The sequence below is a fragment of the Lepus europaeus genome, chromosome 2 (assembly GCF_033115175.1).
Source record: "Lepus europaeus isolate LE1 chromosome 2, mLepTim1.pri, whole genome shotgun sequence".
Lineage (NCBI taxonomy): Eukaryota > Metazoa > Chordata > Mammalia > Lagomorpha > Leporidae > Lepus > Lepus europaeus.
In genome coordinates, this window is record NC_084828.1 from 129,397,819 (window position 1) to 129,469,907 (window position 72,089).

The window sequence follows — 72,089 nt, forward strand, 5'->3', positions numbered from 1 at the left end:
ACAAATAGTAAACTAAGTATTTGCCCCAATGTGAATGAACAGCATCTAAGGAATAAAACAGAAAGCAAGATAACCACCAAAAGACACACACACACACACACACATAGACACACACCACATTGTAAGGAGTAGAATCATAGGACACAGATAGTAAACAGCAATTCAAATATAAAACCTTTGATTTTCATTAATCTATTCTCTGATCCAAGAATTACATATTTTAATAATCCATTGCTTAGATTGCTACTATAGATTTTCCCTTAGCCAATCAATATATTGATTTATCATCCTGTAACAAATTTTTAAATTCAGAAATGAAATGGCTCTGTGGAATCCATCCTCTATGTGAGTGTGAGTCACTTGAACACCATTGTTCCTGAGTCGGGTAACATACATGACCCCATCATCTCTTAAGACATCATACTGACAGGTCATGACATGGGTCCGGGGTAAGCCACGCATTTGGGTGTCATCAGCCAGCAGGGGTGCAGCCCTCACATCTAGGAACCCCGGGTATTTTTGGGCCAGTTCAGAACTGCCATAGGTTGGAGTGTTATAGAAGTGTCCTTTCTTAAACTCCTCAGGGAGCAAGGAACTCCAATTAACAAATTTGAACAGGTGACTTGAGTCCACTGGGACATGCTGATTGAGGAGCAAGGCCTTTTCAAGTGATCTGTCTGTGGTAAAGTATTCACTCCAGTACCTGGCTGCCAGTGATTTGGGCAGAATTGGAAAATGGGAGTTTTCTCGATACGATGGTAAATCCAGATCAAGATTCTGAAGTGCAGGATATATTAAAGACTGGGTCTTGAGTTTGACCTTGACATTTGGATCCTCAAGGAGCTGAAAAACAATTTAAAGTGAGCTATTTGAATGAAAAATTTTTATTTAAAATCTTATTTTCATTCAAATACCATATATACCTACAATGTAAGAATCTCATAAATATCAGAAAATTCAAAATACCTCAAAGATTTTCCAATTATCAGTATTACAATTTTTGCAATTTAATGTTGTTCATGTAAGCTAAAGGAATTGTGCTATGTAACTCATGGGTGCAAAAAGAGGCCATAAAATCTGATTAAAAGCAAAATCTCTACCCTTGAAATTCAAGTGGACTTTTATCTCTTTTTCTGTAAGTTAAAAATGCTTGTCCATATTGATGTCAACAATCACCTAAGGGATGGATCAGACAACCAGAAATTATAATTAAGGTCTGACACTAAAGAGATGGGTCCCGAGTAAACCCTAGAGTCTGTGATACATTTCAGTAGAGTGATTTTATTATTTTAAAAATTTTTATTTACTTATTTTTTGGAAAAGTAAAAAATACGGAGCAAAGAGAGAAAGGGAGAGGGAGAGAGAGAGATCTTCCACTCCCTGGCTCACTCCCCAAACGTCACACTAGCTGGGGCTGGGCCAAGCTGAAGCCAGGGCCTAGAACTCAATCTGAGTCCCCTACTGGGTGTCAGACTAAGGTCTTCAGCCGTCACCTGCAGCCTTCCAAAGTGTATATGAGCAGGAAGCTGGAATTGAAAATAGAGCCTGGACTTGAACCCAGACCCTCTAATATGGGATGCAGGAATCCCAAGCTGCATCTTAACAACTGCATTATATGCCTGCCACTGTTTAATTTTTTTTAAAAGTGAATTTCAGATTTGTTATTTTGGTTTGTGATAAAACATCTATATAATCATCTCTGCAACACATACACAAGAAATAGTTTTCCCAAGATAGTAGAGTGTTGGGAACCATGATTAGGCATTTTTCAGTCTCTCGCTCTGATTATGAACTGGTATGTTTTGCCTGTAGTTCTGTTCATAGTATCTCCATCTATTTATGTCCATTTCATTAAATTCATGCAGATTAAGAATCGTTAAGGTTTTTTGGTAGTTTTTAAAAATTAGCTTCCTTCTTTATCTATTAATACTTTAAATTTCTGTTTCATTATATGTTTTTTCCTGCCAATTTGCATTCAAATTTTCTGTTTACTTTGTTTTTAATGTATCTCATATAAACCTGATATCCTAGTATTGATATTGCAATCAGATCATTTAGACCTGCATGTTTCAATTGTTTTCTGTACTAGTTTAGGAGTTTATACATGGTTTCTAGCTTTTAAATGGTTTCCTTAAGGATTACAGTGTGTTTTCAGTTTCTCAAAGACTAATGAACTCATCTAAGAACAATTCTATTACTTTATCTCCACTTAGACAATAAAATGGATCAATAACACTCATAGCTATCATTCTCTCATCTCTTAATGTATAGCTCCTTTTTTTTTTTTGACAGGCAGAGTGGATAATGCAAGAGAGAGACAGAGAGAAAGGCCTTCCTTTGCCGTTGGTTCACCCTCCAATGGCCGCTGTAGCTGGCGCACCGCGCAGATCGGAACGCAGAAGCCAGGTACTTCTCCTGGTCTCCCATGCGGGTGCAGGGCTCAAACACCTGGGCCATCCTCCACTGCACTCCTGGGCCACAGCAGAGAGCTGGCCTGGAAGAGGGGCAACTGGGACAGAATCCGGCGCCCCGACCGGGACTAGAATCTGGGGTGCCGCCGCCGCTAGGCGGAGGATTAGCCTGTTGAGCCATGGCGCCAGCAATGTATAGCTCCTTTTAAATTATTCTAAATCAATATGTTTTATGATTTTAAATTATCCAATTTTACTAAACTTTGCCACATCTTAACAAAACCTTGGTCTTTACTTCTTCATGCATCTTATCCTTTTTTTTTTTTTTTTTTCGCATTTCCTTGTCCCTGAAACCCTTCACTTAAAATATACTTTAGTGAGTTCCATTGATGGAAAGTTCTTGTAGTTTTGAATTATCTGAATAGTCTCTGTTTCTCCTTTACTCTTGCATAATAATATTATGGGGCATCAAGTTAGATTGGCAGGTATTTTCATTCTGCATTTTGGCAATACTATTTCACAGCTGAGAGCTTTCACTGAGAAGGAAGTTGTCAGTCTCGCTGTTCTTTAGTGAAAGCAATTTTCTCTGGTTTTTAGGATGTTCCCCATTTCATTGTTTCCTCATGTTCCTCACTTTCATTTTTCTTTTTCCATTGATAGACTTAATTCCTATTTATTTCTTTTTAACCTTTCAGAAATGATGTTCAGGATTCATGGGACTTCTTTCATTTGTAATTTTAAAACCTTTCATCATTCTGACACAATACTGAACATTAAATTTTAAAATACTTCAGTTTCCAATTCCCTCCCATTTTCTCATAGAACACTTAAAACAATATTGAATATTCCCAGACTATATCTGCCATTTTTTTAATCTTCTACTCTTTATTTTTATCTTTTGGCTCTCCATCTCAATTTTGCAAAGTGTTGCAAACCATATGAGTCATTAGGACGCATATCGCATAATTTTCCACTTACATATCATCTCCTCAGTGTTCTAAGTCATGCATAAAAATAAATTCTAATCATTTCATTTTTAGGGTTACATTTTTCATTGTTTTCCAAAACTCAACTCTTCTGCAGAAATTTATAATCTTGGTGTAAATTCATTGTGGAAACTACAATGGTTACTATTATTATTTTTTTTTTTTTGGCTAAAAACAAACATCTGAATTTTGTGTAGTATCTTTCTGTATCTGTTGAGTTAATTTACTTCCTTTCAGAGTTTCATGTTTTGATTTCCTAGGTATATGCGACTGTGTATTGGACATTGAATTTCAAAAAAGAGCTGCAGCAATAGTGTAAAGTTGAGTATAAGAGCTTATTTTCCAGGGAGAACTTGTACCCTTTTGGGTCAACCACATAGGAGTATTAAACACCCCTCCACATTATTTTATGGCCATGGCCTGAGTTTCCACTGACCAAGCTGGTGCAAATCAAAGTTCAGACACACATGAAGCTTGTTTTACAGTCGCTGCACCTGGACCCTGAGAGCCTCTGTCTTTAAGGCCTTGCCTACACATGCAAAGGAGTGGTTTATTAACATCCTCCTATATGCAGGGACCTTGAACCTGAATACAAGTCTATAACCCTGAGAGACTCCCAAACTTACCTGAGGTGGAAAGTTTCCTACTGGTTACCACAGACATTTCAGGCAGAAAAGATATTGAGTGCAGAAGCTATTTTTATGGGTTTTATATTGTTTTGTCTTGTACTTTGGCCTAGAAATCTGCTACAACTTAATTTTCTTTTTGACTCTCTAAAGAATACTATAAAATATTTTATATAGATTCACACTAGAAACATTTTATCTAATTTACCCCTATAGGATCCTGAACTGTATAAGAAGAATGGTTTATTAAGCACCACGGTAAAAAGTGATGTTAAGAAAGATTAGGTGACTCATTCAAGGTCACCAGGGAACGTTAGTACAGTTTCAAAAATCAATGTTTCCTAATATGTTCTTTGAGCTACAACATCAAGATGTCTCTCAGAGCAACAGTGACTCGATACTGTAGTCTCCACTAGAAAATGTATATCAATTTTTGGAAAGTAATATATATATTTTTGTAGTATATCAGAAAAAAATCACAGATTTCGTGTTTCTGCTGTAGCTGGAAATCAGGAAGACATTATCATAGCATAAAATGGCCAAAAATATACACTTATATTTCCTTACATAAAAATAAGTTTGAGTGCAACTTTCAAATTGAGCATGTTATTAAATTGCAGACATTAATTTGCAAGACCATATGGGTTTTTTCCCAAAAACACTGCTTCTAAAACATCAATACCAAATTTAGTTCTTAGGTGAGAAAGTCGGTAACAAAATAATGTTACCCACAATCTAATAATTAAATTATGTAATAGTTTAAATTGATAGCAAATAAGTGTACAGATTTAGCTAAATAAATGTTATAGAAATTTGTAAACAATCTCTAAGTTACAGTCTCTTCCACAATAAAAATGTATATATGAGTCTGTTCATATTTTTTCTATGCATAGTCTGATTATTGTAAGAGTGAAAGTTTTTATACAAGTTTCAGCATATGACACTGATGATAATTGGAACTGTGTGGTTAGCTAGTTTTGATTTTTGGTGTCACTAATTGACTTCATGAATATTATCCCCCAGTGTCACAAACAATAATCATATTTAAATCAATGACCTATTAGGGATATTTTATATATTAAAAAAAAAGAACTGTGAATGAAGTAGAAATAGAAATACTAAATATCTTCCAATGTGTATATGCATCACTATTGTGAAATATATTAATACATAACATATTTACATATATCTGAAATTAATGTTGGCATGCAGGATAATTTTAAGAATAAAGCAAAACTGAACATATTACCTGCTGAGTCACTGCTGCGGCTAAATTCCCACCAGCACTGTCGCCAGAAACACCAACTCTCTCAGGATCCACACCGTATTTTTCAAGAATATCTCTCCTTAAAAACCAGCTTAATGCACGATACACATCCTCAAATTGAATGGGAAAATGATATTTAGGTGCTAGTCTGTAGCTGTTGGCAGAAGAACAATTTTAAACCAACTTCTCTTAGTTTAAAATAGAAAAAAATAAACCAACTTCTCTTAGTTTAAAATAGAACAAATTCTCTTTAAATTTGATACTTTGATAGTTATAAAATGATAATAGACAAACCTCATCCTAATAATGATGCAAAATACGGAAGTTTTCACAATTTTTATTCTGATGAAAGTCACTGTTTACAGCCCTTATCTATATTCCTGCAGAACAGTGGTCTTTCTACTTTCTATTTGTTGAATTTTTATTTACTGGAGGATTAAGTTTGCAACTATAAAGTAAATTGAATATATATTATTGCAAAAATTAAAAGAAATAAAAACAGGATGCAGGAGAGAGGGAGGGCATATGGTATCATTATGGGTTTTAAATTGAATGTATAAAATGCATGAACCTGTTCTCTTTATATAATAAAAAAACGACAAAAATAGAAAGTAAGAAATAAAATAGTCACAAAATTGCACACCTATGCATCCACACACAAAAACAAAACTTAAAGTAGTATTAAGCTAAAAAAATATGAATATGCAGTAAGTTCCCAGCTAACCTTCTTCCTGAATGCTTTTTTGTAATCATTACACTTTACTGATAAGCAATAAATGGGAAAAAGATCTTAGAAATTAATCACTCTATGTCAATCTAATGTTCAAATTGGCATGTGGTTTCTATTTGGTTTTTGGCACAATTTCTTCATTTTTTACTTATTTGTATAGCTTTATTTTATATTGTCATTAATCTAGAATGCTTTTTGAGAATAGATTTGCTTGTGTTCTCTCTTGCAATTTGGTGGCTAGCTACTTTTTTTTGTTTTAAATATTTACTTATTTATTTGAAAGGCAATGGTACAGACAGAGGAGAGAAAGAAAGGAAAGAAATTCCATCCACTGGTTCATATCCCAATGGCTGCAATGGCCTGAGCTGGGCCACAATAGCCAGGAGCCATAAGCCAGGAGCCCGCAGGTTTATTTGGATCTCCCACATGAGTGCAGTATCCCAAGCATTTTGGTCATCTTCTCCTGCTTCCCCTGGCCCAATAAAAGGAATTGGAAATGGCCTAGCTGGGAAAGGAACATGCACTCCCATGAGATGCTAGTGTTGCAAGTGGCAGCTTAAAGTGCTATGCCACAACACCAGCTCAATTAGCTACTTTATGAAAGACTCTACTGCAATTTAATTTTAAAGACTTATTTTTTATATTATTTGAAAGACAGAGTACAGAAGCAGGCCAGGACCAGGCCAGAAACAAGAGCCCAAAGCTTCCTATGGATCCCCAAATAAGTGCAGGGGCTGAAGCATTTGGGCTTTTGCCACCTTCCCAGGTATGCTAGCAGGGATCTAGACTGGAAGTGGAGCAACTGGGACTTGAACTGGCATCCATATGCGATGCCACAGACCCAGGCAGAGGCTTAACCTGCTATGCCACAACACTGGCCCCTATTGTGACATTTTGAACTCATTGCTTTGAAAGTGCTTTTTTTCTAATCCTCAAAACAACTCAATTATGTGAATAATATGACATAATTTCCAGTCCACAGAAGGACCTGAGGTGATGAGGTAATACACAGTGTGCCCCAGACCATACAATGGATTGCTGAGCTGGGGTTTGAACCTTATTCTCTAATTCAGAAGCCTTCATTCTAATCATTCTGATAAGGAAGCTGGCTAAGGAAATCAACAGTTAATTTGTCCCAACGATGTAATAGCTCAATTTCATTCTAATAATTTCTAAATTTACCACTTTTTGTTTCTTATTATTTTCTAACTTCTTATTTCCTTTGGCTTTTATCCTGGTCATGATCCAGTCCACCTTCTCTATGAACACCTTCTCAATTTCATTTGAAGCACACCTAGTCTAAAGAAAGAAATAACCAGAAAAGCTGATAGTGTCTTACTAGATAAGGCACTCGCCCAAATAGTAAAGAAACTGACCAGTGCTCTTACTTGGTTGAAATGACAACAGCATCGAGCCTATTTGCTGTGTTTCTTGAGAGAAAGTCATAAGAAAGCATAGCTGCAATAAAATAAAACAAATTCAGAGATGTCCAAATGAGTTAACATGTCTTTGTCAACAGAAGTTTACTGGCATGCCTTATTCCTAATTCATGTATTCAGAAAAATATATTTGCAATATTTCCTCATCACTATAGAACATGAATTTTGCTCAGTGATGATGTGTGGTCTATTTTCTTGTCTTCTCACAAGTTCACAATTAATAATTGTGACTACTCAAGATTAATCTCCACTTCTTGCATTTAGCAGGTGTTCGGTGTTGAAATTACAAAACATAATATCTGAATTTAAGAAAGCCACAGTGGACGGGAAATAGTGGTGGGGATGGCAGGCATATAAATCAAGGGCAATGATGTAAAATAACATTTGCCTAATGGAAGAGTACAAAGACTACTATAGGGAAACAGTATTAGATTTCATGAACAATCCAGCAAAGAGAGAGAGAGAGAGAATAAGAGAAAGAGGGAGGGAGGGAAGTAGGGAGAGATGGAGCCCAGAAATTAAACCACGCATATACAGCCAACTGAGGTTTGACAAAGGTGACAAGAATAGTCATTGCAGAAAGGGTGGTCTTTTTAATAAATGATGCTGTCAAAAGCAAACATATAAGTGGAAGAATTAAATTAGAACCCTATCTCACACCATATTAAAAAATCAACTCCAGATTGATCAAAGATATAAATGTAAGATGTGAAACTATGAAATTACCAGCAGAAAGGGCAGGTGCTGTAGTATAGTGGGTTAAGCCACTGCCTGCAGTGCTGGTATCCCAAATGGATGCCAGTTCAAGTCCTAGCTGCTCCATTGCTGATCCAGTTCTCTGCTAATACACCTGAGTAAATAGCAGAAGATGGCCAAAGTGCTTGGGCCTCCTGAACCCACATGGGAGACCAGGAAGGAACTCCTGGCTCTTGGCTTCAGCCTGGCCTATCCCAAGCCATTGCAGCCATTTGGGAAGTGAACCAGAGAATGGAAGACTCTCTCTCTCTCTCTCTCTCTCTTTCTCTCTAAGTCTCTCTCTCTCTCCATCTCTCCCTCTCCATCTCCCTCTCCTTCTCCATCTCTCCCTCTCTGTAAATCTGCCTTTCAAGTTAATAAAATAATTTTTAAAGAAATTAGTAGAACAAAACATAGGAGAAACAGGTAGCGATTGCTGTAGGTGATGATTTCTTGGATAAGTTCCCAAAGTGTAGGCAACAAAAGCAAAACTAAACAAATGGTTTTATGGCAAACTCAGAAGTGCCTGTATACCAAAGGAAATAGTCAATAGAGTGAAGAGATATCTGACAGAATGGGAGAAAATATTCCCAGGCTAATGATTTGACAAAGGATTAATTTCCAGAATATCAGTATCTCAAAAACTCAAAAACAACACTAGCAACAACAAAAATCCCAATCCAGTAAAGAGATAGGCAAAAGACCTGAAGAGACAGTTCTCTAAAGAAGAAACAGAAATGGCCAGTACAGGATAAAAGGCTCAATATAACTAGCCATCAGGAATATTGAAATCAATACCACAATGAAATATCCAGTCATCTTTGTCAAAATGGTTGCTGAAGATGATGTGGAGAAGGAGAAATTCTTACAAATTGTTACTGGGATTTTAAATAAACCCAGCCACTGTGGAAAACATTATGGGGATTTCTTTTAAAACTATACATGGAACAGTTAGTCTCACTACTGGGTATATTCCCTGAATATATGAACCTGCTGACTCTAAGAGATAACGCCCCACCACGTATATAGCAGCACTGTTCACAACAGTCAAAACGTGGAATCAACCAAGATGTCAATCATCAGATGAATTGCAAAGAATATGGAATATACAATGCAGTGGGATACCATTCATTGAAATCTTGACATTTGCAGTAAAATGAATGTAACTGAAGGACATCATATTGAGAGAAATAAGCCAGACCGAGAAAGACAAATACAGAATGTCTCCCTTATATGTGAGAGTTAAGAAAGAAAAAATAACTTCAATTTAAACACAGAATTGATTATTACTAGATGCTAGTAGGTAGGAGAGGACTGAAAAATGCTTGTATTTTAAATAGTAATAGGGGAAGTTAGGCATGGCTCACTAATTGGGACAGAGACATTAATATGAGGTGTTAATAGGGGGCATGAGATGAAGGTATAAGGGAATTCATATTACTACTCACAATTGTTTTCTAATTCTAAAATTAATAATACATACAAATTCTTCAAACACAGTAAATATTATCTTATAATGTTTCCAAAATTGAGTCCTGAAAATTCATTTTTTAAGATATATTTATTTGAAAGACAAAGCTACAGTGAAAGACACACACACACACACACATGCACAGAGAGAGAGACAGAGACAAAGAGAGACAGAGACAGAGAGAGAGAAAGAGAGAGAGAGACAGAGAGAGCGACAGAGAGAGAGAACTTCCACCTGCTGGTTCACTCCTCAAATGCCTGAAAAAACAGGGGCTGGGGCCAGGTTAAAGTCAGTGCCCAGGAGCTTTATCAAGGTTTCTCAGGTAGGAGCAGGGACCCAAGGATTTGGGACATCTTCTGCTGTTTTCACAGGCACATTATCAGGGAGCTGGAATGGAAGTGGAGTGGTCAAGACTACAACCAGAGTTTGTAAGTGATGCCAGCATTGCATGTAGTGGCTTAACTTGATGTGTCACGATGCTGGCCCCAAAGTACTGAAAATTCTTAATCTCAATTATGCACTAACTCTTTATAGTTTAACCATGATTATACAAGTAACATTTATATTTTGGATATCAATTTATAACATTTTTCATTAATATTGGAAGAGCATCCACCAAATACTCCTATATATCAGGGCTTATCTTTCTTTTGTTCCTTTACCTTCATAAACAAATGCCCATTCTTCAAGGATACCTCATGCAAAAAATTTTTAAATAAGTACTTAGGCAGTGAGACTCATGAGAATAAGCTGTGGTATGCTGTGGTCATGTTTTGTGTTAGAAACATCACTTTGGTGTCAACTAAAGGCTTCACTGATGGAGTTTATAAAATATGAGACAATCACCCCCACCTATTCCTCCAATTCTCATCTTTGATCTACTCAACACCCATAATCAATACCTCATTTGCTCTTGTCACAGAAAAAGTAGTTCCTGTCCCCCATGTAGTCCTCATCCTCCAATTCCTTTTCCTATATAGAGTCAGAAAAACCCCCATCCCCTCTGTGAGCCATCAGCGGTAATGTCTTTCCAACATTTGTCTATTTGAATGCAATAATTTCAATTTTTAAATTTGTTCATAAAATTCCCACATGTCCATACATTTATAATATGAAACATATAATATATAAATAAATATAATGAAGTAAGTTATAAATAGCATTCACAAAATTGTAAATATATGCTTATACAGACATATCGCATGCATTGAATATAATTAGTTGCATTCTAACAAACAGAAAATATATTTATTTAACACTGTGCTTCCTCATGTAATTCCTTCTTCATCATTTCCTGCATATCAAAGTTCACTGAAGGACTAGTGTCACCATCTCCACTTATTTTATCCACTGTTTGACTCATTTCATTTTGGTTTTCACTGCTACATTCCATCAAAAGTAGTTAATAACAAATTTCTAAGCTCATGAAACACTTTCTCTTCTTACTTAAGATTTGCTACAACATTTTGCATTTGTTATAGATATGGAATATTTTTCTCAAATTAACATAAGCCCAAAGGAAAAACTGTCAGAGAGCTGAAGGATGTTACTGTTACTGTTCAACCAAGGGTCACATACCAGCACTTCCCAAACACCAGCCGCCACCGTGAATATAAAACAAGCCCCTTCTCAGCGTCTCAGACTTTCTTCTAGGAACATACACGCGGACGGGAATGCCGTTGAATGTTGCCTCTGTCACAGTGACATTTTCATCAGATGTGGGTGGGACTTCGATAAGGAAAATGAAAAACATTGCGATGTTCATAAAATGGTTGATTCCTAAGAATTCAGCAAACAGAAACTACAAAAAGAGAAAGGGGAAAATAGGTTACAGATAACAGATGTCACTGTTGTTTATGAACATAGAAGAATGCATATGTGCTCCTTATGGTCTTCTCATATCCATATTCTGACAGGCAATTCTGAATGAAACAGAAATACTGGGTTTTTGCTGCCTTTCCATAATACCTGTCACAGGTAAACAGAGACATAAAGAATTTAAATTGTAACTTGACAGACTGCACACTGTATAGTTTGATTACAAAATAAATAAGTAAAAAGGAAAGTCCTCTACTGTAAAGAAGCTAAAAGTCAGGTAGAAAAGTAGGTGCACACTAACAACATTATATAACTTCATATTTCATAGGTATGCATAAAGAACTTTGGCCACTTTCACTGTGGAAATAAACTATATTCTTGACATCATTATCTGGAGCATGTTGAAATAGCAGCTGAGCTTTGATATCAATACTGAAAGTAGTGTAAATAGTGTCCAAGCAAAGAATTTCATTTTAGGATTAAGCCATAGCCATATTCATAACTTCTACTAAAACCAGAGAGATGCAAGCTGTCTGGCACAACTCTAAAGTCAGCTCTACAAAGGGAGGTATGAAGGAAAAGGCACCTCCAGGGTTGCATCTGAAATTCAGTAAATAATATTGGAGTCAGAGACATAGTCAAAAAAAATCACATCTTGACACTTCAGCTACAATAACGTGCAATTTTATTTACTGTTTTATTATAGTTCAATTTTAAAGTTTCCTATTTTATTTTCAGTTTCCTCAATGAATTCTCGGTTACTCTTACCTAAGTTGTACTTTGTGTTGTCGGACCAATCTGAAGAATAAGATCTACTAAGTTAAGTGTTCCAAACCTGAGTGATAGTTAGCTTGACATGTTCACTTAAAAGCATTCCTTTAAGAGTACTGGAGACTACAATCTCCAGCTTGCCAATGAGCACTGAGAGGAGCCACCAGAAATAAAAGTTCTGCATTGACACTTTTGGTCAATCTCAGAGGATTCCCTGGAGTGTTCATTTCTTCTGGAAGACAGAGGTCTTCCATGCAGATGACAATGTTACCAGTTCATGGGCTGATGGTGCACTACTGCAGAGCCCAGCACTGGAAGCTGTGATAAAATTACAGAGCTGATGAGGACCTTTAATAGGATGTTCAGACAGGAAGAGTCCTGAGAACCCATTCTGACTCTCAAACATAGAGATAGCTGGTGATGTTTGCTCTGTTTGATCTTAACCTGTCTGCTCTGAAAAGCTGTGAATTTTTAAAATATTTATGTCAGTAATTTTGATTTCCTCATTTCCAATTTGTATCCCCTTGATTTATTTTTCTTGTCCAATGACTCTGGCTAAAAAAATCCAGAATTACGTAGCAGTGGTGAAAGTAGGCATCCTTGTCTGATAACAGATCTTTGTGCAAATGCTTCCAACTTTTCCCCATTGAAAATGATGCTGATTGTGGGTTTGCCTTAATTATGTTGAGGAATCTCAACCTTCCACACCCAATTTGCTTAAGATTTTTTATCATGAAATGATGTTGTATTTTATCAAATGCTTTCTCTGCATCTATTGAGATAACCATATAGTTCTTATTCATTAATTTGTTAATGTGATGTATCAAATTCATTAATTCACATATATTTAATTATCCCTGCATACCAGAGCTAAATCCCACTTGGTCTGGGTGAATGCACTTTCTGATATGTTGCTGGATTTGATTAACTAGTATTTTGTTGAGAATTTTTGCATGTTCATCGGTGATATTAGTCTAGTTCTCTTTCTTTGTTATCTTTTTTTTGGATTTGGAATTAAGGTGATGCTGGACTTATAGAAGAGTTTCATGGGGCTGGCACTGTGCACAGTGGGTTAACTCCCTGGCCTGAAGCACCGGCATCCTATATGGGTGCTGGTTTGAGACCCAGCTGTTCCACTTCCAATCCAGCTCTCTTCTGTGGCCTTGGCAAGCTGTAGAAGATGGCTCTTGGGCCCCTGCACCCACATGGGAGACCTGGAAGAAGCTCCTGGCTCCTGGCTTCGGATCGACACTACTCCAGCCACTGTGACCAACTGGGGAGTGAACCATTGGATGGTTCTCTCTCTCTCTCTCTCTCTCTCTCTCTCTCTCTCTCTGCCTCTCCTCTCTCTGTGTTACTCTGACTTTCAAATAAATAAATAAATCTTTAAAAAGAAGAGTTTCATAAGATTCCCTCTGTTCCATTGTGTTGAATATTTTGAGAAGAATTATAATTAGTTCTTTAAAACATTTGGTAGAATTCAGCAGTGAAGCCTTGTGGTCCTGGACTTTTCTTCATGGTGACAGTTTTTATTACTGTTTTAATCTCTGTTTGTGTAGGTTTCTATAGCTCAGTTTGATAGATTTTTTTGTGTCCAGAAGTCTATCCATTTCTAGTTTTTATAATTTTTGACAAATAGCTGTTTGTAGTAATTCCTGATTTTTTTTTTTATTTCTGTGGTATCTGTTGTAACATTTCCTTTTTCACTCCTTATTTTATTAATTTGGATCTTCTCCTTGGATTTTCTTTTCATTTTTTTTTGGTCAATGATGTACCAGTTCTGTTTATTAAAAAACAGAACAAAAAAAAAAAACAGAGTTTCATTTGACTGATCATTTGTATAATTTTTAGTTTCAATTTTGCTTATTTATTCTCTAAATTTAATTATTTCTTTTCTCTTATTAACTTCGGGTGTGCCTTGTTCTGTTTTTTCTAGTTCTTTGATATGTATTGTTAGATCATATATTTGTTGTCTTTCTGATTTCTTGATATAGGCACTACTGGCTATAAACTTCCCTCTAAACACTACTATTGCTGTATCCCATAAATTTTGATATGTTGTGCTGTTATCTTCATTCATTTCTAAGACTTTTTTTCCCTTTTGATTTCTGTGACCCAGTGGTCATTCAGAAGCATGTAATTCAGTCCCAATGTGTAACAGCATCCACAATAGTTTGATTGAAGTCCTGAATTAAGGAAAAGAATTTCACAGGTAATCTGGAAGATGACTAACTTCTTTTTGGTTTTATGAGTGCAATTATCTTGGAAAGTTGAGGTCAGACTATATACAGTCAGAACTATTTTCAAAAAACAGTTGTTCAGTCTTTCTTTATAAGGATATTAGCAAGAAAATTAATGTGTTCCCTCTTGCCAACAGTAAAATAAATAATATGTATGAACACTAAATATATAAGTAAATTAGACTGCATCCAAATATTTTCTGTCTCTCAGGTGATTAGCTGGAAGCTGTACCAGTATCAGAGCAGCTGAGACTTGAACAATACTCTGACATGTGACATGGGTGTCCAAAGAAGTGGCTTAACATGCTGTGCTATGATGCCCAACAAAAAGCAATTTTTGATGTAAGTTTGAAAGATGAAATGAAATACAGAAATATATGACCAATTTGAATTTATATGCCTCAATGTTTATGCAAATTTGCATCTTCATGAATCTTAAATGGTCACACAAGTGTGAATTACCCCAGGGAAAAAATGACATAACCGAATTTCTGATGATAAAATGTTGCGAAACACTAATGACACCCATTCTTGAATTTTCACATTGCTTGTGGTTATTCAGCAATTTGGAGTCTGAATGATCATTCAGATTCAAGATTCTCACATATTGGGGCCCAACTGGTTTATCTCTGAGAACCCATAGCAGCAAGAAAAGCTGAGCAGGGCTAGGGCAATCAGTGATGAAGAACAGATGATAATGAAATATATTTTTTTTGAAAATGACTTAAAATTTACAAGCTTCTACTTACAGTAAGAAAATGGAAAGAAAGCAATTTTCAAAGTCCAAGAATCCCTCATCTGTGATAGGTCTCTTAGTGTTGAGTGCCACATTTCTCATCAAGTCCAAATGCAACCTCAGAGTCCCTTTAAGATCATGCTGAGTAATCCTTCAGAGCTCATCTCTTAGTTAAAGATATTTGTCATTCCTGTCTAGGAGACAATGCTGCATCTCAAACTACTTCAGAGCTCATTCCATCCAATGACTCATTTATCATCACTGAATTATTAAAACTCGGAGTTCCCACCATTCCTTACCCTTGCTAAAATTAATTGGTACAGCCCTTTAAAAGATCAGTAGGCAATACATTCAAGGAAGTTATTAGATTTACGTTGGAAGAGAGAGGATGGGGGAAAATGGAAAAAATAACTACTTCATGATTAAGATCATATGGTTATCAAATATACTTAATCAAATAAATTTAATTTTTTTGAAAGAAAGTAACAATGACAACAAATTTTCCATAATCTGCACTTTCCTTTTTCAGGAAACAACATGACAAAGTAAATAACAAATCAGTAACTACAATGATGAATTAATTCTTTAAATAGACTAAAGGCCACAGAACACCCATGACCCATAAATATAGAAGTCAAACAAAATCAGCAGACCAGTATAGAGACCCATGTTGGTAGGACAGTGTACAAAACTAAAATGGAGGTAAGAGGGCTCTAAAGGTGCCATATACAAATAAAGATAGAAAGTATTGTTCCAAGAAATGAGATAGCCAATCAGAGTTTGATTACTGTGATAAGTAGCAAAACACCTTCAAACTACCCAGGAGGATCCTTTTATAAGCCAACATCCACAGCAGGAAGAGTGGCAAAATCCTTTAGTAACAAAGGTCAGGTAGGGGCAGGGGGCTGACAGAAAAAAATAATTCAAAAGATAGGTATTTAAAGATGATTGCTAGTTAAAAGAAGGAGTGAATAAAATTTGGTAAGGGTACTAGTATTGATAAACTCACAAAAGCAATGAAAGACAAAATAATTTCATAAGTAAATTCAAAGAATCTCAACATATCATGGGAAATCAGAAAATTAAATAAAAGGGAAGAGAAAAGTAAAGATTTAAAAGAATGAAAGAAATGACATCCTAGAAGGCATATCATGAAGACTGTGTATACAAATATATACATATATACCTAATTAATCTGAATGATAAAGTACTGCAAAATGACACAAAATGCTGTTATACATAATTCAAAAATAACTTTAAAAAGAGACTTTAAGTTATATTCTTATGAAATTGACCCAAATTAACAACATATACTGTTATGCTAATAAACTTAATAAAATAATCAGATAACTAACAAATAAAATTAAAATAAACCATCTATCATACTTTTTCAGAGCCACGCTAAAAGTCTAAAGAGAGTGTTGAAATTCCTAAAAAGAATATGTTATGTTTTCATAACATATGTTATGAAAGAGATAGTGAGCTAGCTATCTAACACTCAGGCTAAGTAACCATGAAAAATCATATATATTTTTTTTAATTACAGGGAGGCTATAACTTGCAGAGGAAGTTAAAGAAATGCGATTACATTTCCAAGTAGCCTCATTAGAAAAGAACCACAGGAACAGCTGTGGGCTCTCAGTGGCAGCCAGTCAGACAGCTGCCCCGTTACTTCCATAGCTCACCTCCCACCGCTGGGAATCATGCTCCCATTTTCCGTTAGCCTTCTGCCCCTTTACTTTTAAACAAACAATTTCAATAAGAGTGCATTTTCATCTCTGACTTAAAAAATTATTGCAAGAAAACCTCAAAGCAATAAAATTCTCAATTCAATAATTATTTATTGACATGTCCTCACAGTCTATCAGAAAATAAGGGGAAATGATTAAACTACATAACAACCCTGCATCTGGAGCATAAGACACAGCAGAGAGACCACTAGGAGAAAAACACCTTGTGGTGAAGGTTCTAAGAGGGGATCAGTTCCAGATGAGAATCCACAAGCGGCTCATTGACTTGCATACTACCTCTGAGATTGTTAAACAGATTATTTCCATCAGAATTGAGCTAGGAGTAGAAGCCGAATCACCACTGCAGATGTCTAAGCCAACTTACTATTTTAATAAATTGACTAATAGTTGTATAAAAAAATTTAAAAATATTTTGCTGCTCAAAAAAATTATTGCAAAAATTTTGTGACTAATCACATCCTGCCTTTCTGAAGCCCATGCTTCCAAATTGCTTCTTTCTGGCAGCATTCTTCAGTATTCACGCCATCAGACTCACACTAAGATGTTTGTTTCTTTGCTTTTATTCCATGAAACTCACAATAAGATTTTTAAAAAATTGGTACTCACCTGGAGTGCATTGTTTTTTGATATTTAAAATCAAAGCTAACAAAGTATGTTCTCTATATTCATTCAGTTAGGCTTCTGCATTAAAGAGTAGTTAATAATATAAAGTGTTTCAATATGAGCTAATGGGTTGGTTATATAGCATAGCAGTTAAATTGGAAAGCTCCTATCCAACATTGGATTGACTGGATCTGAGTCCTGACTGCTCTCTCAATTTCTGCTTCCTGCTAATGCCACCCTGGTGGACAACAAGTGATGGCTCAAGGAGCCGGGTCCCTGCCACTCATGTAAGAAACCTGCACTGAGTTCCCAGCTCCTTGCTGTGGGCAGCGAACTAGTAAATTTCTCTCTGCATCTAAGCCTTTCAAACAAATAAAACAAATGAAAAAAACTAAACACTAAATCAATGAAATAAATTTGCCAAGCAAAATTTAACAGCAACATTTTCAAGAGTAGAAATTAAAACCAGACAAAGCGGCTAATTATTTCCTATTAAATGACCATTGAATGAGTAGAGAAAATCTGAACTTACCAAATTTGTTATTGTATTGGATACTGCAATCATGCCCATCAGTCTCCACGGTTCCTCAATATTATTGGGGAGAGGAGTATAAACATAATAGGCTCCTAGGGACCCCATAGTCAAAAGCAAAATTGTCTTTTTTCTCATGGTGGTTCTCTTTGGGTCTTGTGGACTTCAGCAATGCTGCAAATGCACTTCTGAATATGTTGATTTGTGATTGTATGTCTTAAGCTTCCGCATACACTATTGTATAACTTCCTGAATACAAATTCCACAGTTCAGTTTCTCATTTCCTAGGCAGTCCAGAAATTCTTAGTGAAGTCCAAAGGAGAACACTGTGAAACAAATAGCAGTTGTCTGCAAGTTTATAACCCTTGAAATAAAGTTTCTGTGAACATTTGCCAACACAGTTATTAACAGGGAAATTATACTACGTTAGGAGGCATATATTTAGACTGCGGGTGTAAATGAGTTCCTAGAGGGGCACAGCCTACCACAGAGCATGCACCTGCCACTAGCACTAGAACCCACAGATGCATTGGGGTCCACACGTGATATTGGGCAGCTTACGTATTTGGACATGTGTCAGTGACCTTTCCCACAGTGCAGTGTTATAGGGCATTTACACTGCTGGGAAGGTCTCTGGGTTTCCTATTCCCCATCTCTCTCTCTCTTCCCAAACTACTGGCACTCATTGATTCCTCCATTGCCTCCATGAACTGTGAATGAAGTAGAAATAGAAATACTAGAGAAATATTCTCCAACGTGTATATGCATCACTGGTTGAGTCGGGCTAAACCTTGGGACATGGGAAATTCCAGGTGTCTCACATGAGTAAAAGGAACCAACTGCTACCAGAGCAGGAAGCTAGAATTGGAGATGGAACAGTGACTTGAACCCAGGCACTCCCATATAAAATATGGGTGCCTCAAGTGGTAATTTAGCCACTGCACCAAACATCTTCCACAGATAATTTTTAATATAAATTTATTTGAAATTGGTTGTTTTTTTTTCTGTAGTCAAAGAGATGGTGCATAATTGTTTACTTACTGTTTCAGTATAATGAAGGATTTTTATTAATTCTGGAATGTAAAAGAAATCTTACATTCCTGAGATGAGTGCTCATTGATTTAAACTACATTTTCTATTATATAAATATGCTACGTCTTCTTTTTGGATTTCACTGGTATGTACTACATTTTTTATCCCTTATTAAAACACCTACTCTAATACTTCAGTTCCACATTGCCATGGAGATCTTAGCTAAAGCAATAAGGGCCAGGAAAATGATTCAACCAAACATGTTGGAAAAGAGGCTATAAAGCAGTCTTTGCTGAAAAAATGACTTGATCAGGCAAGAACGTCCAAAGAATTTGCAACACTACTCACAATAGCCAAGATTAAAACCAACCAAAGTGCTCATGATCAGATGGATGGATAAGGAAAATGTGGTATATGCACAATAAAATTTTATTCACCCATAGAATGAATGAAATACTACTAATTGCAGCAATATGGAATTAATTGGAACACATTATGTTAAATAAAGTGACCCAGGCACAGAAAGAAAAATATTTCATATTCTCACTCACAGTTGAACTGAAAAGAGTTGGTCTCATAAAAGTAGAGGGTAGATTATTGATCATTCAAAGTCAGGAAGGATAGGGAGGGAAGGCATAGAAAGAAGCTACATAAGTCATCAAAATACAAAAAAAAAAAAGAGTTACAAAGGAGCTTTATTAGAAGGTCTTTCACTATTATAACAATATCCAAAATATTTAACTTATAAGGAGAAAATATTTTATGACTCACTGTTTTGGAAGTTCACAAAGACTGGCAGAAACCTTCTGCAGCCACTGATGGTGGTGTTTTTGATGCTTGAGTCCCAAGGTGGCACAGACCAGCACAAGGCGAGAGACAGAGAGTGCTCTTGTCTGTCAGTAGCTCTATATACAGTTACCAGGATTCAATCATGGGGACTCGTCCTAATGACATAATTCAATATAGTCATATTATAAAGGTCCTACCTCTATAAACACCACAATGGGATTACATTTCTATACTCTTAATACCATTAATATTAGAATTTGGAGCCTATATTCCTGAACAAGTTCATCAATTACATTCAAGTGATAAATTACATTCAAACTGTAAGAGGAAAAAGTACTTGTATTCTTTAGCACAGTAGGGTGACAATAGTTAATAACATTTATTATGTGTCTTAAAATAATTAGCAGAGGATACCTAGGGATTCCCATAGAAATAAATGTTAACTACCCTGGTTGGATGATTTCACAATGTATGTATGTATTGAAAAATTACTTTGCACTCCATAAATATGGATAACTATGCTGTCAAATAAAACTCAATATATTTAGTAGTTTTATGGATATAAAGGTGATATAATGTCATTTTGTACTTTTTATACATATGAAAACTTTGAAACATATGTTAACTAAGTCATACGTGTGTGTGTGTATGTACACATATAAAGGGGAAATCCATAAGAAGACAACAGATCAACTTCTTTAAAGGAATGAAAGTAAGAAAAATAAAAATTAGAATTTATTATTCATAAATATTTTCAAAGAAGAGAGAAAAATAAACTATTTAAGACAGAGAGATTGAGATAATTTTTTGGGAGAGAGCTTATACTACAAAAATGATTTTAAAAAACAGTTCCTTAGGAGAATAAAAATAATTGAAAGTGGTAACTTGCTCTATATGACAGAATGAAGATTTGCAGAAAGGTAATTATCTGAATCAATACAGAAGGTATTTGAGGGTGGGTGCTGTGCCACTGTAGTGAAAACCATAGCCTTGATGCCATCATACTTTACTGGAGTGCCAGTTTGAGTACCTGCTACTCCACTTCTGATGCAGTTTCCTGTTGATGCATCTGGGAAGGCATCCAAAAATGATCCAAGTAATTGGGCCCCTGTCACTGACATGGGAGACCTGGATGCAATTCAGGCTTCTAGCTTCAGTGTGGCCCAACCCTGGCTGTTGTAGCCATTTGGAGAGTGAACCAGTAGGTGGAAGTTCTGTCTCTGTTTTTCCCTGTCTCTGACTCTCCCTATGTCTCTCTCTCTCTCTCTCTCTCTCTCTTTCTCCCTCTCTCTCTCTCTCCCTTTCTCTCTGTGTCACTCTGCCTTTCAAATAAATAAATAAATCTTCAAAAATTTAAAAATGAAGATGTAGAAGGTATTTTGGTTCAATTTAAAAGTGCCTGAAAAGATGACACATAACAATAACATTACAAACAAAATTTTGTTTTCTTTATGCGTACAAAATTAAAATATATTATAATACCAATCCAATAGATGGAAAGAAATATCAATGTGATGTTGCACATTTCTTTTTTTTGTTTGTTTTTGTTTTTTTCATTTATTAAACTTTTATTTAATGAATATAAATTTCCAAAGTACAGCTTATTGGTTACAATGGCTTCCCCCCTCCCATAACTTCCCTCCCACCCGCAACCCTCCCCTTTCCCGCTCCCTCTCCCCTTCCAATCACATCATGATTCATTTTCAATTCTCTTTATATACAGAAGATCAGTTTAGTATATATTAGGTAACGATTTCAACAGTTTGCCCCCATATAGCAACACAAAGTGAAAAAAATGCTGTTGGAGTACTAGTTATAGCATTAAATAACAGTGTACAGCACGTTAAAGACAGAGATCCTACATAATATTTTTTTAAAAAATTAATTAATTTTCTATGCCATTTCCAATTTAACACCAGGTTTTTTTTTTTTCATTTCCAATTATCTTTATATACAGAAGATCGATTCAGTATATAATTAGTAAAGATCTCATCAGTTTGTACCCACACAGAAACACAAAGTGTAAAAATACTGTTTCAGTACTAGTTACAGCATCACTGCACATTAGACAACACATTAAGGACAGATCCCACATGGGATGTAAGTACACAGTGACTTCTGTTGCTGACTTAACAATTTGACACTCCTGTTCATGGCGTCAGTAATCTCCCTAGGCTCTAGTCATGAGTTGCCAGGGCTATGGAAGCCTTTAGAGTTAGTTTTGTTATTTGAAATTCTGTGAGGGTATTTCAATAATGTCATGAATATTGGAATTAAAAGCTGAGTTATTTTTATGTAAAATATATATATATATTTTTTTTTTTGACAGGCAGAGTGGACAGTGAGAGAGAGAGACAGAGAGAAAGGTATTCCTTTGCCGTTGGTTCACCCTCCAATGGCCGCCGCGGCTGGCGCGCTGCGGCACCGGAAATATTTTAAATCTGTAGCAAAATAGTAATAATATGCATTTTTCACAAACTTTTTTGAAGTACCTTCATACACGATAACATAAATATGCATACTATAAACTCTATCTCTACCACTTTAAGGAATGAATTCAAGAGGTGTTACTCATAACTCAGTAGTGCAGAAAAAATAAATCATAAAAATACTGAAATAATCCAAAATAGGGCAGAGAAAATGATGAATAAAGAACAAACTGGAAAATTCGGAACAAATTGGAACGATAGCAAGAGAACATATTCCTGGACCTACATCTGTTAATATCACCACATGTGACATAAGGCTCTCCTAGGGCATCCCAAGCTTGTTTATTAGGATGACTCTGACATTACACATGACACACAAGCTCAACATTTAAGATTATAAGATAGACTTCCAAGATGGAAGCTGGTGACCTAGGACACAATAATAGACTAACTATGGTTCTTTTTTTAAAAAAAATACTTTGGAATACATTTTTTTAAAGATTTATTTATTTATTTATTTGAAAGTCAGAGTTACACAGAAAGAGGAGAGGCAGAGAGAGAGAGGTCTGTCCAATGGTTCACTCCCCAGATGGCCACTATGGCCGGCGCTGTGCCGATCCGAAGCCAGGAGCCAGGTGCTTCCTCCTAGTCTCCCACGCGGGTGCAGGGCCCAAGGACTTGGGCCATCCTCTACTGCTTTCCCAGGCCATAGCAGAGAGCTGGATCGGAAGAAGAACAGCTGGGACTAGAACCGGCGCCCATATGGAATGCCGGCGTTTCAGGCCCTGGCGTTAACCCGCTGCGCCACAGCACCGGCCCCTAACTATGGTTCTTCAAAAAAATCTGTATATTGTTCCTGTGTGAAGTAGAATTTAATTCAGAAGTCCTGAAAGACATCACTGGAAGACAATATTTACCTTCTACTAGATCCATGTGCAAATGTGTGAAATGTCCAAATGTGAAATGTCCAGAAGTATCTGGGCCTGCCTGGTTTAGTAGTGGATCAGGTCAAGTTCAGAATTATTTCTAGTGTTCAAAGTAGAGCTGAGTTGACCAATATCCAACCAATCTTCAGTCACTGTTCCTCTGATTTTTAATTCAGCAGAGACAGTATTTTTGTTTCATATATGTGTGAAATGTATATAGAGATCTTGAATTATGTGTTTCTTAAAAATTTTATTCATGGATTTATTTTCTATATTTTACTTAATCTGATTACCTATTCTCAGCTGGCCATGTGCATTAACATCATATTTGGTTTTCTCCTCAAAATAATGAATTGCCTTCCTGTAGTACTTAACAAGTCAAAATTGTCCTGACATGTTGTGACTGTAATTTAGGAAACATATTCCTCCAGGAGCAACAAAAATACACATTGGAGTCCTGCCCAACTGAAAACAAATTAGACCTGGATTTCTTCTGAAATTGAAAGAAGAAACAAAGTACCAGCTAAATATATAACAGTACTCCAGTCACTTTAGCTCACTGCTCTTCTTCAAGAGCTTACAGCATTTTGGCAGAGAAGTAGTTACTGGTAGGACTACTTGTTTATCCCTCCAAAGCGTATATTTAGTCTTCACTTTTCATACAGTCCAATTAATGAAGAACTATGACTACTTTTATTGTATTTTTTCCTGTTATATTACTAGTGCATATAATTCATTAATGATCAATATAGAGGATAGTTTGAACAATGTTCGATTTTCTCAGTCTAAGTAATTCTCCTGAATTCCACATTGATAAAGGAATATGCTATGCATTCCATCTGAATGAACCGCAGCTATTCTAGACACAAGAACAAGACAGAACAAGAAGAGCTCCTTTCCTCCCAGCACTTCAAAAAAACCCATTCAGCATAAATCCATTTACTCAATGGCTTAATGTCCCCTGGACCACAAATCAATCAGTTCCCAGATACTGTTGCCTCGTTTTGGTTGAAACAATGGCCATTTCTTCCTCTCATTTCTAGGAGTTGTTATGGATCAAGGCAAGAGTGGCAACATGGTTTTCTGGGTACCCTCTTTCTTATTGTTTATGTGGCATCGAGATAGGTGGTATGTTCATTATCTGTTTTCCTGTCTTCCCTATATTTTCACACTGAGTATTGCAAAGCAGATTCATTCTTCTCAAGCCTATTCTCTACCTGTTTCTATTGCAGGTGTTAAGTGTTGAAAGTACAAACTCATAACTTACAACTTGAAGGAAGTCACAGGCTCCTGGAGATAGGTGTAAGGAGGAGCAAGCATGGAAGCCAAAAGCAATAATGCAGAAATAGTCTCTGTTTCAATGGGGCTGAGGTGTGAGGGCACTGTATTAGACATTGCCAAAACTGCACTAAAGAGCAACAAGGAAATACGGAGACCTGGGATGTGGTTTATTTATTCATACTTTCTAAGTAAATAAAAAGGAATCTGTTTTCTGGTTTGTTCTCTTTTGAGTTCTTGGCAAGGATGTGTACTGGGGGGGGACCATGCTTCTTTGCCTCTGTGTTAGGATAAGTGCTATCATCTTCTTAAAGTAAAAAAAAGTCAGGAAGATAAATAAAGTAGAAGAAATCCTGAAGTGTGTGGCCATGCCAGGAGAAGAATCCTAGATATTATCTTGTGATATTTCCAAAATTGAGTGCTGAATATCTTAAAATGTGAAATGCACACTGTATTTAAAAAGTCATACTTATATTTTGTATTAGTACAAATTAAAATGTTTTATTAATACTGTGAGAGCATCAGGCAAATACTGTTTTGTATCAGACTGAGTGTTAATTAATTTCTTTAACAATAAAAATTAACATTCTTTAAGGATACAGTGAATACATTCATGAAAATTTTTTTAAGAAATGCAGAGTCATGGAAATACTTGAGGCATGCCATAGTCAACTATCATAAGAAATACCACTTCATTGTTTTTTACTGCTGTATAGTATTCTATGGAGTACATGTCCCATAATTTCTTTATCCAGTCTACTGTTGATGGGCATTTGGGTTGGTTCCAGGTCTTAGCTATTGTGAATTGAGCTGCAATAAACATTAATGTGCAGATGGCTTTTTTATTTGCCAAATTAATTTCCTTTGGGTAAATTCCAAGGAGTGGGATGGCTGGGTTGTATGGTAGGGTTATGTTCAGGTTTCTGAGGAATCTCCAGACAGACTTCCATAGTGGCTTAACCAGTTTGCATTCCCACCAACAGTGGGTTAGTGTCCCTTTTTCCCCACATCCTCTCCAGCATCTGTTGTTGGTAGATTTCTGAATGTGAGCCATTCTCACCGGGGTGAGATGGAACCTCATTGTGGTTTTGATTTGCATTTCTCTGATTGCTAGTGATCTTGAACATTTTTTCATGTGTCTGTTGGCCATTTGGATTTCCTCTTTCGAAAAATGTCTATTGAGGTCCTTGGCCCATCTCTTAAGTGGGTTGTTTGTTTTGTTGTTGTGGATTTTCTTGATTTCTTTGTAGATTCTGGTTATCAACCCTTTATCTGTAGTATAGTTTGCAAATATTTTTTCCCATTCTGTTGGTTGCCTCTTCACTTTCCTGACTGTTTCTTTTGAAGTACAGAAACTTCTCAATTTGATGCAATCCCAAATGTTAATTTTGGTTTTGACTGCCTGTGCTGTTGGAGTATTTTCCAGGAAGTCTTTGCCTGTGCCTATATCTTGCAGGGTTTCTCCAATGCTCTCTAATAATTTGATGGTTTCGGGTCGTAGATTTAAGTCTTTAATCCATGTTGAGTGAATTTTTGTGTAAGGTGATAGGTATGGGTCTTGCTTCAAGCTTCTGCATGTGGAAATCCAATTTTTCCAGCACCATTTATTGAATAGACTGTCCTTATTCCAGGGATTAGATTTGGATCTTTGGTCAAATATAAGTTGGCTGTAGATGTTTGGATTGATTTCTGGTGTTTCTATTCTGTTCCATTGGTCTATCCATCTGTTTCTGTACCAGTACCATGCTGTTTTGATAACAACTGCCCTGTAGTATGTCCTAAAATCAGGTATTGTGATGCCTCCGGCTTTGTTTTTGTTGTACAGGATTGCTTTGGCTATTCGAGGTCTTCTGTGTCTCCATATGGATTTCAGCATCATTTTTTCTAGATCTGAGAAGAAGGTCTTGGGGATCTTGATGGGTATTGCATTGAATGTATAAATTGCTTTTGGGAGAATAGACATTTTGATGATATTGATTCTTCCAATCCATGAGCATGGAAGATTTCTCCATTTTTTTATATCCTCTTCTATTTCTTTCTGTAAGGTTTTGTAGTTTTCATCGTAGAGATCTTTAACGTCTTTGGTTAAGTTTATTCCAAGGTATTTGATTGTTTTTGTAGCTATTGTGAATGGGATTGATTTTAGAAGTTCTTCCTCAGCCGTGGCATTGCCTGTGTATACAAAGGCTGTTGATTTTTGTGCATTGATTTTATATCCTGCTACTTTGCCAAACTCTTCGATGAGTTCCAGCAGTCTCTTAGTAGAGTTCTTTGGGTCCCCTAAATAAAGAATCATATCATCTGCAAAGAGGGATAGTTTGAGTTCGTCCTTCCCGATTTGTATCCCTTTAATTTCTTTTTCTTGCCTAATAGCTCTGGCCAGAACTTCCAGAACTATATTGAATAGCAGTGGTGAGAGAGGGCATCCCTGTCTGGTACCAGATTTCAGTGGAAATGCTTCCAACTTTTCCCCATTCAATAGGATGTTGGCCGTGGGTTTTTCATATATTGCTTTGATTGTATTAAGGAATGTTCCTTCCATACCCAGTTTGCTTAGAGTTTTCATCATGAAAGGGTGTTGTATTTTATCAAATGCTTTCTCTGCTTCTATTGAGAGAATCATATGGTTTTTCTTCTGCAGTCTGTTAATGTAGTGTATTACGTTGATTGTTTTGCGAATGTTGAACCATCCCTGCATACCGGGGATGAATCCCACTTGGTCTGGGTGGATGATCTTTCTGATGTGTTGTTGCATTCTATTGGCCAGAATTTTATTGAGGATTTTTGCATCTATGTTCATCAGGGATATTGGTCTGTAATTCTCTTTCAATGTTGCGTCTCTTTCTGGCTTAGGAATTAAGGTGATGGTGGCTTCATAATACAGCAGTAAAAAACAACGAAACCCAGTCATTTGCAACAAGATGGAGCAATCTGGAAAACATCATGCTGAGTGAATTAAGCCAGTCCCAAAGAGAAAAATATCATTTGTTTTCCCTGATCGGTGACAACTGAGCGCCAAAGGGGAAACCTGTTAAGTGAAATGGACACTATAAGCAACAATGAACTGATCAGCTCCTGTCCTGACTTTAGATGTACAATGTAATACTTTATCCTTTTTAGTATTTGTTGTTGTTGTTGTTGTTGTTGTTCTAGTACTATTGGTTGAACTCAGTAATTAACACACAATTATTCTTAGGTGTTTAAATTTTAACTGAAAAGTGATCCCTGTTAAATCTAAGAGTGGAAAAATAGAGGGAGGAGATGAACAATTTGGAACATGCTCAATCGGACTGGCCGCAAATGGTGGAGTTAGAAATGTGCCAGGGGATCCCAACACAATCCCATCAAGATGGCATGTACCAATGCCATCGCACTAGTCCAAGTGATCAATTTCAGCTCACAATTGATAGCTCTGATAGGTCTAAGAATCAAAGAGATCACACAAACAAGACAAGTATCTGCTAATACTAACTGATAGAATCAAAAAGGGAGAGAAAGATCCAACATGGGAAGTGGGATACACAGCAGACTCATAGGATGGCAGATGTCCTAAACAACACTCTGGCCTCAGAATCAGCCCTCAAGGCATTCAGATCTGGCTGAAGAGCCCATGAGAGTATAGCAGGCATGGAAAGCCAAGATATCATGGAAAAAAAAAAAAAAAGACCTAAATGAATGATCTCTGTGAGTGAGATCCCAGTGGAAAGAACGGGACCATCAAAGAAGGAGGTACCCTTCTCCGAAGGGAGGAGAGAACCTCCACTTTGACTAAGACCCTATCGGAATAAGATCAAAGTCAGCGAACTCTAAAGGCTTCCATAGCCCTGGCAACTCATGACTAGAGCCTAGGGAGATTACTGACGCCATGAACAGGAGTGTCAAATTGTTAAGTCAGCAACAGGAGTCACTGTGTACTTACACCCCATGTGGGATCTGTCCCTAATGTGTCATCTAAAGCCAAGTGAAGCTATGACTGGTACTGAAACAGTATTTTTATACTTTGCGTTTCTGTGTGGGCACAGACTGATGAGGTCTTTTCTAACTATATACTGAAGTGATCTTCTGTATATAAAGAGAATTGGAAATGAAAAAAAAAAAAACAACCTGGTGTTAAAATGGAAATGGCATAGAAAATTAATTAATTTGAAAAAAAAAATTATGTAGGATCTCTGTCTTTAATGTGCTGTACATTGCTATTTAATGCTATAATTAGTAATCCAATGGTAGTTTTTTCACTTGATGTTGCTATATGGGCAAAATGTTGAAATCTTTACCTAATATATACTAAACTGATCTTCTGTATACAAAGAGAATTGAAAATGAATCTTAACATGAATGGAAGGGGAAAGGGAGCGGGAAAGGGGAGGGTTGCGGGCGGGAGGGAAGCTATGGGAGGGGGGAAGCCATTGTAACCCATAAGCTATACTTTGGAAATTTATATTCATTAAATAAAAGTTTAATAAAAAAAAAAAAAGAAATACCACTTCATAGGCAGCTGAAGACTTTACTGCCTGAATTTATAGAACATGTTGGGCAGAATCACCCCATTTATTGCTCCCAGTTTCAGCTCCAATATACATCAGTACCCATGAGCAATACATCTTTTCCTTCTGTCAAAAAGACACATTTCTTGCTATTGCACTGCCCCTCCTTCCCCTCTGTGGAATCCAACTCCCTTTCTTGTCTGGCAGGCCAGACAACCCCCCCCCTCCCCCCGCCTACAGCCCCCACTCGACACATTTCTCCAACATAACTCAATTTATAACAGTTGCAACTTCAGCTTACAAACATGTACATGGACTACCTATATATTAATATGAAACACATAAACCATGTGTGCAGAAGTAAAATAAAATAAGCATATAAAGTTATGTATGCCAAAATATAGGGCATGTGTTTATAGAAATGTATTCAGTGAATAAATATAATAAAAATTAAAATAAGATAGTTTAATTAACTCTGTGCTTCCTTTCCATGGAAAATCTTCCTTCTCATTTTCTTTATACCTAAGATTATTAGAAGATGAGTGTCACCATCTCTCCTGTTTCACACACTCCACCCACTGTTCAATTTACTTTATTTTGTTTTCCACTGCAACATTGCACCAAATCTGGAATTAATAATAAATCTCAAAGCTCATGAAATGCTTTCTCTTCTTATCTGAGATTTGCTGCAATTTTTGTCATTCATCAATCCCTCTTTCAAAAGGGAGTTAAGTAGTTCATTTAAATTAACAGTTCCAACGAAATAAACTTCTGACAGCTGCAGTGTCTTGTTATCTGACATATGTGACTTGCTATATTGAAGTCAACATCTCAATAACTTATAGATTATATGATTAACTAAAACTTTCAAAAAGGGGTACATCCCATTGTTCCCCAAATACCAGCCACCACCTTGAATATAAAACAAGCCCCTCTCTGTCTCTCTGACTTTCATCTGGGTATGTACACATGGACAGGAATGTTGCTGAAAGTTGTCTCTTTCTCAGTAATATTTTTATCAGATGTGGGTGGGATTTCTTGAAAGCTCAAAAAGAACATTGCAATGTTTGTGACATTGTTGTTTCCTGAGAGCTAAGCAAACAGAGCCCAAAAGTAGAATCAAATTACAAATATCAGATGCCAATGTTATTCATGAACATGAGCTTGTGCATAAATGTTCTCACTGAGCCAGTATAACATTCTCAGTTCTCATGTTTCAAATGAATGTTGCAGTTAGAAATACTGTAGGTTTAGCTGTGGTTTTCTTCCATGTAATGAAAAATAAGGAGGGGCTGGCTCTGTGGCATAACGGGTAAAGCCACCGCCTGCAGTGCCAGTATCCCTCATAGGTGCCGGTTCAAGTCCTGACTACTCCACTTCTGATCCAGCTCTTTGCTCTGGCTGGGAAAGCAATAGAAGATGGCCTGAGCCCTTGGGCTGCTGCATCGGTATGGGAGATTTGGAAGAAGCTGCTGGCTCCTGGCTTTGGATTGGCCCAGCTCTGGCTGTTGGAACCACATCTGGGGAGTGCACCAGCTGATGGAAGACCTGTCTCTCTGTCTCTCTGTCTCTCTCTCTCTCTCTATCTCTCTCTCTCTCTGTTTGCCTCTGCCTTTGCCTCTCTGTAACCCTTTCAGGTAAAATAAATAAATCTTTGAAAAATAAAGAAAAATTATTGAAGGGTTACAACAGAACAGATTCCATACTAGATGGTTTGAATACAAAGACAAACTTTGGGACTGGCAGAAAAAGGGCTGTAGGAAAAGGAAAACTGCAGATGATAAAACTGACGTTTTCTAAAAGTGATCTCAAACCTGGTAGCTTCTAACTGTCCCAAGCAGCTGAAGAAAGCCTTGAAATATGGCAAAATGGTAGAAAACTCTTCAAAAGCATGAGTAATTTCTGATCTGAGAAACGTCTGACCATGCTGTGTGATTGTAGTGTTATTTCTCACCAAGACATTAAATGAGACCTCAGTGTCCTTTCCCAGTCATGCTGAGCAATGTATAAGAATAGGTCTTGTAGTAAAATATTTTGGCATTTGTGTTTTAGGAGATAGCATTGCATCACAGACTGGTTGAGGGTGGTTCCATTCAGTGACTTCTAAGTACCTTCTTCACTGAATTGCTAATAATTTGAGAGACCATTGCTTAATTTGCTCAAATTGACTGGTGAATCCCAAATATAACCAGACGGTAGTAAATTCAAACAAGTTCTTGAGTGTTGTTTTCTTTTGTTTTAATGCAAGGCAGAGATGAAGGATTTGAAGAGCACCAGTGATTTACATAATGGGTACCAGATCTTAGAGATTTTGATCAGATGACAGGCTAAGTGATAATCTGAGGTATTTTGAAAAATAAAATAGATTTTTTTCTTTAAAAATGGAATTAGGACTTTAAGTTCCAAAAATCTACACTTTTTTTTTCTGTTGGACACCACACAGAATTCAAAAGTAAGCAATGAATCAATAACCACAATAATAACTCCATTTGACAAACAAAATTATCACAGAAAACCCAAGAACTTCTAGTTTTATGCAGCACTGTGACAAAGCAAATGAAATCAGCAGAATTGCATAGCCAACTGCAACTCCAAAGGGCAGCGTGAAAGACAAAGAGTTAGGACAGTAGGTAGAGTCTCTAGAGGTGGTGCATCCAGAAAAGATAAGAGGTATACTCTAAGAATGAATTGCCTTGCCATGATTACTGATTATGAGGTGCAGGCCCAAAATAAAACTAGACTTGGTTATTGGAATAGGTGGCCAAGAAAACTTCAGAAATTGCTCCTGAGGATTCAGAGGTAACTGACCTCAGGACAAAACAAGCGGAGGATAATACTAACAAAGTGTTTGTATCCCTTACTAATGATAATAAATAACAGACTTCGAGACTCAACAGGACAAAAAGAAAAAAAAAAAAACTGGTGAAAACAGACAGGAAGATTTTTTGTTTTACTCCATCAGTGAGATAGATACATAGATTAGCTCTCTGTTAAAATTGTATTCATATTAAAATTATATATAGAAAGATGTATATATGTAGATAATATATAAAAATTAAGTACATATTCCTTTAAGGTCATCCTTTGACAAAAAAAAAAAAACCCTGAAATACATGATGCCCTGATCCTACCTTATTTACCAACTCCCCTGTAACAAGTTGGTTGTGCAAAGCTATCTCATTAAAACATGAACAATACAAAAATTGTATACATTACATTAATGCAAAGTACTATATGTTATAAATAAAATAGTAAGAGTCTTCAACAAATAATGAAAACCAACTAAAAAACGTTGTCATATGGAAGGTGAAATGAAGAATATTTCAAAATTTCAAAATAACATATCACAAAACACCAACATGCATATTCAAAGAAGAGATAGGCAGATTTTGTTCATGATTATTCATCAAAAGGAAGAACTGACTAAAATTTAGTACTATCAGTACTGATAGAATTCAGAAAATAAACAAGAAAAAAACAAAATATTTCCATAAACACAGATCAAATCAAAAGTGACTCGTGGAATTACATATCATCAAGATGAAAAAGACCAACAAAAGGAAAGACAAATTTCTCACTAGTCAAAGTGATCAGTTTCAGTTCATAATTGATTATAATGATAGAATTAAGAGTCAAGGGGATCACATAAGAAAGACTAGTAACTGAAATAATTAAAAAGGAGAGAATGATCCAACATGGGAAGCAGGATACACAGCAGACTCATAGAATGGCAGATGTCCTAAACAGCTCTCTGGCTTCAGAATCAGCCCTTCAGGCATTTGGATCTGGCTGAAGAGCCCATGAGAGTATTTCAGGCATGGAAAGCCAAGATACTCTGTCAAAAAAAAAAAAATCTCTGCGAGTGAGATCCCAGTGGAAAGAACGGGGCCATCAAAGAAGTAGGTACCTTTCTCTGAAGGGAGGAGAGAACTTCCACTTTGACTATGACCTTATCTACATAAGATCAGAGTTGGCGAACTCAAAAGGCTTCAATAGCCTTGGCAACCCATGACAAGAGCCTAGGGTGATTACTGATGCCATAAACAAGAGTGTCAATTGTTAAGTCAAAAACAGGAGTCACTGTGCACTTACTCCCCATGTAGGATCTCTGTCCTTAATGTGTTGTTCAATGTGAATTAACGCTATAACTAGTACTCAAACAGTACTTTATTCTTTATGTTTCGGTGTGGGAGCAAACTGTTGAAATCTTTACTTAATATGTCCTAAATTGATTTTCTGTATATAAAGAGAATTGAAAATGAATCCTGATGTGAATGGAATGGGAGAGGGAGCGGGAGATGGGAGGGTTGCAGGTGGGAGGGAGGTTATGGGGGGAAAAAGCCACTTTAATCCAAAAACTGTACTTTGGAAATGTATATCTTTAAATAAAAGTTAAAAACAAAGGAAAGACAAATTTAAAAAGAGATCAAAAATTAGTTGGAAGAATTGGCATTTTTGAAGGCATACATGGCAGATTATATGTATATAAATGTATGCACATATATATGATAAATCCAAATAAAAATATAAATCAAAAAATGAAATAAAATAAATATTTTATATGTAATTTCAGAATAGTTTTTAAAATAACAATTTTTGTTACAATCCTCTGAAACTGATCCAAGTCCAATAAAAACATATGCTCACAACTAATAAATTTACTGAAAAATAATTAATAAAAAATCAAAATAGGAACTTTATCACACTTATTGAAAGCTACATTATATGCCAGAAGAGAGTTAGTGAGTCAAGTACTTAAGGGCAAGTATTCTTAGATTATCATTTTTTTGGGCCAGCACCATAGCTCACTTGGCTAATCCTATGCCTGAGATGCTGGCATCCCATATGGATGCCAGTTCTAGTCCCGGCTGCTCCTCTTCCAGTCCAGCTCTCTGCTGTGGCCCAGGAAGGCAGTGGAGGATGGCTCAAGTGCTTGGGCGCCTGCACCTGCGTGGGAGACCAGGAGGAAGCGCCTGGCTCCTAACTTCAGATCCGTGTAGCTCCGGCCGTAGCGGCCATTTGGGGGGTGAACCAACGGAAGGAAGACCTTCCTCTCTCTCTCTCTCTCTCTCTCTCTCCTTCTCACTGTCTAACTCTATCTGCCAAATAAAAACATTATCTTTTTTTTTTTCTTGCATGGAAGATATTGCCTGCAGAGAACATTCAAGAGATGGTGTGTGGTTTCTAGTAGTTGGCCTCCCTAGAAAGGAATCACAGGTCCAGCTATGGACTCTGGTGATAGCCACCCAGCAGCTGCCCTGTCACCTCCACAGCTCACCCTCTTGCAACTGGGATTTATGTGTGTGTATTTTCCCTTGGCCTTTTACTAGCTGTCTCTTACACAGAATATTTCATTAAGAATGCATTGCCATTTCTGGATACAGTGTTATTACGAGATTTCTGTAGTTAACCACGGTGCTGCTCATCCTCCCTTTCAAAAATGGTTCTTTCTGGCAGCACTCATGCTGTGAAATATCAGTCATGCTTTTTGCTTTTTACAGCCAATGACATTTTGTAATATTTAAAATAACAACCACCAGAAATTTTGTTCTATATTCATTCTGTTAAAATTCTGCATTAAGGAATGGTTAAGCATAAATTAGAAGCTTTTAAAGTCAGCAAATATAGTTTAACAGTCAAATTATCAAGGCAGTATATTTTTTTAAGAAAAGCAGGTAAATATTTCTTTTGATTGAACTATAAAATATTCAGAGTTGAGAAAATTCTGAGCTTACCAAATTTGTCATAGTTTTCACCACTATGTTCATATACATCAGTCCCCAAGGCTCCTCAGTATTACCAGGGAGAGGTGTATAAACATAATAGGTCCCAAGGACCCACACAGTTGGAAGCAAAATAGGCTTTTCTTCCATGATACTTCCTGTCTTCTCTTTCTACATTGGCAAAGCTGCAAATGCACCTTTAAACCATTCAGATGTTTAATTTTCACAGTTTGCTTTAAGCTTAATCATGAAGTATTCCATAACACAAATTGCATGGCTTTGTTTGTCCTTTCATGGTCAGCCCAGATATAATTATACCCTTGGTGCAAAGGTGAATTTTGCAAAGCAAACAGTACTTATTTCCTGCAAGTTCTATCAAATCCAGCAGTTTTACTGTGTTGCTAAGCAGATAGTAAACATTCATTGTACAATTGTTAGGTGCAGAATTCTTTGTTAAAAATAAGGACCATTGGAAAGTATAGGAAATCCAGTGTTGTCCTCAAATCACAAATATTAGATGGGGGAAGACATATAGTTTCAATTTTACTGCCTGTTTTCATTAATTAAGATCGGCATGTTCACATGTACTATATATTATTTTATTGTCTTGCTATAAGTATCAATAAATAATACTAATTTTTGTTAAATTTTACAGTGAATATATAAATCATTAACAGCTTTTAGACATAAATTGTTAAAACATATTTAATCCTCTCAACAGTATTATTGTCACATTAGGAAAAAAAAAATTGAAACTGAGGGAAGTTCAAGTTGTATGAAGTGAAGCCAGCACAGTCTTCTATGAGAGTACATCAAAAACATCACTTGTTCCATTTGTTAATTAATCTACTAAAGACAAGCAATCAAATTCAAGATTAAGTAATTTATGAAGGTGATGCAAAATCCAATACCGGCATCAGAGACTTCTACTGTTCACTGGATATCCAGGTCCTCCCAAAATTCATGTGTTGAAACATATATCCCAATCTGGTGATATTAAGAGTTGGGGACTTTGAGAAGTAATTAGAAATCTTCATGAATAAGCTTGGTGCCTTTACAAAGGACCACAGAAAGCCCTTTCACTCACCCTTCCATGTGAGGACATAGTGAGATTCATAGTCATGGATGAATCAAGGAATAGCCCTCCCTAGACATTGAATCTTCTGATACTTTGATCTTGGATTTCCTGGGATTCTGAACTATGAAAGAAACTGTTCATTGTTTAAGCCACCTAGCCTATGATGTGTGTTGTAGCAGTTTGTATTTATCATAGTTCTCAGGAGAAACAAAATCAATAGATTGGTAAGTAGATAGATAGATAGGTAGATACACAGAGACATAGATATGTGTATATATGGAACAGAAGACATTATGGGAATAGGCCCATGGAATTATGGAGGTTGAATATGTCCAACATCTGTAGCCTGCAGATTAGAGAAGCAGGAATGTCAATGGAATAACACTGAATCTCAAGCCCTGGGCCCAGGGTAGCTGATGGTGTAACTATCAGCTAGTCTGTAAATGCTAGTCTGAAGGCCTGAGAAGTAGAGGGACTGCTGACCCACGTCCCAGAATCTGGAAGCCTGAGAACAAGGAGCTCTGAATCCAAGGGCAGGTGAAGATTCACATCCTGGCTCAAGAAGTGAGAGAGCCTTGCTCTGCCAGTTTATTCTATTCAGATCTTCAACACATTGGATAACGTCAACCCACATTGATGAAGGTACATCTTTAGTCTACTGGTTGCATTGTTAATCTCTTCTGGAGACAACACCACAGATACAAATATTTCACCATGTAACTGAGCATCCCTTTGCTCAATAATGTTGATACACAGAATTAACCATCACACAGCCAAAAGAGACATAGTCAGAAATTGGGATGAAGTGTGGAGTGGTGTTGTAACCAACCTCTAAAAATATGAAAGCAGCTTTTGCTAATCAGTAAAGAGTAGAAGAGATTTAAGTGCATGCAAGAAAAAAGCATATATTTCTGTGGACAGAATTCAAAAGCAAAGAGAATAATAGATAAATGTTCTGTCTTCTTAGATAATAGTTAGCTAATCATGAATAGAACGCTGGTAGAAATAGGGAAATTAAAGGCCATCTGATGAGGTTTCAGAAGCAAAGAACATGATGTTGAAAATGGAGATCTGACTGTTATAATAAACAGGTGAACATGTTAACTAATGGGTGAGTTTTAATGTTATGAAAGTTAGAACTTATGTGTGGCAAACTGTATATTTAGTTGGAGATAATCCTACCCTAAAGTATGATTGGGCTGTTCTGGACAACTTTCGGTAAGACGGAAGAAGAGAAAAATGACTTAAATGAATATTAAGCAGAAAGGAAGCAGAACATAAAGAACTCAAGTAGGACTGATGTTTGGAAATTGCGAATAGTGATTTTATTTTCATATCTATTTATTACCATAGGTGGTATTATTTTAATTATGATTGTTTTTTAATAACGTCAATCATGCTTACATAGTCTAGTATTTTGACTGTGTTGGAGGCATAAATTGAAAGCATTAAATGGGATTGCAGCTTAGGATTTTACAGTAATTAAATCCTTTGCTTTTTTTTGACTTAAATTTCCTTAAAAATATCGCCTAAATTGATCTTCTGTATATAAAGAGAATTGAAAATGGCCGGCACCGTGTCTCAACAGGCTAATCCTCCGCCTTGCGGCACCGGCACACCGGGTTCTAGTCCCGGTTGGGGCTCCGGATTCTATCCCGGTTGCCCCTCTTCCAGGCCAGCTCTCTGCTGTGGCCCGGGAATGCAGTGGAGGATGGCCCAAGTCCTTGGGCCCTGCACCCCATGGGAGACCAGGAGAAGCACCTGGCTCCTGGCTTCGGATCAGCAAGATGCGCCGGCCGCAGCGGCCATTGGAGGGTGAACCAACGGCAAAAAGGAAGACCTTTCTCTTTGTCTCTCTCACTGTCCACTCTGCCTGTCAAAAAAAAAATAAAAAAAAAATAAAGAGAATTGAAAATGAATCTTGATGTGAATGGAAGGGGAGAAGGAGCGGGAAAGGGGAGGGTTGCGGGTGGGAGGGAAGTTGTGGGAGGGGGAAGCCATTGTAATCCATGAGCCGTACACTGGAAATTTATATTCATTAAATAAAAGTTAAAAAAAATATATCGCCTATTCACAGGTTCTTCTTTCCAAGTCCCTGTTTTAAAAAAATCAGCTTTATTTAGTAGTGTTTTATACTCAATAAAGTTCACAAATATTAAGTGTAGTGCTAAATGAGTGGATAGTGAGAGAGAGAGACAGAGAGAAAGGTCTTCCTTTTTGCCGTTGGTTCACCCTCCAATGGCTGCTGCGGACGGCGCATTGCGCTGATCCAAAGCCAGGAGCCAGGTGCTTCTCCTGGTCTTCCATGGGGTGCAGGGCCCAAGGACTTGGGCCATCCTCCACTGCCTTCCTAGGCCGTAGCAGAGAGCTGGCCTGGAAGAGGGGCAACCGGGATAGAATCTGGCGCCCCAACTGGGACTAGAACCTGGTGTGCTGGTGCCGCAAGGGGGAGGATTAGCCTGTTAAGCCATGGTGCTGGCCTGGATTCAGTTTTATAGTATTTTAGCGAAAATCTTTGCATCTGTGTTCAAAAAGATGTAAGTCTGTCATTTTAATTTTTTCCATGTTGTATCTTTGTTGAGTTTTGGTATCAGAGTAATGCTGACCTCATAAAAAAATTGGTAGATTCCATCCTGTTTAATACTTTGGAATAGTTTGAAAATTACTATAGTTAGTTCATCTTGAAAGAATTCTGTAGTAAAGCCATACTTTGCTTGGCTATTCCTTGGTGAATAAATTTTAATTCTTGCTTTAATCTTATTCATTGTTGTAGGTCTGTTTAGATTTTCTATATCTTCTTGTTTTGATCTTGGTAGATGATATGTATCCAGGAATTCACTCATTTCTTTGAAGTTTTCTAGTTTGTTAGTATATAGTTTTTCATAGTAGTTTATTATGATCCTTTGTATTTCAAGCTACAGGAGTTACACCACCTGACTTCAAAGCATATCAAAAAGCCATAGTAATTAAAACAACATGGTACTGGCATAAAAACTGACACATAAATAAATGGAACAAAATAGATCAGAATTTAATCCATGGGTATACAGCCAGTTTATTTTTGACAAAAGTGCCTAGATCATATATTGGAGAAAGGATTATGTCTTCAATAAATGGTACAGGCAAAACTGTATGGAAATATGTAGAATTAAATTTGATCCTTTCCTCTCACTATATACAAAAATCAACTCAAGATGAATCAAAGACCTAAATTTAAGATCTGAGACTAAGAAGTTGCTGGAAGACCATGTAGAAGAAACTATAAGACATTGGTGTAAGATGTTGACTTCTTGGACAAGACCCCCAAAGCACAGGCAACAATAGCAAAACTAGACAAATCGGATAATAAAAAACTCAGAAGCTTCTGTATATCAAAGTTAAAAGGCCCTGACACAGACACACTGTGCTGGACAGGGGAGCTACAAAAGGTGTTCCAAGGAATTAAAGAGCTTTTAACAAAAGCTCCAACACTAGGAATTCTTGAGCAAGCCATTCATAGAAAGATCCTCTTCAGATCAGTTCCAGCTTAAATGGAATGGACCTTACCAAGTGCTACTGAGTACAACTACCTCAGTGAAATTAGGATTAAACTTGTACCTCTTAAGTCTCCATAGGTGAACTCAAAAGACACGTCTTATTATTCCTGTATACCAATCGGAGATCTTAAATATCTTCAAAAGCAAAAAGTTCAGTAAAACTTTTGCTTTCACCACATCAAGACTGTTGCACCTAAAGGCAGAGATGCTATACCTGCTTCTTTTGATTCTCTCTGGGAACTGTTATTAAAAAAAACCCTTAGCTGGTACTTCTATTGTAATTCTCTATGCTCAAGCTAAAGGGCTTTATAATCTACATAAGGCTAGCCTATCACCACTCACTGTCTGGGAGTCTGTAAGACAAGTTCTTTCCATCTTAAGGGGTGCATCACTTGTAATTGATTCTGTTCCAGTTTTGTTTTTGCTAATTAACAAACTTACATGTTTCAGAACTCAACAACTTCTGTGAATAACAGACCATGCAGGGAACACAGCCATTGGTGGTGACCAAGACTACTCCAGCTCACAAAGCGAATTTGTTAGATGAAATAGGCAGAGACTTCCAGATCCAGGACAGGCAGGGCTTGTGATATTCCCCTCAGAAGCAGGAAGAAGTTATAGAATATATGATGATTCTGTGCTCTTCATCATCCCTTAAGATTAAGGTCTGGAATCTCTCTGAGCAGGGAATGATGTAGACAGGCAGATAGGATAAAATTGATTAGGTTTGTGAGCTGAAAGACCATGCCTTCACCACGCTCCTGTGTGATCTCATGGCCCTACCTATTCTCAACTGTTCACCCACCTGCCACTCAGACTACAAAACCACTCCCCATTTGGGAGTAAATAAAAGGTCTGGAACATGGTAGGCCCCTTCCTTGTTGCCCTTGTTGCCCACGGGCACATGGCCTTCAAGCCACTCACTCTCTGATTTCCTGCCTGCAGGCTTGCTCCATGTGACACCTGGCCTGCTCTCTGCTTGGCATGGATCTGACTTAGCTTCTAGACTTCTCTTTCTCCCCAAATAAAGCCTTCACTTCCCTGTACATTTCTCCTTAAAAACTTTAAAAAAAGAATCAATAGAGTGAAGATACAGCCAACAGAATGGTTAAACTATATTGAGGCTACATATTGACAAGGGATTAGTATTCAGAATATATCAGCACTCAAAAAACTCAACAACAATAAAAAACAATGGATCCAGTTAAGAAATGGACAGAAGACCACAATAGACTGTTCTCAAAAGAAGAACTACAAATGGCCAACCAATATATGGAAAAATGCAGGGAAATGCAAATCAAAACCACAATGAGATATCACCTCTCCCTTAGAATGGCTATTATCCAAAAAACAGAGCAATGTGAGAGTGTACATTAGTGCAGACAGTGTTGAAAATTTATTTTAAAAAAAAACTAGAAATAGACTTGCCATATGATCCAGCAATCCCATTTCTGAAAGGCATGAATAGGTGGTATCAGATAACTATTCCACCATGTTTATAACAACTCTGCTCAGAATAGCAAAAAATATGGAATCGACCAAAGTACTGTCATCAGATGGATGGATAAAGTATGGCATATTTGAATATATAAATATATATGAATATTATTCAGCAATTTGAAAATGAAATTTTACCATTTGCATCAAAATGGATGCCACTGGAGAGCATTTCTTGAATGAAATGAGCTGGACACATACAAATGCTACTTGTTCTCCATCCTATGTGGGAACCAAAATTAAAAAAGAAAAAAAACAAAAACAAAAATTAATAAATTATATTTTGCTGCAGTATTGCTGCAAATATACTTTTCCAAACTTTGTTTTATATCTTTGTAAACTGATGTTTAAGAATTAAACATTACTGTAAGTTTAATAATATATGATTATTTTAAAATTTACTTTATATGAATGAAATGGCCATGGTATCATTTGATTGTGGTTTATAGTCTTTGACTATTCTATTTTTTACTAGTTGAGCTCTTTATTTATTAGGGCATAACGCCTTTGACTATAGTGTAAATTTAAAATGTGTTCTCTAAAATATTTTAAAAATAGAATAAGGAAAGAGGGGAAGAGAGAAAGGAAGGAAGGGAAAGAGGGAGAGAGTAAAGAGGGAAGAGAGAGAGGGGAAGGAATGAACTATTATATTCTTAGGATTTTATCTAAAAACTACGTGGAATCTGTTCTCTTTGTGTTAATATCACATTAGCATGAGAATTGTGTTAGAGTAAGTATCATGCATTTTCTGTGACCCTGAGAATTTAATGTATTAATAAATTCCTTTAAATAAATAATAGTTTAGCTGTATATAGGAAAATAAAATTCCATTCACAACAGCAGCAATAAAAAAAAGAAATTTCTACAATATCCCATAAAAATTTGTAAGACATAACACTGAAATCTATGAAACATTTTTGAGAGCTTATTAAAGACATAAATAACGGTCATGGATTGAAGGAACATTTTGAACCTCTAAATTCTCCCAAATAAATCCATAGATTCAAATAAATCTGATTTACAATCTCAGACATATTGAAAATTGGAATTACAGTTGACGTTCTTATTTTTTCAATGCAAAAGTTACTGAATAGCCAATACAACTTTTAAGTAAAACAAAGATGAAATATGCCCATATCAGATTTCAAATGTATCGTAAAGATTGATGATCTTGGTGACACAGCATCAGAAAGTACTGACAATTAAATCCATGAAGAAACAAATTGCAGAAGTCTCTCAATGACTTCCAGGAGAATATCAAACTGTTTATTATATGTAATTGGACTCCCAGAAAAAGATTGCTGTGGAGGAGAAGATAAATTATTTGAAGAAAAAGGATCCACTTCATTTCAAATCTGCAAAAAACTCATAAACGCCAAGATTCAAGAACATCAATGAATTCTGTTAAAAAGTAAAAGCATAAGCCACATAAAGGCACATCATAATCAAATTGTTTGAAATCAGTGATAAAAATAAAGTATTAATTCAAGTCATAGATATAAAGGAACATTACATTAAAAAAGAGATAGGTAAGAATGACCATAGAATTCTCATTAGAAAATCTATAAGCAGACATCAGCTCACATATTTAAAGTAATAACAGAAAAAAGTACAGGAAATTATAATCTTATTCAATAAATATCTCTCTTACATGAGGTAAGAATCTTATTCAGGAATGAAGAGCTGAGAGAATTTATTGTGAGGAAACTTCCACAACAAAAAATGACAAAAGCAGTTCTGTAGAGAGCGAATAATACAAAATGGTAAATTTGACTTATGTAAAAGCATAAAGATTTCCAGGAAGACAATCATTGGGTCAATGTATAAAAGGTTTTCTCTCATTTTAAGATGCTTGAAAAGATAATAACTATATGCAGTCAGCATATTGCTAATATAATCTTGCATACATTACATTACATTGAAATATATGGCAACAACAAACTAATATATGAAATGGAAGAAATAAGAGTCTGCCATTATAATTTTTATTATCTTTTTTTTTTTTATTTGACAGGTAGAGTTACAGACAGTGAGAGAGAGAGACAGAGAGAAAGGTCTTCCTTCCATTGGTTCACTCCCCAAATGGCCGCTATGGCTGGCGCACTGCGCCAATCCAAAGCCAGGAGCCAGGTGCTTCTTCCTGGTCTCCCACATGGGTGCAGAGGCTCAAGTACCTGGTCCATCCTCCACTGCCCTTCTGGGCCACAGCAAAGAGCTGGACTGGAAGAGGAGCAATCGGGTCTAAAACCCGGTGCCCATATGGGATGCTAGCACTACAGGCGAAGGATTAACCAAGTTAGCCAGGGCTCTGGCCCTATCTATTATTGTTATAAGTGATAACATTACGATGCATATTTCAAACCCTAGAGGAACCACTAGAAGTAACAAAACCAAGAGGTGTATGGCTCAATAGAAGAAAAAATTAAATCACAAACATACAGAACTAATTCAAAATGGAAAGAAAATATACAAAAAATCTAAATAAGTCATGCAAAAAAAAAAATTGTAAGAGGATCTACTCCCTTTCCCACACTTCCCCCGCATGCAACTGTATATAGCATCTCCATGTGACCAAAGAGCTCTGTTGAGCTGTCCTAACTACACCCACTTATTTGTACAAGGAAAGAATAACAGACTAACCATGGTTATTTAACAAAAGCATTGCCTTCCTGCTACATTAAGTGAATTTTTTAATCTCAAATATGAAGATGCCTTTGGTGAAGGTATTTGACCTCTGAGACTCCACTGGCAGGTTACTGACAAATAGACACTGCCCCAGACCATCCGTCAATGCCTGGTGGTTTTGTACAACCTGATCGAATTCAGAATGACTTCTAGTAAATCAATGCTGAGGAGTTACTGCATTGGTAACTACATCTGCCAGTATCCAAACACCTGCAAACATGGTGCTTATTTGTTAGTCATCCAACAGAAACCGTGCTTTGTTCCATACATCGTGGAATATATATAGAAACTCAACAGAAGATTATTTTTAGAAATTTTACTGATGAGTTTAGTTCTCATATTTCAGCTACTTTCATCATCTTATCTCACTATGTGTATCAATATGATCTTGGGCTTTCCTTCTCAGAGAGACATTATCCTGTTACTAACAGTATCATTAATTACCTTCGTAATACTTATCAGGTTAAAATTACACCTAACATGATGGTGACAGTGTGCTAAAGCAAGTAGACGTTCCGGAGGAAGGACAATAAACATATGACGGACATTCAAAAAGTTCATGGAAAATGGAGTTAAATAAGCTAGACACAGAAACATAAATACCATATATTCTCCCTTATATTTGGGAGCTAAAATCATTTAAAAAATCTAAAGCAAAAAAAGAAAAACCTCTGTGCATCAGTATTGTTGCAAACGTACTTTTGTCAAACTTCATTTTAAATCTTTGTCAAACCAATGGTTATGGATACACTACTATGTTTTTAATGATCTTTGATTACTTTTAAATTACTGAATATGAGTAAAACTGTCATATTTTCATTTGATTTTTGTTTGTAGCCCTTGCCTGAACTATGATCTTTTAACTTTTCATTATTGAACTCTTTATTAGTGGAGCACTGAACTTTGGCTAAGCTATAAATTAAAAATATGTTGTTTCAAAAATTACAAAAGAAAGAACAAAGGAAGGAAGGAAGGAAGGAAGGAAGGAAGGAAGGAAGGAAGGAAGGAAGGAAGAAAGGAAGGAAGGAAAGAAGAGGCAGAGAGAGAAGGAGAGGGGAGGGTAGCAGGAGGGAGGGAAGGGGGAGGGAGGGAGGGAACAATCATTATATTCTTGTAAGTGTATCTATAAACTAAATGGAATCTGTTGTCTTTGTATTAACATCATGTTAACATGAGAATTCATGCGAATTGTGTTGTAATAATTATCATGTGTTTTCTGTGACCCTCAGAATCTATTGTATTAATAAATTCCTTAAAATATTTTTTAAGATTTATTTATTTACTTGAAAGTCAGGATTACACAGAGAGAAGAGAGGCGGAGAGTGAGGTCTTCCATCCGATGGTTCACTCCCCAATTGGCTGCAATGGACAGAGTTACGCCAATCTGAAGCCAGGAGCCAGGAGCTTCCTCTGGGTCTCCCAAACAGATGCAGGGGCCCAAGGACCTGGGCCATCATCCACTGCTTTCCTAGGCCATGGCAGAGAGCTGGATTGGAAGTGGACAGCCGGGACTCGAACCGGCGCCCATATGGGATGCCAGGATTGCAGGTGATGGTTCTACCCGCTATGCCACAGTGCCGGCCCCCTTAAAATATTTTAAAGAAAAATAGTACAAGGTTTTCAATTTTCTACACATATTTTAATTCCAATTACATCAGCATTTTGAATATATGAATGTCCTTCCACAGTGATGACAAAATGTGCCAGCATTTATTCTGAAGTTTGGATATAAAAGGAAAGTACTGGCTAAATCTGCAGTAGCTTCCAGCCACATGTAGTTCACTGCTTTCTGTGGAGAAGGTACATGATGAATTGGTCTGTGTGATTCCAGATTCAAGGAGCTGACACCAGTGCCCACGTTCTTCTCATTTCAGGGATTCAGTCCTTCCTCATCCTTGAGTGGAAGGAGGTGTTCAGAGAGGAAGTGAAAGAAGTAGCACAAGTGCTGACATGAAACACACAGTAGAGTGCATAGAAACAAAGTGAGCGAAGATTTTCAAAGAATGGTATGTTATACATTTCGTATTTTACAAGTCCAGAGGAATTCTTTACACACATGTAACTCTGGATGCATTCAAAAATGCTTTCACGGGACTGGCACTGTGGCACAGTAGGTTAATCCTCCACCTGCAGCGCCAGCATCCCATATGGGCACCAGTTCTAGTCCCAGCTGCTCCTCTTCAATCCAGGTCTCTGCTATGGCCTGGGAAAACAGTGGAAGATGGCCTAAGTGTTTGGGCCCCTGCATCTACATGCAAGACCTGGAAGAAGCTCCTGGCTACTGGTTTTGGATCGGCTCAGCTCTGGCCATTGTGGCCATTTGGGGAGTGAACCAGAGGATGAAGACCTTTCTGTCTGTCTCTCCCTCTCACTGCCTGTAACTCTAATTCTCAAATAAATAAATAAAATCTTTTAAAAATGCCTTGTTATTCAAGCTTTTATTTAGCACATTTACTGTTTATTGAATCCTGTGTCAGAAACCTTATTAGGCCCATTCTACTAATTGAGAAAAACTGACTCATAGAAACTCACATGACAGTAAAGAGCAAAACCAACAGAGTAGATAAGTAGATAAGACAGAATGCATTGCTTCTTTTTTTTTTTTTATTTGACAGGCAGAATTAGACAGTGAGAGAGAGAGACAGGTCTTCCTTCTGTTGGTTCACCCCCCAAATGGCGCTACAGCTGGCACACTGTGCTGATCCGAAGCCAGGAGCCAAGGTGCTTCCTCCTGGTCTCCCATGCGGGTGCAGGCGCACAAGCACTTGGGCCATCCTCCGCTGCCCTCCTGGGCCACAGCAGAGAGCTGGACTGGAAAAGGAGCAACTGGGACTAGAACCTGGCACCCATATGGGATGGCGGCACCACAGGAGGAGGATTAACCAAGTGAGCCACGGCACCAGCCCCAAGAACGCATTGCTTCTGAAGACAGTACTCATTAAGATATTGGAAGCAGATGTCAGAGGATTCAGAAGAAAATATAACACAATTGCTACCATGTGCTGGTTCTATTAGCAGGTTGTCAGCATAGAGTTTGTATGCAATATGAAGTTAATGGGATAACACAAATACAGCACCATTTGAACAAATTTATTGTAAACACACTAATTGTGAATTAATAAACAGAAATTCACAACATTAAGGAATCATCAAGAAAAGTATAAAAGTAAAATGATTTAAAATACGATAGATATATATTACTTTGGATATTATGTAAGTTTTCACAAAAATTAAAGTTTATTATTACTTCCATATCCTGCCCAATATTATTCCCACCTAATTAGAGTTGGGCAATGCCATGCAAAGTACCCACATTGGCCTGGACTGCCTTCCTCAGTGAATCTCTAAAGTGATCAAATATTTCAAACATATGACCAACATAATTTATACTCCAAGGTAAAGATCATGTGAATTTTATTTTATTTTGTTTCACAATATGCAAAAATGGACATAGGAGCTTTTAGAGTATCAAATTTTTCAATTAAAAAAAGTTTAGTTTATGTATGGGAAAGGCAGAATGACAGACAGAAAGGGAGAGACAGTTTTCCACACACTGGCTCGCTCGCTACCCAAATGGCTGCAACAGCTGACCCAAAGCCAGGAACCAGGAACTCTATCCTGATTTTCCATGTAGGTGGCTGGGGTCCAAGTCCTTGGGTCATCTTCCACTGCTTTCCCAGGTGCATTAGCAAGCAGTGAGCTGGATAAGAAGCAGAGTAGTCAGGTCTGGAACCAGTGCTCAGATAAGGGATGCCGGCCTCACAGGTGGCAGCTTAATGCTTCTGTACCACAGTGCTGGGCCCTCAACTTGATTGTAGTATTTCTTCCATGTCTTAGCCTCATTCACCACTTTCAGCCACTGACATGCGAGGAGCTACTGACTTGCGTTGACTCCTTGCCAATCTCAGCTTCCCAAATTTGTCACAAGATTGCAGCTGACTTTTTCTTAAGTGCCCAAGATCTCATTGGCACTAATTGTGGTACTGTAGTACTGGAAGAGTTTTACGTTAAGAAATGGTTTGACAATGATAGTTAATGGCACTGTAGTGGGGCCAAGACTTTTTATTTTTAGATTTATTTATTTTATTTGAAAGGCAGAGTTACAGAGAGGCAGAGGCAGAGAGAGGTCTTCCATCTGCTGGTTCACTCCCCAGATGGCTGCAATGGCCAGAACTGCACTGATATGAAGCCAGGAGCCAGGAGCTTCTTCCAGGTCTCCCATGTGAGTGCAGGGGCCCAAGGACTTGGGCCATATTCCACTGCTTTCCCAGGCCATAGCAGAGGGCTGGATGGGAAGTGGAGCAGCTGGGACTTGAACTGGCACCCATATGGGATGCTGGCACTGCATGTGTTGCCTTTACCCGCTAAGCTCAGGGCTGGCCCAGGGGCCAAGACTATTAAAAAGGGTAAAAACATCTTATCAGTTACTAGCGGGCAGCATTTTGAGTTTCTACATTTATGCTGATCAAAACTCTGGCATTTCTCATACCACGCCAGAATGTCAAAAACTGTTGTCTTCTCAAATGTAACATTGCCAGGCAAGTGAAAGAAGAGGAATGTAAATCAGAGATATAGATATAAAGAACAGTTCCAAAAACATGAAAGTAACTATTTTCATAGAAATGACTGAAAAGCACATAAAACAATGAATAAAATAGGAAAGTAGTTGCCAATGGTAAAGACAAACAGAACAAAATAAACCAACTACTGTAGCTATGAGGGTCTTCGGAAAGTCACAGATGATAAACATCAATTCAAATATTAGTTCTTTGATTTTCACCCATTTAATTTCCTGTTCTGAGGCTTGTATACTTTTAAAGAAATCATTGCTTAAGTTTTTACTATAGATTTTCCCTTAGCCAACTAAAATACTGCTTTTCTAGTCTATATCCAATTTTAAATCCATTATAGGAAAGAGCCCCATGGAATCCATCCTCTATGTGGTTATGTGTCACTTGCACACCAGCATTACGGAGCCGGGTGACATACATGACCCCATCATCTCTCAGCACATCATACTGACAGGTCACAATATAGGTGAGGGGTAAGCCACGCAACTGAGAGTCATCAGCCAGCAGGGGTGCTGCCCTCACATCCAGGAACCCGGGATATTTTTTAGCCAGTTCAGAACTACCATAGGTTGGAGTGTTATAGACATGTCCTTTCTTAAATTTATCAGGGAGCAAGGAACTCCAATTAGCAAATTTGAACAGATGGCTCGATTCCACTGGGACGTGCTGATTGAGAAGCATGGCTTTTTCGAATGATCCATCTGTGGTAAAGTATTCACTCCAGAACCTGACCATGAGTGATTTGGGCAAAATTGGAAACTGTGCATTTTCCCGATATGATGGTAAATCCATATCGAGAGTCTGAAGAGCAGGATATATTAAAGACTGGGTCTTGAGTTTGATCATGACATCTGGGTCTTTAATGAGCTGAAAAACAAATTTTAAAAATAAATTGTTTGAATAAAAATTTTTATTTAGAAATTACATTTTCATTTAAATTCAATATATTTATATGAACTTCACCATCTTAAAAAGGCTACCAGAAACCGCAAAAACACATTTCAACAAACTTTCCAGTTTTCAATATCATAGATGTCTGTAGTCCAATGCTGTGAATGAATGCAAAGTGATTCGTAACACTTTCCTTATAGGTAGGGATACAGGCCAATTCCTTTGTGATTAGGAAGCAAAAATCTCTATTTTTAAAATTAAGAATAGCCACAGAAAAATATTGTTTTTCTTTTATAGAGAAAAAAAAAATATATATATATATATATACATTTTTTTGACAGGTAGAGTTATAGACAGTGAAAGAGAGAGACAGAGAGAAAGGTCTTCCTTCCGTTGGTTCACTCCCCTAATGGCCACTACAGCTGGCGCTGGGCCAGTTGGAAGCCACTCTTTTCTAAAAAGATTTCTTTATTTAGTTGGAAGTCAGTTACAGAGAGAAGGAAAACATACAGAGAGAGGTCTTCTATCAACTGATTTACTCCCCAATTGGCTGTAACAGCCAGATGGGAACAGACAGAAGAAGCTAGAAGCCGGGAACTTCATCTGGGTTTGCAAATGGGTGTCAGGAGTCCAAGTACCTCTGCCATTCTTTGCTGTTTTTCCCAGGCCATTAGCAGAGAACTAGATTGAAAGTGCAGCAGCTGGGACAAGAACTGGTGCCCAAATGTAATGCCAGTGGCACATGTGACATTTTACCTACTACACCACAACGCTAGTCCCTACGTTACTCTTAAAAAGTATGTTGTAAGCATAACTGGTGGTTAACTCTATGATTGTTTTAAGAGTTTCTGAATTTATCTTTGTTTCAGCTTGCTATGTGTATATCTTCATTTTTGCTTTGCTGAGTCTATATGTATATTTCATTACTTATTTTTAGCCTTTCAAAAATGATGTTTAGTTTTCACGGGCTTTCTTAATCTGTAGTTTGATATATTTTGTTGATTATGTAAAATACTCAATTATTAAATATCCCTTTCTCCCAGTGTAGTTCTTATATAAAATTTAAGACATGATTGGATTATTATAATCTGTTTTCTACACTTCTTATATTCTCTTCCATGTTTTTTGATCTCTGTCTTTCATTTTACCTATTAATGTATTAGTTAACAGGACTCATCCTTCTCAGGTTTAAATTGAGAAATAATCTAGCTCTCAAGTAATACTGTTTATGCCATTCCTGAAAGTTTGCGTTTTTATTTCTCAGCTTTAGAATATTTGTTCATTTTCCAAAACTCTATTGTTCTGCTGAAATTTATAATCTTGAATGTAAATTCATCGAAGCAAGCTGGATAGTTATTTTGTGTTCCATAGGTGATAAGTTTAATCCATGAATTGTGTGGGAATTTCTGTTGGTTCTTCTTGCTCTCCTTTGTGATTTCTTGTGCAATATTTTGACAGTGTATTAGACATTGAATTTCAATAAATATTTACAGGAATAATTTAAAATCTGTGATAATGCTCTATTTCTCCAGATAAGATGTTTACACATTTTGATCAAACACAAGGCAGTAATAACAACCCAAATCACCTTAACTTAAATTAAATGTCTGAGGTTCCACTGACCAAGCAAATGGTATAAAGCAAAACTTCCTGTGCACAGGAATCTAGTTTCACATCAGCTTCACCCTGATCTGACAGTTTATACCTTCATGAGCTCATTTAAGGAGAGGCTCGGTTATAAGCATATTTCTATCTGAAAGATGTTCCACATTCACCTTATTTGTATAGTTTACTTTTGTTTAGCATGTACCATTAGTTAGAGAGAGAATATTGAATGCTGGGTTTATTTTTATGATTCCTTTTTCTTTTACTATAACAAATAGTATATATATTTTCTTGATCCTACTATATGCTCTTTATTTTTGAATTCTTGATTAACACCACTTTTACACTTCTGAGGAGGATAGTACAATATCTCAACACAGAAAAACAGTGCAAACTGATAAATCAGAAAATAAATGGTTCCATTTCCTTATCTTTTTTTGATGGAGTTTGTCATTTTAAAAATTTCTGTGCTAGAAATTTCCTTTATGTTGTTGACTCTTCAAAGTCTGTAGACTATAATAAGATATTTTGTTCATGTGTTTTAAAATTATGGATCAGAATTAGCTGGATTTTAAATAATTATTTGAAATCTAGGGTGATGCAGATGGAGACAGAGAGAGTGAGAGAAACAGAGAGAGAGAATGACTCTCCCAAATGCTAGTTCACTCCCCACATGCCTGCAACAGTGCTAGACAAAGCTAACGCCAGGAACCAGGAACTGCATCCCAGTCTCCCACATGGGTGACAGATACTCAAGTATTTGGCCCATTACATTAGTAGAAAGCTGGATCAGACGTGTCAAGAGCTGGAAGTCCCTGGAACGGCATTCTGATATGGGGTGTGAGTGTTGCAAGCAGTGGCTTAACTTGTTGGGCCATAACACCCGCCCTTTTTGTTTATATAGAAGCCTGAATTACATAAGAGGAAGGGCTTATTATGCAACATAGTAATACAAAATTAATGTTTAAGGACATTGTGTGGCTTGTCTGAGGCTGTGGCTGAACATGGCTTCAGCTCCAAAAATCAGTGTTTTCGGATATGTTCTTGATTGGGCATAAAGATACTTTTCAAGGAAACAATGAGTGGACTATGTGGAACTCATCATCCCGGAAGTAGCGTATATCTGTTTATAGTATATTACAAAAGAATCTCACAATTTGTAATTTGCCTTTGGCTAGAAATAAGAAATCTATCTTAACAGTAAAATAGCAAAAGGTTATAAACTTAAAAAGTTCATGATAAAAATAAATACTAAGGCCGGCGCCGCAGCTCAACAGGCTAATCCTCCACCTTGCGGCGCCGGCACACCGGGTTCTAGTCCCGGTTGGGGTACCGGATTCTCTCCCGTTGCCCCTCTTCTAAGCCAGCTCTCTGCTATGGCCCAGGAGCGCAGTGGAGGATGGCCCAAGTGCTTGGGCCCTGCACCCCATGGGAGACCAGGAGAAGCACCTGGCTCCTGGCTTCGGATCAGCGCGGTGCGCTGGCCGCGGCGGCCATTGGAGGGTGAACCAACAGCAAAAGGAAGACCTTTCTGTCTCTCTCTCTCTCTCACTGTCCACTCTGCCTGTCAAAAAAAAAATACTAAAATCATCAATATTTGTTTATGACACAAAAAGTTCATGTGCCATAGTTATGACAGATTCAGATATTAAATTGATTAAATTGCAGGCATCAATTTGCAAAGGAGTATCCCTTCTAAAATATTAATGCTGGGTTTCTTTCCTAGGTCAGGTAACTAGTTTCAAAAATTTTACCCATATTCTAGTAGGCTAATTTTTTTTTTTTGACAGATAGAGTTAGACAATGAGAGAGAAAAACAGAAAGGTCTTCCTTCCATTGGTTCACCCCCCCCAAATGACTGCTAGGGCCAGAGTTATGCCAATTTGAAGCCAGGAGCCAGTTGCTTCCTCCTGGTCTCCCATGCGGGTACAGGGGCCCAAGCACTTGGGCCATCCTCCACTGCCCTCCCGGGCCACAGCAGAGAGCTGGACTGGAAGAGCAGCAATGGGGACTAGAGCCAGCGCCCATATGGGATGCCAGCACCACAGGCGCAGGATTAACCAAGTGAGCCATGGCACACTGTGGCTGTGGCTGGCGCACCGAGGCTGGCGCACTGCGCTGATCTGGAGCCAGGAGCCAGGAGCCAGGAGCCAGGAGCCAGGAGCCAGGTGCTTCCTTCTGGTCTCCCATGCGGGTGCAGGGCCCAAGCACTTGGGCCATCCTCTGCTGCTTTCCCGGGCCACAGCGGATAGCTGGACTGGAAGAGGGACAACCAGGACAGAATCTGGCACCCCGAACTGGACTAGAACCTGGGGTACCAGCGCTGCAGGCAGAGGATTAGTCTAGTGAGCTGCAACGCCGGCCTGTATTTTATTACTTTATAAAAATAATTTTAAAAAATCTGATGTGAGAAAGCAATAAAAGCACTATAGGCTTAAATGTTCTGAGATTGCAAACTTGATGTATCCCTAATATCTAATATATTAAAATATCTGCATATTTACTTTGGTATGGTAATGTCTGAAATAAGTATATTTATGTGAAGATTTTTAAAATAAAATAAATCTGAGCATCATACCTTCTGAGCCACTGCTGCAGCTAAATTCCCACCAGCACTGTCTCCAGAAACACCAACTCTCTCAGGATCTACTCCATATTTTTCAAGAACATCTTGGCGTAAGAACCACTTTAGTGCATCGTATACATCTTCAAACTGAATTGGAAAATGATATTCAGGTGCTAGTCTGTAGCTGTGGAAATAATAATAATTTAAGCCAATTATTTTAACAAATAATACATGTGCAAAGCTTACTGTAAATTTTAAAAAACAGTGTTTTCATCTGGAAAACTTGATTACTTGGATAATTACAAATTCAAAGACACAATTCTTCCTTATGAAAAGCTTTTTAAATTTCATTTAGCACAAAGAAACTCTTGAATATAGAATCTGGATGAAGCTTAGAGGAAAAGAGGGTGTCAAGTATCCCTCAATAACCTTCTCCCAGAATATTTCCTGTAATTATTATATTAGGGGTAACCAATAAATAGCAAAGAGTAGGAATTATTCTGTTTGAACTTAATCTAATGTGGCCACTACTTTGTTTTTCTAATAATTTTTTTTCATTTTTCTACTCATTCCTGTAGGGTTTATTTTCTATTAATAATTATTGATCTAGAGATGTTTGCCCATTTTATTATGTGTAATTTGTTGAATGATTAATTTTAATGGAGAATTCTACTAAGTCATACATGGAACTAACTTCTTCAAATCTATTTTTATCATCTAATCCCCAAAACAATCATATTAGTCAGAAAATAGTATGGTATCCCCAGTTTAATAAGAAGAAATTCAACTAAAAAGCTAGAATACCTCTTACACATAGTCACAGAATTAATTCTAGACCCAGGATTTGAAATGATTTCTTTGAATCTGAAGCTCTCATGCTTATTCACTTGTTAATGAAATCAATAAATCTATAAATTCAGTAGGAGTAATTTGTTCATGAGATGCAATAGTTCAATTTTATTTTAACGATTTTTGGAGTTCCTATTTTTGATTCCTCGTTGATCTAATTTATTTTTTCTATCTGACTTTGTTCTGTTCATACTTGTGTCCACTTTCTCTGTGTTTACTCTCTGAATTTTATGTGAAATACTCCTGGCATTACCAAAAAATGGTCAAGAAAGCTAAGAACATCTAAATTGATAAAGTCATCTGCCCAAATAACAAAGAAGGTGACAGTACACTTACTTGGTTGAGACGACGACAGTATCGAGTTGATCAGCTGTCCGTCTTGACAGAAAGTCATAATTAAACCAAGCTGAAATAAAATAAAATGTTATATTTACTGACAAATTGGTTAACATTGACTTCAGTAGAAAGCCAACTAGTGCAATTGTGTGCTCATCAATATATTCTGGCAGAAAATATTTCTATTACTTTGTTGTCATTTAATTGATTGAAAGTGAATGGGGTAGAGAGAGAGAGAGATTGTTTTGAATTAGAGTTTGGCATGCGTATAGTTTAAAGGGTTAAGGATGGACCACACATGTCTACCAATAGGCTTAGGGAATGGTTTCTATCAAAAATGAGAAGTTAAGATGATAAACTAGAATTTGCTAGTAAAGAGTGCTTAAGGGGAGGTATCAGCATATGAGCTTATCTCAAGTTTCATATCTAGGCGACAATGCAATGAATAGTAGAGATTATTTTGAAATGTTAGGTCCTTAATATCGATGGAAAATTATAAAATCTCAGATTCACACTAAGTCTTAAGTCTTTTTTAACTTCTCTAATAACAAGCCATATTTATATTAAGTATTAAAAATCTGTTTAAAACTTTGAAACAGAAAGTTGAAGGTCATGTTGTTTCAGGGCTCATTATTGTTTAGATCCTTTAGCCTAATAAATACAGGCTTATACATCAGGGACTCTTTGATAAAAAGTTTCTAAATAGGAGTAAAATCAACACTTGAAATGTCATGATTTTTTTTTTGTCTTGACTATTGAGGAACTGTGTTTTTTTCTTCATACTGTTTGTTGAACTCTTTACTTAGTGTAGGGTAAATATTATAAGTATAAAGAAACTGAAAATAGATCTTTGTAAAAAGATAAGACTGGGAATAGGAGAGGGAGGAGGGAAGAGGTTAGGGGCATGGCCAGGAGAGAGGGTAGGGTGGGAAATATCAATATATCCCCTCATTTGTATAAAAGAAATACATGAAACTTGTATATCTTAAATAAAATTTTAAACCATTTAAAAATAAATGATTTTTACAACAGAGACTCATGGAAACTAACTGATGTATGCTAGAGTCAGATTTTGTGTTAAAATGAATACTTTAGGGTCAGATTTTTCTGTTGGAACTTGTGAGGTATAGAACCAACCCAAATGTCCATCAACTGATGACTGGATAATGAAAAGGTGGTATATATACATGATGGAATAATACTCAGCCATGAAGAATGAAATCTTCTCTTTTACAACTAAGTGGATACAACTGGAGATCAGTATGCTTATTGAAATAAGCCACTCCCAACAAGACAAATATCATAATTTTCTCTGATATATGGTAATTAATATAGATTACAAAAAATGTATCAGAATTAAACTAATATCTTATGATTAGGTTATTGTTTTTAGCCCTTGTCTATATTCCCATGGTACAGTGAGTGGTCTTTCTGCTTTCTACTTGTTTAAAATTATGGTTAGCTGTGCTTTAGCCTATGATTAGAAAGTAAATTGAAATTATATTATTGCAAAAATTAAAAGAATAAAAAAGAAGGAAGGAGGGAATTGAGGGAGGGAGGGAGGGAGGGAGGGAGGGAGGGAGGGAGAAAGGGATGTATGGCTAACTTTGTAGAATTTTATTTATGAAATACATGAAATCTGTTCTCTTTATATTAAAAATAAATAAATTATAATAAAAAGGGAAATGCCAAGCAGGATCACCTCATTTATTGCTTTAAATTGCTTTCCTGATCTACGTCAATCCCCACCAACAAAACCTCTTTTTCTCCTGTCACAAAGATATGCCCGCTCCTCATTTCCCCAGGGGATGCCAACCCCCCAAATCTTTGCTGAATCCAACCCTCCTCTTCTTAAAGGTCAGACAAAACCCCATTTCCTGCTCCAGCACCCACTCCATGCATAATTCAAATCATCAAAATCATTAACATGCTCAGGGAAATCCCATGTACTAATGTTAAAAATGTGTATAGCACATAAAACATATATTAGTATATAAATAAAATTTATAACTTATATTCTTCAAAGTATAATTGTACATTAAATATTACATGTTAGTATGTATGTTAGATATAATTAAATATAAAAATAATTTAAAATAAAAACACAATATCCTAGTCGACTTGTTACTTCTCTTCCACCTTACACCTTCTTTCTCATTTTCTTCATATCTAAACTTATCAAAAGACAAGTCGTTGTTTTCTCATATTTCACTCACTATACAACTCACTTCATTATGGTTTTCACTGTAACATTTCACCAAATACATTATTAATAATGGCCTGCTAGGTTCTTGAAGCACTTCCACTTACCTGAGATTTGTTACAAACTTTGGCTTTCATTGTTCCCTCTTTTCAGAAAGAGAGTTAAAATAGCTCCTTTAAACCAATGTTATCTCCAAGAAAATAAATTTCATACACCTGAAGCTTTTTATGATCTGTTATATGTGAGTATGACTTGCTATCTGGAATTCAACACCTCAATAAATTGTCTTCTCAATAACAAACTAAATATTTGAATAAGGGGCACATACCAGCACTCCCTATACACCAACCACCACCGTGAATAAAAAATAAGCCCCTTCTGAGTGTCTTCGCCTTTCGTTTTGGGATGTACACACGGACAGGAATGTTGTTGAAAGTTGTCTCCGTCACAGTGACATTTTCATCGGATGTGGGTGGGACATCTTGAAAGCTCGTTAAGAACTTTATAATGTTCATGAAATTGTTGATTCCCAAGTATTCAGCAAACAGAGCCTTAAATTTAAGAGAGAGGGAGAAAAATCCACTAGGTTACACATACCAAATGCCATTGATATTTATAAATATGGAAGCAATCATATTTGCACCCAATGGTTCTGTCTGTTCTCACAAGTGAATATAATGACACAGTTAGAAATACTGGTAGTTTAGTTTTGTTTCTGTAATAGTTGCTTCAAGTGGGGCTGGTGTTCTGGCATAGCAGGTAAAGCTGCTACCTGCTATGCCAGAATCCCATATGTGAATTTGTTGATGTCCTGGCTGCTCCACATTCAATCCAGCTCCCTGCTAATGACCAAGGACAAGCAATGGTAGACATTTTGAGTGTTAGGGCCCCTGTCACCCATATGGGAGGCCCAGACGAAACTCCTGGCTCCTGGCTTTGGCACGGTCCAGTGCTGTCCATTGCAGTCATCTAGGCAATGAACCAGCAGATGGAAGATCTGTCTGTCTTGGTAACTGACTTTCAAAATAAATAAATCAACCTTTTAAAAAAAAGTTGATTCAAGTAAAAATGTTTAACAAAGTTAAATAATAATTTGACAGGTATTATAAGGAAAACAAGGTAAGTTCTCTAAAGAAGCTCAGAGTTAGAGAAATGGTATACAACCAGTTTACTTAACAACATAACTACATTTCTGATGGTTATGTGTCATTAACTTTAATGGACTTACATAAGGAGATAAAATAGTTTCCTGGAAATGAGATTGGAAAGAGTTTCAAATAGTAGGTAGACTCTGACATGAGAACTAAAAGGTGAATAGAGTTTGGCCAAACAAAATAAGAAAATCTCATTCTAAGCCAAAGCAATAGTCATGTAAATGGAAACATCCATTTACAACCAGAGAAATGGAGTAGTGTAACGAAGCTATTAAAGCAAGTTCATGAAAGTGCATGAAAGATAAGGTACCTAAAAAATTGAAAATGAGCCAAATCCTAAATGGTTTATAAAGTTGCAATTCTTAGAATCAAAAACTTGTTTTCTGATCTTCAAATGAAAACATGTGGAGTGTAGGCCTAGCTGATTGAACAGTGGGGAAGTGAGGCCGGTAGGCGGGGCTAGGGGTTTATGGGCCCCTCCAACTTCTGTAGAATGCCATGTGCAAGCAGGTTGCAAGTTCTGTGCAAGCACTATAGTTTCCTATTCTGTATGCGTGAGCCTGTGGTTTTTAACCACACCTTCAAGCTAGCTCCAATCTTCCACCCAGAGCTAAGAGGGGAGGGAACTGAGCCCTCTAAGGGGAATCTTGCTGTCTCCAAGGGACCCTCCACTATTTCCATGGGCCCCAAGCCAATGAGCATACATTAGGTGAAACCTCTATCCAATCAGTTTCCCATAGGAGGAACCCACGAGAAAAAACAGCATGAACTTAAAAACCTGGTGCACTTCTTAAAAGCCAGTGACCCATTCAGGCACTCTGTGTTGGCTGCTCTCAGACAAGATACTTTTTCCCTCACCTTGCAACATAGACAATAAAACTATCTGGTTCTTTGCAACTTGCTCCCTGGCTTCTTATTTCTATACTAAGCTAAGGAAAAGACCCACAAAACTTGTCCCAGCAACCTCCCTCCTGTACATGACAGTGGTAACAGCCAGTCTCTTACTCATTATATTAATATTAAATAAGTACAAAAGTGATAAGCAAAGTTGCTCATTTTCAATGCTGATCAGCCTCACCCTGTTCCTCTTGAAAGGGAAGTCAGATAATATGTTTCTCAAAACTCCTTGTCAGTGCAATTATACCTTGAATTAAGCCACAATAAGCATTCTTGTAAGATTTGGGGGAGAAAAAGGAAACAAATGTAATTTTCTCTGGACCACTATGATAATTCATACGTACATGCATACATGCATGCTTCTAGTTACTCTCCTGAGAATTGCCTTGTTGATAAAGCAAATAGATATAATTATCCATAACTTTCTTTCGCTCTACATTCTAAAAATATGATTGGGTTGGCATTGTGAGAGTGTTGTGATTTTGCAGGTAAAGCTACAACCTGCAACCCTGGCATCCCATATGAGTGGCCTCCAGTTAGTGTCCCAGAGGCTCCACTTCCGATCCAGCTCCTTCTAATGGCCTGCAAAAAGCAGAAGATGGTCCAAGTGCTTGGGTCCCTACCAAGCACCTGGGAGAACTGGATGAAGCCCCTGGCTTTGACTTGGCTCAGCCCTGGCTGTTTCATCCACTTGAGAAGTGAACCAGTCGATGAAAAATTTTTCTGCTCTCCCCCTGCCCCACTCTGCAAATCTGACTTTCAAATAATCTTTTATAAAAATAAGAAAATAATTTTTAAAAATAAATATTCTACAGCTCTATTTTTATATTCTAAATCTTTTCAAGTGAAAATAACGTACATTCATGTCTGTCTGACAAAACCATAATATAGAGAATAAAGTCCAAGGGTTGACTCTGCAGTATAGCAGGTGAAGCTGCCGCCTGCAGCGCCGGCATCTCATATGGGCACTGGTTTGAGTCCCAGCTGCTTCCACTTCTGCTATGGCTTGGGAAAGCAGTAGGAGATGGCCCAAGTCCTTGGGCCCCTGTGCCCGCATGGGAGACCCAGAAGAAGCTCCTGGCTCTGGCTTCAGATCCGTACAGCTCTGGTCATTGTGGCCAACTGGTGAGTGAAGCAGTGAATGGAAGACACTCTCTCTCTCTCTCTCTCTCTCTCTCTCTCTGTTTCTCTCTCTATCTGCCTCTATCTGCCTCTCCTTCTCTCTCTGTGTAACTCTTTCAAATAAATAAATCTTTGTTTAAAAAAGAAGAGAGAGAATACAGTGCAGAAGGAGTTCTCAGGAAGGAGAATAAGCCATGTGTTGGAATTAGATATATGACATTGTTGGGTTTATAAATAGAAATGTCTATTGTTAATTCAAAATGGGACTCTGTTATGTGTGAACTGCAAGGGTAACACAATTATTATATTTTACACTTGTGTTACTCCCTATCAAGTGAGAAAGTTGAGAGACCAAGGAGCAGCTATGGTCAATATTATGGAGTAAATTATTACTTCAAGCAGTGATTATACTTGAAAAGTTATAGAAAGAAAAATATGATTCTCAGAGTGTTAGGTTTCCATCTTAAATCAGAACTGGTAAAAGAGGTAACTGCTACACCTTCCCTGAAAGAGGTTTCTTTTTTTCTCTGTTTTTCTGGAAGTAGAACCAAGGAATGATCTTGTAGACTGTGCAATCACAATGCATGACAAATTCACAGTCCTGGCAGATGTCTTAGTTGAAAGGCAAAGATTGTTTTGAAGTTCATAACTCAGTAATACTCTGAGAAATGTATTAAAAATATTTGCATGAATTCCTGTAATCCAGAGCACCCTAAACGTCCATATTTCACCAGTCCTCCCTAGCAGAAGCAGCAGCAAACTTTCTCAGCAGTAGAACCATTCAAGGAAGATTAGATGCCAGAAAGTCCCTAGTGGTGTATGGGAAGAAATCCAGAGGCCTGGGAAATAGCAATATTGGCTCTCATTTACTGTTGTAATGATGTAACCCCATACTGTATTCCAGAATAATAAAATGGTTGTTCTGTATAACAAGATATTAAGAAATCCACTGAGGCAGTCACCTACTGTCAAGAATGACAGAAGAAAATTCTGGCACCTACATGGGCCTTCTTAGTTTATCGAGGATAATGACATCTCCACGTGTCGTTTTGTCAGCTAGCATGGTTGAACTGCGAGATGTGTGGTGGACATATTGATTAAATTGACCAGCAGTGAGAAAACATAACCGCAAGGATCTCTGATTATGACATGATCATGTCAGAGAACTGACAATGCTGGGCAGCTGACTAAAGTCTGACTTAATCTGTAGTACGGCATGATTTCCCAACCAAGTCCCAAAGACAAACTTCACAGATCCAGATCCCTTGAATGGATATCCAGCTGTCCTGAAGAGGCCTATGCAACCACTGCCAAGCATTTAGACCATAAATCTGCATCCACCATACCAAAGCAGAACTAATAGGGCTGGCCTGGGAAATTCGACTTTATCTTGGAGAAATGGGAATACCCAGACTATGGAAGAGGAAATTGGTCCTGATGAGACATTAGTTCTTGTCTACCATAAACTAATGATCCACCAGAAAGAGAGAAAGATGTCAATAAAAATGATAGTTTTAATTGATCCCAAATTAAAATGATTCTAGTGGGTCTGAGAATCTGTGATGTGTATATCTCTCAGTTTGTTTCAATGGACACTAGAAATAGATATATGTGGCCCCTGCCTGGGTCCTTATATTCAGTATTTGTTCCATAAGCTAAGAGATATAATAGAGGCCTGAACCTAAATTCTCCTTCCTGTAAAATAGAAAAGCTGGGGCTGGCACTGTAGCGCAGCAGGTTAAAAGCCCTGGCTGGTAGTTCCCAGCAACCCATTTGGGCACTGGTTCAAGTCTCGGCTGCTTCACTCCCATTCTAGCTCTCTGCTATGGCCTGGGAAAGCAGCTGAGGATGGCCCAAATCCTTGGGCCCCTGTACCCATGTGGGAGACCTAGAAGAAGCTCCTGGCTCCTGGCTTTGGATCAGTTCAGCTCTGGCTGTTGCGACCATTTGGGGAGTGAACCAGCAGGTAGAAGACCTCTCTCTCTCTCTCTCTCTCTCTCTCTCTCTCTCTCTCTGGCTCTACCTCTCTATATAAATCTTTCAAATAAATAAAATAAATATTAAAAAATAGAAAAGCCAAAGTGCTTCTTGGGAAATCATTAGCTTATCTAATATTTGAACAATTCAGGTGATGATTCAGGTCTAGTCAGGCTGTTCTGAGCCCACTCGCTAATTAGTTCTCAAGCTTAGCCTACAAAACCTATGGACTCTCAGCATAATTTGTCCACAAATTTCTCATCATATTTAAAGGCTTAAAAAACTATCAAAGTTTGTAACAGCTCTAGGCTGCATACCAGGGATGACTATCATCCTCAAGTGCCTGCTTGACATAGCTCAAACCTTAAAAAAAAAGTGTGTTCTAGCCAACACTAGACTATAGACCCCTGGCGATACTTCCTAAGAAAACTTAGTAAACTGTTATGTTTACAGTTATTTTATGTCCCTTTGAGATGAATATGTGTCTCCTGTATCTCAGGAGTATAGAAGAGGGCAGATGAATGTTTGAGAAAGTCAGTGCAATTATTCTAAGCTCAATCAGAAAGCACACCAATTGCAGCTTCTATCAAAAGCAAAAAAAAAAATTATATTGGCATTTCTTCACTTGAGTAGTTGATATGTATGCCATAAATGCATGCATTATTTACAAATTTGTGAACAAGGACAATGAAGATCTCATAAACTTATTGGATTTCAGAAAAAGACATGTGCCTAACATACCTAAACCAATACAATAAGAAGTCGTCATAAGGAAGAAAGTGTAATATTTCCAGCCTTACTATTGTCCAAGATAATATTAGATTTGATGTAAGAAGCCACATTATTCTGAAATGTTAAAATAAGCCATGTCATGGAAAACTGAAAATATCTTGTCAAAACTGTAATGTAATCTTTTGTTTAAAGGGTTTTACTTGTTTCCACCAAAAATAATTGTGGAACAGGTCATGGAAAGTCATTTCTTCATATTCTGTGTGATGTATGAAAGGATATAATATTTGTCCAAGGTCCTATTTATAGGATGGTTTGTGTATGTAAAAGATGTTTCCCAGTGCCCTAGTGCCCTATTTATAGGATAGTCTGGGTTTTCATTCTAAGTGATAATAAAGGATAAATAGATAGATAGATAGAAAAAGGGTCTGTATTAAATTTCCAAACTATTTTAAGGCACCTGTATCAATATCATTGAAATATTTTCAGAACTGAAAGCTTGGAACTTAAAGTGTTCATGGTGCAAATCAACATTGCCTCTGGAATGCATCAGTTATGATTTGGTTTTTGTTTTCCTTTTCTACCAGTTAGCATAGAAAGCAATGCACCATTACTGTCTATTCATATCTCTGGGAACTCGACTGTCTCTTTGCACTCTGTTCTAAGGGACCCTGATGGTCTTTACATACCAGAGGACATTACAGTTTCTACAACATTGATGTCATCAAACTCATAGATCCTGTGATTAGATAATAAGACACCATACATGCTTTGGTAAATCACATTATGACAAAAAGTGCATAGAAAACCTCATGGAAATGCAAGGAGTTTCCACCTTGATGGAGTTTCTAGGTGTCTAAAAGACTGGAGCTTAAGATGTTGTCTCCAAAGGCAGAGAAGTTTGCTCTACCTTGTACTCTTAATACTGGAATAGAGGCACAAGGTTTGGTGACCCACTCAGATTATGCTATCAAAACATTCCCACATATTTACCAAGTAAACCTGACAAACCTGCTGATCGCATATGTGAACCAAGAACGATGGGAGGTTTACAGCAGGTCCAGGCTTCACTGCAGAACTGTTCTCTAACCCAGAACACATTTGATGGTGTTCCTGGGATAAACAGAGTTGTAGAATTTGTGCCATGCCTCATCGGGAATCTGTGCACTTATGATTTTGGAAAAATTAATTCCTCTTCTCCAAATATGTATGCCATCTCTGAAACAAAATTCTAGTTTGTTGTCATGCACTAGTACCACTTGAAAAATTCCCAGTGAAAATGCAGATGTCTTGCTCCTACATTTGTCATCTGCACCTTCTTTTTCTATACTTTCTCACATTTATCTAGAGTTAATAAATATAACATACAAAGATCATCAGATGTGCATTTACATATATGTATATATGTATGTAGGTACACACAAGAGGTATTCAAATAGTTCATAGAAAATGCATTTTATAAAACATCTATACATGGATTTCAAAAGATTTGTAACCAAATTAAACAAATTTTAATTCCTTTTCCACAAACTTTTTGAAGTACCCTTGTTTACAAACACACACACACACACACACATGAACGCAGTTGGCCTTCCATATCTGTAGTTTCATATACATGGATTCAATCAATAGTGCACTAAAACATTTTTAAAGTATTTCTGTATTGAATATATAGACTTCTTTTTCTTGTCATTATTTACTAAAATATTCTGCATAACAAATCTTTCCATGGCATTTACATTGTATTAGATTTTATCAGTAATCCAGATATAATTTTAACTATATAGGAGACCATGGTAGGTAATATACAAAAGACAAATTGTTTTTAAGAAGGGGTGTCACGGATAGGCCTGGTTAGCACTTGGATGGAAGAAAAGATGTGAGTATTTATAAATTTTGGAATGACAGCAGGTAATGGAACAAACTCCCCACAGATACTGAGGGATAATTGTATAATTTATATATATGGCATAATTTATATATAAATATAAATATATACATTTAAGTCTATAAATATAAATGAATATATAAATATATATTTAAATCAGTGTTTAATCAGTGTTTAAATCACTTAATTCAGTGTTTCTTTTGTGATTAGATGTAGTCTAGAATGTGAGATTCTTCTGTTTTCATGTGCCCACTTTTACTCCAGTTACAGTAACTAAATCACTAATTGCTTCATTCATTCATAAGCTTCTGTCTACATAACTCTCCAAGTGCCACAGAATCACCTAAATAAAATTAGAATCAGAAAAAATAGTCAATAAAATAGCTCATCTGTATACTTTGCTATTGTAAATCTTACACCATTTTACTTTTTGGTTTTCTTTTCCATTTGAAAGTTTTCTAATTATTTTATATTCCTCCCTGACTTCTCATTTTCTCTCACATAAACTATACTGGTACTTCCTGCAGCATTCCTAAATTGCATAGGAAAAGATACACTGAAGTTACTTCTTTCTAATCTCAAGTGTTCATTGTTGTGGCAATTTCATTGATGATTTCCCCATTTAAGAAAATAGGGGTTCCCTTTGAGAACTTAGCAGTATGTGGCAGTTAACTCTGTTTAGACTCATTCAGGCCATTTTTCAGAGGAGTCCCTGAAGTTCAAGTTTCTTTTGGCAGACAACTGGTCTTTAAAATCAGATCAACAAGCTATGACTTAACAATATGGCCTGACTGTCCACTGTGATCAAAGAATAGTGCTAGAGGGATCATTCATTCACGATTCCTGTGACCTAGTTTCCATTCTTCATAGACTGTATGAGCAGGTACTACTGTACTCATTAACAGGTACAGTACTGGACATAACGAGGAGAGGCTTTCAACAAGGCGCTCAGACAGGAAGAGGCATGGAGTCAATTCTGACTGCAACAATGGAGAAAGTTGCTGATGGATCCCCTATTTGATCTTCATCTTTCAATTCTTAAAATGTTGTAAGAGTTTGATTCAGTGAGAAAGCCCAGAGCAATTAGATGGAAATCCTGAATGAAGAAAATGAATTTCATAGGTGTTTACAAAAAACTACAAATTGGAAGATAACTAATCTTCTTATGCTTATGAACGAAATTATCCTGGGAAGCTGAGTTCACCTACATACAGTCACGCTCTATTTTCAGAAGACTATTTTCTACTCTTTCTTTTTAAATTATATGGTGACAAAATCTGACTAATACAGCTAGTTAAAACATACTAATTGGTTTGAATTAAATGCCTGAAACAAGCTACCTATGATGAAGAAGGTTTATTTTAGATAATGATTTTAGAAGTTCTTAGTCCAAGATCAGGAGGTATCGTTGGTTTGGCATCTAGTGGTAGTGTTCCTGTTGGTACAGTCTAATGGCAGTGCAAAGCATCACATGGCAAGAGCGAGTGAGTGCGTTTTTCTGTGTCTCCCCTTACAACATAATCAAACCAAATTATTCTCAAAGGCCTCGCCTTCGGACATCAAAACTGGATTCAGTTTTCAACTTCTTAGTACCATTAATTTACGACTTCAGGATTGAATTTTTCAATGAGTTCAGAGCCAGGTCATTTCAAATTATAACACTTGTCAACATCAACAAAAAGCACTATCTATCTATCTAAATTTTTATATATAATGATTAAAGAAAGCATTTTAGGGTCCAGTGTTGTGGCACAGCTGGTTATGCTGCAATGCTGCCATCCCCTTGTTGGTTCCAGTCCTGGCTGCTCCACTTCTGATCAAGCTCCTTGCTAATGTGCCTGGGCAAGCAGCAGAGGATGGCCCAAGTGCTTGAGCCCCTGCAGTCATGTAGGATACTCAGCTGAAGCTCCTGGTTCCTGGTTCCTGGCTTCGACTTGGCCCAGCCCTGGCTATTGCAGCCATCTGAAGAGTGAACCAGTTAATGAATGTGCACTCTCTCTCTAAAAAGAAAGTATTTAACTACTTTTTAAAAAATGCAGTGACACACTATGCTATCCATAATTTTCTAATTTATAAATTGAGAGGTCTTCTCTAGTTATTATTCTACATAATTAGTTTATTGTCTCTAATTTGACACAAAATCAGTGTTATCAGCATGTGGGCATAATTAAAGAGTTATTAGATTTTTCTTGAAGTTACTAAGTTAGTTTATAGAAAAATGAACTTGTAAAATACCACAACTAATCAATCAACAGGTAGATGATAGATAAAATATAACTTCTGAAAATCTATATATATATATATATATATATTCATATATATGATACACTGTATATGTTGATAATGACTTATATATCTTATTTAAAAATTAATCCATGCCCAAATCTATATTCACATATATATCTAGGTACAGTTTAACCTGCTGAGCCACAACTTGCCCCACCAAACCAATAATTTTGAAAAATGACCTCAAAGGTAGAGTCTGACACTGTCTCAAGTAAGCAAGGAAAACCTTACAATCTAGCACTAGGGTGGAAAATTCCTTTGTTAGATGCTGATAATCCCCATTCTGCAACAGACCTGATGGAGTTGAAGGCGGTGTTTCTCGTCAAGCCTAGGTGTGACCTGAGTCCTTTCAGAGTGACAGGAGTAATCTATCACAACTGACCTCGTGCTTAAGCACATTTAATACTCCTACTCCAGAAGATAACACTGCATCACAGACTAGCTGAGAGTGGATTCCACTCAACCACTTTCATTCATTTCCATCACTGAACATTAAGTTTGAATGGCCGTTCTTTAGCTGATGCAACAAATTGATTGATAAATCTCAAGGTAGGAGTAGATGGCAACTAATTCAAGAAAATTGTTGCATTTATTTTGGAATGATGGATGAGGGAGGAACTGTTGGGAAAAAAGTTGACTAGTCCATCAAAAGATGATAGCTCTTATGGAGGTTTAGATAAAATGCAGGATTATGTAATAATATAATGTACATTGGCACAAGTTACACTTTTTTTACAAAAACAAATGAGAGTTTTAATTCCCTATAAATATATACTTTTGTTATACAAGAAAGCACATGGAATGAGAAGATAATTAACCCATCAATAACCACAAAGGTTAACTCTATTTCATCAAAGAAACTAACAATCAGAGAAAAGCCATGAACTACAGATTATGTGTAGCATTGGCTCAAACTAGTGAAACCAGTAGAATTGCCTAGGAATTTGTTGTGTAGAGCAGTGTGAACGACAAAAAGGGAGTGAGGAACACCCTATGGATTGCAGATCCTAAAAAGAAACAGAAAATACTTGCTCAGGTAATGAAAAGTGCCTCCTTATGAGTAAAGACCCCACAGGTAGGGATGAAACAACAAAGCTTGATCACTGAACTAGCAGCTACAGGCCTCAGAAATTACATGTGAGCATACAAAGGTAATTGATGGCATTTGAAACAACTTCTAAAGTAGAGGATAGCATCAGGAAAGAGTGACAGTGTCCTATACTAACAATAACCAGGAACGGACTGCAGGATACAACAGGGCCGGAGAGAGTAAAAGCTGAGAATATAAAGGAAGATTTTACATCATCTATCTATCATTATCTATCTATCATCTATCATCAACCTATCTCTGTATATATCTAACCACATATCTGGAGATATCCATGTATGAGTAGTAACAAAATATAAATATAAATTATATATATGTAAAAATTATGTATATACTTTTATATTTATAAAATTACTTATATATATATATATACAAAGGTTCTTTGAAAAGTTTGTGTAAAATGCAATTAAAAGGTAAGTTTATTTTTATACAAAACATTTTTGAAATCTTCAAATAGAGGAGTCCTCAAAAAGTTCATAAAATGCATATGGGGGCAGTATTGTGGCATATGATTAAAGATATGAAATAGTTAACTAAAAATGAAAATAAAGCAGACATCATACTTCTTCAGAGTTACATTTCATATCAGATAGTGTTGAAACATTTTTTAAAAATATGCAAGGAATATGATAGTGATCCAAATGTCTAATACCCAGGCTAAATGTCCTTGATTTTTTTTTTTTTTTGCTTGTTTTATTATAAGGAGGAAACCCCTAAAAGAGAAGGTTCAAGGAATGGTTGCAGAATTTCACTCCCAGGTAGCTGGCCTCACTATAAATGAGCCACTGAGCCAGCTGTGGACTCTGCGTGGCAGCCACCCCAGCAGCTGCCCTGTCACCTACACAGCTCACTCTCTTACAGCTGGATAATACCAGCGGTCCACTTTCCCCTGGACTTTTACCAGTTGACCTTGTTACAACACATGTCAGTAAGAATGTGTTTTCATTGCTGAGTCTAACGTTACTGCCTGGATTTGGGTTCTAATTACAGAGCTACTCACCCTACCTTCCTGAAGTCCATGCTTCAGACACGCTTCTTTCTGGCAGCACTCATCCATCAGAGTCACATTCACATTTTTCTGGTTTTTTTCAGCCAGCATATATTGATTTTTAACATTTAAAATTGAAACTAATTGAATATTTTCCCTATATTCATTCTGTTAGACATCTGAATTAAGCAATAATCCAACATCTATTTTTAAAAGTATTACAGTCAGCAAGGAAACTTAAATGGTAAAATTTCCATTTCCAAAAAAATAATGAAGCAAGTAGTTATTTCTTCTTATTAAATGCTAAATATTCACAAAGTGGATAAAATCCTGAACTTACCAAATTTGTTAGTGTTTTCATTTGTGCATTCATACACAGCAGCCTCCAAGGCTCCTCAATATTATCTGGGAGAGGAGTATAAACATAATATGCTCCAAGAACCCCCACAATCAGAAGCAAAACAGTCTTCACTCCCATGATGTATCGCTTCTGCTTTTCTCTACTTTTGCAACACAGGAAGCACAGATATTTTCAAACATCCAGGTGCTGGATATTAACCCGCGTCATGAAGTGTTACATAACTTCCTGAATGCAAAGTCTGCCGTGCAGCTTCTCATTTTACAGGCAGCCCAGAAAAAAAAGCTTCATAATAAAGTTGTCTCATAGTCCAGAGTGAGTAATAGAGTTCAGATACACTGAGTATAAGAACAAAGGAGAAGTCTGCTCAAACAACAACAATTATTGTCTGCAAGTTGTCTCAAACCTACAGTCTTACTATATTGCTAGGCAGAGGAAACAAACATTTATTGAACAATTACTAGCTGCAGGACACTTCAACTGCAAAATAAAAAAGACTACTGGGAAATACAAGCCACATGCATTATATGTTACTATTATTTTTTTGCCACAAGTAAAACTATCTGTGAGTAATACTATGTTAAAGTTTTGCAATGTTCATAAAGACATCTAATCATTTTTGAGCACTTGGACCTTATTCCAAGCAGTGTACTAAAACAATTAAAGCATATTTAGTCCTCGCAATCAGATGTATTAAAACAAGAGGAACTGAGACTGAAGAAACTTCAGGAAGCTGAAAAAAGCTTGTTGAATAATGCATAGTGAAGCCAATGAAGTCTTCTCTGAGAGCAAATTAAAAACTCCACTTGACCCCATTTTTAATTTCACAGTGCAGATAAGCAATTGAAACTAAAAAGGTAAGTAACTTTCCAAGGTCAAACATAATCAAGATGCAGTATCAGAGACGTTTACTGTTCACTGAATATGCATGCACCCCTCTGCTATGACCTGGTTAAGTTTGGTGAAACCTAACCCTGGGGTGATGGTATTAAAAGGTGTGGGTGCTTTAGGAAGTGATCAGATCGAGAAGACTCTGCCATTGGGAGCTGGACTAGTGCTCTTGTAAAAAAGATTGAGGGGCAGTTTGTTTGCCACTTCTACCACTGTCCACCATGACAGGAAAGAGCTGGAAGAACTACCTAGGAAGTAGAATAAGCTCTCACCAGACATTGCACTTGTTCTCACAACTTTATCCTAGACATCCTAGCTCCACAATTGTGAATAATAAATTTTGGTTGTTTATAAATTATTCTAAAATATTTTGTTATGGAAGTCAGAGCAACCTATAAAATCTTCTGCAATTTTTAGATCTCGTGTAGCTAATTGAGATTATAGGACTAATACTAGCCAGAGACCCGATGCAAAGTTATATATGTCACTTCTGTGTAGGATTTAAAATCTATCAGATCCGGACACCATCTTTTGAATGGTGGTATCACACAACAGAGGTAGTTTGAATTTCTCTGAGACACAAGAACTCAGTTGGTCAAGTTCCATAATAACTTGATTGAGTAGCAAGCAAGTTTCATGCCAATTTCAATGTAATATAGGACTTTAATCCTCCTACCATATGAAATATAGTATCACTTAGTTCTTTTATCAAGACGAGAATGTTGATAAACAATAATATTCCAAAAGGATATCTCTTACCCAAGGTCACATCATGATGTATTTCCACAGTTAATAATTTAGCCATTTCCTCAGACAACAACTGGGTGGGGGTAATGTTCCCTGCGTAGCATTAGTGTTGCTTTTGGGACTCTGGATATGGGCAGTAGCTGGAGATCCCAGAGCCCAGACTGCTTTTGATGCTGCCGGCCCAGCCTTTCTTTAGCAGATGGCTGAGAGTCTGTGTGCCAGGCGTACTTGGAGCACCAATGGGACCTACCCCTAGCACACAAGCAAAGATCCTGACTGTCATCCCTCTTTTGGAAGATAGCTGGAGATTTCTGTGACAGGGATATAAGCAACTCTCTAGTCCCCAGGAGTGTCCCAGATCCCCACCACTGCTACTACCATGTAAGAAGGTGTAAGGAGACTGCATTACAACATCCAACTGGAACTAAAAACAATGTAGCCTACCAAACCAACATGCAAAAATCTATCTTTAGGGAAAAGCCTTCAATCCATGAAAACCATTCTTTAAAAGTGATGTTAACAGCAGATCCCTCAGATGCACAAAAATCAATGAAGAAACATAAGAATTATGAAAGCAAGACAGGCAATATGATACCCCAAAAAGAACACAATAATTCATGACTATTAGACTATGTAGTAAATGACATTGATGAAATGCCTGATAAAAAATTCAACAATAAGAATAAAAAGTTACCCAAAGTTATATAACACAATACTGTTAGTTAAACAAAATTAGGAAATCAAAGCATGATATAAGACATTTAGCAAATAAATAGAGATAATGAAAAAGTACCTGAGAAATATTAAAAATGTTATAATGTTAAAAATAAAGAACTCAGTAAATTATATGAGAATTATATCTGAGCATTGAGTATTGTAGTACATTGAGTTAAACTTCTGCTTATGACACCTACATCCCTGGATCCTCTTTCTTGATTCAGCTTCCTACTGATGCATCCTAAGAGACAGCAGTAGATGGTTCAAGTGCTTTTGGGAACCTGGATGGAATCTGATAGCTTGGCCCAGCTTTGGCTATTGTGAACATTTGGATAGTGTACTAGCAGAGAGAATCTCTCTCTCTCTCTCTCTTTCTCTCTTTCTTTCTCTCCTGTGTGTGTGTGTGTGTGTGTGTTATTCTGCCTTTCAAGTAGATGAAATAAAATTTGGTTTCAATAATATGCAGACTTGTTATCATGGTATTCAGGATCATTCATGACCTTAATCTTGCCTATTCTAGTGTTTTCTTTCCTTTTTAAAATTATTTATTTATTTATTTGAGAGGAAGAGTTACAGACAGAGTGAACAACAGAAAGAGGTCTTCTATCCACTGGTTCATTCCCCAAATGGCTG

The 72,089-nt window shown here is 36.9% G+C and overlaps 2 protein-coding genes across 2 annotated transcripts; both read right to left on the minus strand.

The window, feature by feature from the left end:
* Nucleotides 1-240: 240 nt before the first annotated feature.
* Nucleotides 241-34,873, minus strand: LOC133749274 (arylacetamide deacetylase-like). The gene is made up of 7 exons (XM_062178489.1): nucleotides 34,790-34,873; nucleotides 19,920-20,092; nucleotides 18,117-18,442; nucleotides 11,244-11,466; nucleotides 7,409-7,478; nucleotides 5,273-5,444; nucleotides 241-843 (listed from the first exon to the last, which is right to left on the minus strand). The coding sequence occupies exons 3-7, from the start codon at nucleotides 18,252-18,254 to the stop codon at nucleotides 247-249; spliced, it is 1,200 nt and encodes a 399-aa protein (XP_062034473.1). The 5' UTR covers nucleotides 18,255-18,442; nucleotides 19,920-20,092; nucleotides 34,790-34,873; the 3' UTR covers nucleotides 241-246.
* Nucleotides 34,874-46,163: 11,290 nt separating this feature from the next.
* Nucleotides 46,164-69,282, minus strand: LOC133774953 (arylacetamide deacetylase). Its single transcript, XM_062212993.1, has 5 exons — nucleotides 69,084-69,282; nucleotides 56,923-57,145; nucleotides 54,392-54,461; nucleotides 53,219-53,390; nucleotides 46,164-49,011 (listed from the first exon to the last, which is right to left on the minus strand). The coding sequence occupies exons 1-5, from the start codon at nucleotides 69,219-69,221 to the stop codon at nucleotides 48,415-48,417; spliced, it is 1,200 nt and encodes a 399-aa protein (XP_062068977.1). The 5' UTR covers nucleotides 69,222-69,282; the 3' UTR covers nucleotides 46,164-48,414.
* Nucleotides 69,283-72,089: the final 2,807 nt, after the last annotated feature.

Bases quoted from the DNA above. Each gene is read 5' to 3' on its own strand.
- LOC133749274 (XM_062178489.1), bottom strand. From the start codon at position 18,254: ATGAGAAAAAAGACAATTTTGCTTTTGACTATGGGGTCCCTAGGAGCC. The intron at 11,467-18,116 runs GTAAGTTCAGAT...CTCTTTTTGTAG, and splicing joins CCAATACAATAACAAATTTG to TTTCTGTTTGCTGAATTCTT. The intron at 844-5,272 runs GTAATATGTTCA...ATTGTTTTTCAG, and splicing joins CCGCAGCAGTGACTCAGCAG to CTCCTTGAGGATCCAAATGT.
- LOC133774953 (XM_062212993.1), bottom strand. From the start codon at position 69,221: ATGGGAGTGAAGACTGTTTTGCTTCTGATTGTGGGGGTTCTTGGAGCA. The intron at 54,462-56,922 runs GTATGTGCCCCT...ATTTTATTTCAG, and splicing joins TTGGTGTATAGGGAGTGCTG to CTTGGTTTAATTATGACTTT. The intron at 53,391-54,391 runs GTAAGTGTACTG...TTATTTCCACAG, and splicing joins ACTGTCGTCGTCTCAACCAA to CTACAGACTAGCACCTGAAT.